Source organism: Onychostoma macrolepis, chromosome 03 (assembly GCF_012432095.1).
Source record: "Onychostoma macrolepis isolate SWU-2019 chromosome 03, ASM1243209v1, whole genome shotgun sequence".
Classification (NCBI taxonomy): Eukaryota; Metazoa; Chordata; class Actinopteri; order Cypriniformes; family Cyprinidae; genus Onychostoma; species Onychostoma macrolepis.
Genome location: NC_081157.1, coordinates 10077379 through 10149467, shown reverse-complemented (window position 1 = coordinate 10149467; position 72089 = coordinate 10077379). Strand labels below are relative to the sequence as shown.

General features: G+C 38.1%; 1 protein-coding gene across 6 annotated transcripts; it reads left to right on the top strand.

Moving 5' to 3' along the window:
* The first annotated feature begins 24358 nt into the window (after nt 1-24358).
* On the top strand, nt 24359-51335 carry LOC131537552 (uncharacterized). 6 transcript variants are annotated; one of them, XR_009270318.1, is made up of 12 exons: nt 24359-24543; nt 26057-26095; nt 26608-26860; nt 26948-27093; nt 29175-29454; nt 29563-29708; nt 29961-30234; nt 30342-30481; nt 33016-33107; nt 33293-34216; nt 34321-34449; nt 51163-51335. XR_009270318.1 is itself a non-coding variant. In XM_058771087.1 (10 exons), the coding sequence occupies exons 1-10, from the start codon at nt 24507-24509 to the stop codon at nt 33296-33298; spliced, it is 1413 nt and encodes a 470-aa protein (XP_058627070.1). In that variant the 5' UTR covers nt 24359-24506; the 3' UTR covers nt 33299-34271. The 6 variants fall into 6 exon arrangements, 1 of the variants encoding a protein (XP_058627070.1); XR_009270317.1 differs by lacking the exon at nt 51163-51335 and adding an exon at nt 40138-41333; XR_009270320.1 differs by lacking the exon at nt 51163-51335 and having other exon boundaries at nt 33293-33446; nt 34117-34216; nt 34321-35124.
* The last annotated feature ends 20754 nt before the right edge of the window (nt 51336-72089 follow it).

Genomic DNA, 72089 nt, shown 5'->3' with positions numbered 1-72089 from the left:
TGCAATTGCAAATCTTGCATTACCGTTTGCATTTTCGCTTTCGTGAACGCATAGTCACTGCCACATTTCAAATGAAAAGGCAAAGTCTATTTGCAATTGTATTTCCCATGTCTTAGGAGTTATGAGCCTGTCATATTTAAATAGTAATATTAATTACCACATTTGGTTTTTCACTTTCTCTGCGTCACGCATGTAACCTGCCAAAACTCAAATGAAATCGCAATTCCTTTTGCATTTGAATTTCCGATGTCTACATGGAGAGCTGCCAATCATTGTGAGGGGGCGGGACTATACTAGGGGGCGTGTTTGTATTGGGAAGTGACGTCACTCACAGACGACCGTGCTGAACGCTTTGATTAATGGAGGTAATCGGTAAAGGCTCTGCTAAAGGCAGCTATCAATCAGTTCGTGCCTGTGTGAACGAACAGACAACCTTCTTGGCGCAATACATAATTCTGTCTTTTTTACCCCAAATGCAGCGATTATCCCCTGCTAACAGCGGGAGCCACAACGGTACGCACAATAGGTCAATATTCACTATTAATGAAACACTTTACACCTGTCTCAACATCTCTCACTGCTTCTCTCACTCCGACTGACACAAATGAGTAAACAGACAGTGCAATTCTACACTAATGGTTTCCTACAAATGTGGAAAATACCAAAGGATTAGGCTACAACATCACTGAACTAAATTATACCCATATGCAAATCACATTTCTTATTAATATATATTTATTATCAATAAAGATTAAAAATAAGAAAGATGCACATTACAAATATGTCGTTGTAAATGTGACCCTGGATCACAAAACCAGTCTTAAGTCGCTGGGGTATATTTATTGCAATAGCCAAAAATACACTGTATGGGTAAAAATTCTTGATTTTTATTTTATGCCAAAAATCATTAGGACATTAAGTAGAGATCATGTTCCATGAAGATATTTTGTAAATTTCCTACTGTAAATATATCAAAACTTTGTATCTCTGCCAAATATTGTCTCATCCTAACAAACCATACATCAGTGGTGTATAAATCTCAATTTAAAAAAAAACCTGACCCTTATGACTGGTTTTGTGGTCCAGTGTCACAAATGAGAAACTGTGATGAGTCGTGCAGCAGTAATAACATAACAAAAACATATACAATTTCAAGCAAAATGGTCATATTTATTTAAGCATTTAACATTTATAAGTTTAATTAAGTGTCAGTAATGAACTGCATAAATTATAGCGATCACGAAGGTCCTCTTTCCCAAACGCGTACAGTAAGATTTAGTTGATACAGTATCAACTCCCCGTCAGTAGTTCTATACAAGAAGGGGGAAAAAAATGCATGGCCGCTTATTAGAGCTTCCGTAGTAATAGAGAGCGCGTCACCTCAAGATCTTTTACTTTTTGCACTCTGATTGAGGCACATAAACAAACAGACAGTGCCTATTTTGCCACCTATATCTTATTCCTAACTTATAATAGAGCACCTGCCTCAAGATCTCTCAGTCTGTTTACACTCCAATTGATGCACGTAACAAAACAGAAAATGCTGCTACTCCTGCTCTGCCTGCCCGAGATGAGTCTTCACACAGAACATGCCACAGCCAAAGTGAATTAATATTAAAAACCATGTGCATCAATCGCATTGTTGGGTGGCTGTACACAGTGAGAGATCTTGAGACTTGCGCGACGCTTTGGTGCCACGGCAGCACGTCCTGATATTGCCGAGTGCGACGTGTTCCTGGATCAACATCTTTGTTGACCCTGGAACAACATTGTGATTAACCAAACAGATTTCAAGAACCAGTTTATAATTTTTGTAAAGTTTAGGATTACAATCAGTGTTTGGTGCCTGTACATCAGTGTAATTCATCTATGAGTTCCTCTGATTTTAGGGATTACTCATGGGTAAGGTTAGGTTTAAGTGTAGGAATATGGTTAAGATTATATTTTTGGATTAAAATGTTGTTCCAGGGTCAACAAAATATGTTGACCCAGGAACACGTCTAACTCAGCAATATCAGGACACGGCACACGTGCTCCATAACGGATTAAAACTGTTAAAATATGAAATAATATATATATATAGGTGGAAAATGGGTAAATAAATGTAGATTGGCACATTTTTTCCCCCCAAAAAAATATTGAGGCAGGTGTAGAAAGGAATAAAATTTACTGTAATTAGTCTGTTTACTCATTTGTGGCAATCGGAGTGAGAGATGTTGAGACAGGTGTAAAGCGTTTCGTTAATAGTGAATATTGACCTATTGTGCGTACCGTTGTGGCTCCCGCTGTTAGCAGGGGATAATCGCTGCATTTGGGGTAAAAAAGATAGAATTAATAGGCCTAATTGTGCCAATAAGGTTGTCTGTTCGTTCACACAGGCACGAACTGATTGATAGCTGCCTTTAGCGGAGCCTTCACCGATTACCTCCATTAATCAAAGCGTTCAGCACGGTCTTCTGTGAGTGACGTCACTTCCCAATACAAGCACGCTCCCTAGTATAGTCCCGCCCCCTCACAATGATTGACAGCTTTCCGTGTAGACATCGGAAATTCAAATGCAAAAGGAATTGCGATTTCATTTGAGTTTTGGCAGGTTACATGCGCGACGCAGAGAAAGTGAAAAACCAAACGTGGTAATTAATATTGCTATTTAAATATGACAGGCTCATAACTCCTAAGACATGGGAAATACAATTGCAAATGGACTTTGCCTTTTCATTTAAAATGTGGCAGTGACTGCGTTCGGTAATGCAAAATGCAAACGGTAATGCAAGATTTGCAATTGCATTTGGATTATGTCACAGTTTATGCGCCCACATGTGGAAAACGCAATTGAAAATACAATTTGCAATTGCTTTTGAAAATAGTCCGGAAAATCCTTCCATACAGGTCACACAAAAATTCCTTGCTTTGCATACGACGTGCCAGACCTCTGTAAGTTTGTCTCTCTTTGCTATTTCTTGTTTGGTCTCCTGCAGCATTTTCAAAGTGCCTGTTGAGTGCTTCATACGACCTCCACACAGCCTTTACAGAATGGAACAGTCAGCCTGGTGGCTGCGTATCACATAGACTACACCACTGGTTCTTACTACACTATTAATGTGTATGTGTCCTCTATACTTCTATGGCTCTGTGATGACCCTGAGTCCGGATCCTATTGGGCAGAGTGTCAAGTCATCATTATTTATATAGCGGTTTTAACAATACAGATTGTGTCAAAGCACTTAACAGTATCAAATTGGAGGATAGAGTTTCAGTAATGTATAATGATAAGATTAAACACTCAATTTTCTCAATTTTCAGTTAAAGGCATTTCATTATTGAATTCAGAGATGTCATTGTCCAGCTCTGTTTAGTTTAAATAGTATCTCTGAAATCAAATCGACGATAATCGCTAGAAATTAAGTGTCCCCAACTGAGCAAGCCAGAGGCGACAGCGGCAAGGAACCAAAACTCCCTCTGTGACAGAATGGAGAAAAAATCCTTGGGAGAAACCAGGCTCAGTCAGGGGGCCAGTTCTCCTCTGGCCAGACGAAACCCGCAGTTCAAAAGTTTATATTTCTATTTTAAATTTTGTTGCAATTTCTAACAATAATAGTATTATGTAGTTAGGTATTTTATTATATTTGAGTGTGGCAGTTCCTAATTGGTCTTCCCCATATTAATTGTTAATTAGTAGCATATATAAGAGTGTTGTGTGTTAACTGGGATAGGCACTCTGTGGGATGGTTTCTCAGGAGTGGCTCTGATTCAACATGTAAAATTGTTAACATTTGGTTCCTCTTTGCATTTCTTATATTATGTAGTCAAAGTTTGGTTGTTACATTTATTTCTTTGATTTTCCTTATTATCCCTAGACTTATGTTTATTATCATTACTAACTATTGTTGTATTCGTTTAATTCAATAAAACAATTTGCATTGAGATCTTTTGTTGTTTGATCCCTCTTTTATGTTGCGGCTTTAAAACGAGCCGGTCGTAACATAAAATTGGGCGCTCATCCCAGATTGCTACATGTACAGTATGAGTCAAGTCAAGTCATCATTATTTATATAGCGGTTTTAACAATACAGATTGTGTCAAAGCACTTAACAGTATCAAATTGGAGGATAGAGTGTCAGTAATGTATAATGATAAGATTAAACACTCAATTTTCTCAATTTTCAGTTAAAGGCATTTCATTATTGAATTCAGAGATGTCATTGTCTAGCTCAGTTTAGTTTAAATAGTATCTATGCCAGGGCTATTCAATTGGCGGCCTGCGGGCCCAATCCGGCCCGCCAGTCATCTTCATCTGGCCCGAGGAAGAGTATGCAGGTCGCACATTTGCCTTGAATTGTTCTTGTACTAATTAGTTTGTCCACAAGGTGGCAACACTGGCCCGGGCCAGCCAAAAAGAAAAGGGAGACTGAGACGCAATAACAATAATCTACCGGAGACCGCAACATCAATAGATGGCAGCATTGACAAGCCCTTATGTGAGGGAGTTGGGAGATATCCACAATCCTAACGTTAGTTTAAACAAGTTTAAAGACAGTGTTATCTTATATAACTTCTGGCGAGAAATAGCGCCGACACTGGACGAATATTTTTATCAAAGCAGGAAGTATAGTTTGAAAATCTGCGTGTTTGGCTGTACTCATAAACTGAGCCGCTTCAGACAAGCGCACCAGCGCTTCAATGGACAAAACCACACACAATGATGTAAAAATACGTGGTTTTGGCGAGTTACCTCATAAACACAGTCTTAAATGAGTTATAAAATCCTAAATGACCGTAAAGAGTTGGAAGAAAATTGGATATGTGTCACATCCGCGTCATGTGCATCAGGTTTTATTAAAGAAACAGCGCTGCTTTTAAAGTGAAGCCTGCTGCAGTCTGTGATCGATGCAAATCAAAGAACTAAAGAAAAATCTGCTTGCTGATTAACTTTTGTAGCTTGAATAAAGAATAATCAATATAGCTTATGCATACAATTTATAGTTTGTGAAGATTGTTTTATGTTTACTTATAAAAAGTTGTAATATTTTTCTAAGCCTATTAAAGGTTAAAAATATCATAACATTTCAATTATACTGTAATATTAAATGGCTATAATTAATGGCTAAAATTAAAGGAACAAATGGATTTAATAGAGTAACAGTCCCCCACCCCCTTGGCCCCCTTCAAAAGGTCAATTCGATAATCCGGCCCTCAAATGAAGTTAATTGAATAGCCCTGATCTATGCAATCAAATCGACGATAATCGCTAGAAATGAAGTGTCCCCAACTGAGCAAGCCAGAGGCGACAGCGGCAAGGAACCAAAACTCCCTCTGTGACAGAATGGAGAAAAAAACCTTGGGAGAAACCAGGCTCAGTCGGGGGCCAGTTCTCCTCTGACCAGAAGAAACCTGCAGTTCAATTCCAACCGCAGCCATGTCAGATTGTGTAAAGGGCTTATCTGATTCCCGTGGTCTTGTCCCAATGGAGAATTTTAATTTATAATTTAATGTATTTGTTATATTTGTGTTTTATTCATTATTTGAAGTTTTTCATTTATATGATTTATTCATTTGCTATAATTGTAATGTATAGTTTAATGCATTTATTGTTTCTCAGTGTATTTTTATAATATATATTTGTTTTTTTATTATAATTTAAATTTATGTCTCAGGGACTCTCCGCTGACGATCAGGGCTGCAGACATCATCTCTTGGTGCTGATCCACCATCTGATCGGATACGAACTGAGAAACAAATATTAGCGTAGATGCCATTCTTCTTACGATGTAACGAGTACATCCTGTGTTATGGGGAGTGTTCCTGGTTCCGGTTGATCTAATTAATGCGGCCTAACAATCCTTTAACGGATTTGAATAATAGAAGTGTATTAGTGTGTTATGTGTAAGCCAGGCTAAAGAGATGGGTCTTTAATCTAGGTTTAAACTGACAGAGTGTGTCTGCCTCCCGAACAGTGTTAGGTAGATTGTTCCAGAGTTTGGGCGCTAAATAGGAAAAGGATCTGCCGCCTGCAGTCGATTTTGATATTCTAGGTATTATCAAACGGCCGGAGTTTTGAGAACGCAGTGGACGTGGAGGACTATAGTGTGATAAGAGCTCGCTCAAGTACTGAGGAGCTAAGCCATTCAGGGCTTTATAAGTAATTAACAAGATTTTAAAATCTATCCGATGTTTGATAGGGAGCCAGTGCAGTGTTGACAGAACCGGGCTAATATGGTCATACTTCCTGGTTCTAGTAAGGACCATGAAGGAGTGAATGCATAGTGTTTCTGTGTGTTCACCTGTGTAAGTGAGGAGACTTCAGGTAGTTAGTGTGTCCTCAGCTGGGTTTATAATTCCTCCATCGAGGCACTGCTTGTTAGTTTAGTTTATTTTTCATTTCTTATTTTTGAAGGTTATTCTGGACAAAGGTTTCAAATCTCTGTCAGGGGTATGCTTCGAGCTTTTGGTTTGAAATGCCAATTGTCTTCGAGTTCAACGTTTAAAAGCCGCCCCGAGTCCGGTACACCTTTGAAGATTAGATAAGTTTTTTTGTAGTTAGTAACTGGAGTAATTTTTCATTTTTCATAAAGTGACACTTTGATGTTTTTCCGTATCTGTGTTGTTTGCAATGTCTACCGAGTTTCAAGATAATTTGACAAATGACTTGTGGTAAGTCTTTATTTATCTTGTAATGTTGAGGTTTTCTATTTGGAGCGTTCTTGCTGTGACGATCCCTGGCGAAGTGGCTGATGAGATTTGTAGTTTTAACGCTCTTACACGTGTTCGCATTGTTTATGTTTGTTCTGTTGTCTCTTTTAACAGTCATGTCGTCTGTAGTCGAGGATTTCTTTGCATTTCTTTAGGAAATATTATTGGAGAGGTGCATGAAGGAAGAGCTCTTGCAGATTGCAGAACAATTTGATGTGGAGGTAATGAGCAGTGATAAGCTCAAGGAAACGCTGATGAAAGTTGTGAAGAGCGCACTTTCCGAGCGAGGCGTTTTAGAGGTAAGAGCTCAAGTTATTAACCCTGAGGAGTCTGTATCCTCCCCTCTTTTTGATGTTGATCAAAATGCAAAGTTTAGTGAAATGTCTTTACAAGAAAGGCAATTGAGTGTTGATGCAAAAAAACTTTGTGCTGAATGCGATGTTTGTGCTTTAAAAGAGAAAGAGTTGGAGAATGATTTTGAAAAAGAAATTGCAGCATTTACATTTACATTTAGTCATTTTGCAGACGCTTTTATCCAAAGTGACTTACAATTGGGGAATACATAAAGCGATTCATCTTGAAGAGGCAATCCGACAAATGAAGTGCTTGTAACACCAAGTCTCAGGCATTGTTTAAATGAGTACAATCTAGCAAGGGAAGGAATAAATAAGGAGAAAGATTTTTTTTTTAATTTTTTTTTTTTATGTGTAGGGTGAAGTCAAGTAGTGTCGAAAGAGACGAGTTTTCAGCTGTTGCTTGAAGATTGACAGGGATCCAGCACTCCGAATATGGGTGGGAAGATCATTCCACCAGCCAGGAATGGTGAACGAGAATGTTCTGGAGAGTGATTTTGAGCCTCTTTGTGATGGTACCACGAGGCGCCGCTCACTAGCAGATCTCAGACTTCTGGAGGGGATGTAGATTCTTAATAGTGAGTGCATGTAGGCGGGTGCTGAGCCTGTGGTTGTCGTGTGGTCGTGCCGCTGCATTCTGAATCATTTGTAGAGGTTTGACTGTGTTTGATGGAAGTCCAGCCAGAAGAGCATTGCAGTAGTCCAGCCTAGAAATGACAAGGGCCTGGACAAGAAGTTGTGCAGCATGCTCCGTCAGAAAGGGCCTGATCTTTCTGATGTTGTGTAGTGCAAACCTGCAAGATCGAGCAGTCTTTGCAATGTGGTCTTTGAAGGTCAGCTGGTCATCAAAGATTACACCAAGATTTCTGACCGAAGTTGATGGGGTAATTGTTGATGAACCTAACTGGATCGTGATGTCATGCTGTAGAGTCGGAGCGGCGGGAAAGACAAGAAACTCAGTCTTTGCCAGGTTGAGCTGAAGGTGATGTTCTTTCATCCATGCCGAGATGTCTGCCAGGCAACCTGAGATCCTTGCAGCTACCGTTGGATCATCTGGTTGAAAGGAGAGATAGAGCTGTGTGTCATCAGCATAGCAGTGGTAGGATAATCCATGTGCCTGTATGATGGGACCCAGTGATGTAGTGTATGTAGAGAAGAGGAGGGGTCCAAGAACCGATCCCTGAGGAACCCCAGTAACCAGTGTATGTGCTTTGGATACCTCCCCTCCCCAGGCCACCTTGAAAGACCTACCAGTGAGATAGGATTCAAACCAGCGAAGTGGAATTCCAGCGATGCCCAGTGATGAGAGGGTGGACAGGAGTATCTGATGATTGACAGTGTCAAAAGCAGCAGATAGATCCAGCAGAATGAGGACTGATGATTTGGAATGGGCTTTTGCAATTCGCAGGGCTTCAGTGACCGAGAGAAGCGCAGTCTCAGTTGAATGGCCACTCCTGAAACCTGACTGTTTAGCGTCCAGTTTGTTGTTCTGTGAAAGAAACAATGAGACCTGGTTGAAGACAACACGTTCAAGTGTTTTCGCTATGGATGGAAGGAGAGAGACAGGTCTATAGTTTTCTATAAGAGAAGTGTTTAATGTAGGTTTTTTGAGCAGTGGGGTTACCCGAGCCTGCTTGAACGCAGTGGGGAAGATGCCTGTGAGGAGGGATGTGTTGATGTGTGTGAGTGCCGGTAAGAGCGTGGGAGAGATTGCTTGCAGAAGGTGTGAGGGGATTGGGTCAAGAGGACATGTTGTAGGATGGTTGGAGAGGAGAAGTTTGCATACTTCAGCCTCCGTCAGGGGACAGAAGGAGAAGATGGGAGTTTTAGCAGTGGATGTGGTTGGTTGGGGGTCCTGTGTGCGTGGAGGTGAGAACTGATCACTGATCGATCTAGTTTTGTCTGTAAAAAAAGTTGCAAAGTCATCAGCTGTAATAGAAGTGGTGGGAGGTGGTGGAGGGGGACAGAGGAGAGAATTAAATGTTCTGAAGAGATTACGCATGTCTGGAGCGCTGTTGATCTTGTTGTGGAAATGTGAGGATTTGGCAGTGTGGACATCAGCAGAGAAAGATGAGAGCAGAGACTGATACCTACTCAGGTCCGACGGGTTGTTTGATTTGTGCCATTTTCTCTCTGCCGCTCTGAGTTTAGTCCGATGTTCACAAAGAACATCAGATAACCAGGGGTTAGAAGGGGCAGCCCGTGCTGACCTAGAGGAGAGAGGACAAATGTCATCTAGACAAGAAGTTAAGGTAGAGCATAAAGTTTAAGTAGCTGCGTTTACATCCAGAGATGAGAAATGGGTAGGTGAGGGAAGAGAGGAGGATACTACAGAGGAAAGATAGGAAGGAGAAAGGGAGCGTAGGTTTCGTCTAAAAGTAACCGGTAGGGCAGTTGGTGGCACATGGGTAGCAAAATGTAGTGTAAATGTAATGAAGAAATGGTCCGAGATATGTAGCGGTTGTACCAGAATGTTATCTGCAGTGCAATTGCATGTGTAAATTAAATCAAGTTGGTTGCCTGATTTGTGCGTGCTAGTAGTGGTAAGACGATTGAGATCAAATGAAGCTAGGAGTGAGTGGAAGTCTGTAGCATAAGGCTTGTCTAGGTGAATGTTGAAATCACCAAAGACTAAGAGTGGAGTACCATCCTCCACGAAAGAGGACAGCAACCCGTCCAGCTCCTCTAGGAAGGTGGCTAGAATTTGTCCAGGGGGACGGTAGATTACCACAATCTGGAGTTTTATCGGAGCTGATTTTTTACTGCTATTTTGAAGTAATTGTACTCTGCCTTTGCACTGTCTGCAAAAAGTGAGATGTCACGCCAAGGCAAAAGGCAGTAACTTCCACATTATATACAATATTTGGGTGCTGATCACCATTTACAGAATCATTATAGTAACATCTGTATAAAATCTAGTGATCGGCTAGACTATAATATATAGTAGCAGGGATTAAAGTTCTCCGTCGCTGCGACGGATTTCCGTTAATTGCAGCGAGTCTACGACGGATTTCCGTCATTTGCAGGGTTCCCGCCTGTTTTTAATGTCTTAAATGCACTTTTCATAATTTTAAGGCCGTAAATAGGCTTACATTTCTCAAATAGTGTAATACATTTCTTAATTTTAGCTTGAATAGGTCTTAAATTAGGGAAAGACTAGGTGTATTCAGCCTGCTGAGGGGGGTGTGATCAAAGCCTGGAGTGGAGTGAAAGCACGTTCCTCTCTCCGCTCGAAGCGTTCTGGATTCACTCCGCTCTGCATCCACTCCGGGTTTTGTGTTCCCGCTCATGGAAAAACTGCTCCATGTTCACTCTATTAGTTATTAGGGATAAATGAGGGGAAAAGAAACATGTAGCGCGTTGTTGTTGTTGTTCTGCCGGCACACCAAAAATCATCCCCGCCTCGGCTGCAGCTTCTCACTGACAACATAGTAATGCCGCTCGCATCATTCACAGTTGGGTTATTATTAGAGAACAGCGCGGGATTGCGGCTATTACCGGTAATAATCATTCTACTCATTCCCGCAGGTTCCGACTGAATGTATCACATTTGCACGTGCTTTTGAGTCTCGAGAACTCACTCGCGCGCTCTCATCTGTGCACAGATCGTGATAAGGAGAGTGACAGCTTTTAATAATTATTAAGGGAGTTTGCAAATGTGATATTGATTTAATACAACAGATCAATAAACAAGTACTGCATTTTTGCTCTATATCATCAACGAAAATAGTTCTAAATAAAGTAACAGCTGAGCCGCCACGCATCTCTACAAGCAAACACAGGGGTTACTGTATAATTTCAGTTATTTAAATCATTTAATAGTTCTGTATTCAGAACTATATAGTTAGACCTAACTGAAAAAATTTAAGTACTGATAATTTAATTTGTATCTTGTTATTATTTTTGTTTGTGCTATTGATTGTCATTAATTTATTTGTTCTTATTTTATTATTTACTAAATTATTCAAAGACATACTTCTTTTTTTTTTAGTTAATATAAATTCGATTCTGAGTGCAGGTGATTCTCGGGTGGGGAGGGGGCGTGGTCCATGGGAAATAGTCCTGCCACCACAGCTGGAATAAATCCTAGAGGAAACACTGCATACATTTAATAAAATTAGAAAAATGCATTTACAAAAGTAAAAAGAAAATTCCCCTGTAAATCACTTTGTCAAATGTCACCTCGTATAAAGAAGGCTAATTTTTGATCAGAATTTTTTATTATTGATTAGAAGGTGCTCCTAAATTTTTTAAATTAGGAGAACAAGCACTACTAATTACAAGAAGAAAAACACGGCTCTTAAACTGGGTGTGTGACAGGTATGGCTGTGGATCGGGGTTTGGCCGAGGAAAAATTTTCAGTCAAAAGATTTTTTTTTGCTTTAATCCCTGTAGTAGTGATTCCATTTTTTTTTCTGACAGTAACAACCAGACAAAATGTTAAATGTGAGTGGATACCATTTTGCAACCAATTTATTTGCAATGTTCGCTAACATTTAAAGGATTCAAGACATTAGCCTATATTGTTTATATTGTTATCGAACTGAATGAAAATAGCTTAACTATAAGAACGAGTTACTGTGGATTGATGTGAACGCCAGCAGGAATAATGGACAGTAAAACAGGAAGGATACCGAATAACTCCAGGGTGGCACAGTAATACTGACGAACTGCTAAACAAATGCAGAGCACCATAACTTTGTTTTAGAACGCTCAAATTAAATCAAAGAGTGGTAAATGATGTTATACTGTGTTCTGTCTTCTTTTCTCCATGATACTTATACACATGATAAAGGAGGTCATGAATGTCCCAAAATGATCAATAACTAATTTTCGACCAAAAACGAAGTTGTGGTGTTTTATCTTTGCACGGCAGCACTGCTGTCACTATAGACGGGTGTGGTTTCAGCAACCAGGCACCTCAGCTTCACCCACGTCCCGCCTTTTTGCCCATTTTCAATTATTCGGGAGTGACGCGCTGCCAAGATGGCGGCGGTCGGCTCCGCCCACTTTAGGCTTCAAAAATGCTCATCAGAAACCTACGAGTGACGTCATGGACACTACGTCCATATTTTTTTACAGTCTATGGTTCAGTTACGAAAATTTGAGTTGGAGCTGAATGCAAAAACAGGTGAAATTCCCATTCCTGTGTCACTTGATGAGTCTGTGCACGTTGCGCCTGTGTTTGATGTTTATAAAAACATTAGACTTGTGCCGCCGTTTTTGGAGAAGTAGAGAAGTATTTCCAGCATTTTGGAATTTTGGACCTTATTATTGCATTGTGTGTTGGTGGGGAGAGCACAGGAGGTGTGACTACTGAGCAAAGTGCTGACTATGAGATCGTGAAGTCTGCTATTTTGCATGCTTATGAATTGCCACCTGAGGCATGTCGCCAGAAATTTAGGAATCATTCTGAGAAGTGCACTTATCTTGAGTTTGCTAGGGAGAAAGAAAATCTGTTTGATCGTTGGTGTTCCTCTGTAAAAATTAGCACTAAGGCACAGTTTAGAGAGCTCATTCTTTTAGAAGAGTTTAAAAGTTGTGTTCCAAGTGCTGTTGCTATGTATCTCGATGAACATAAGGTGACTAGATTGTCCGATGCTGCTCTTATGGCAGATGAATTTGTTCTCAATCATCAAAATTCTGTTCATTTAAATGAGCTGAGCAGGTCAAAGTTGAGTGTTTCAGTTAAAAATAAAAAGATGGTTGCACGTCAGAATGTTGTCTCAACTCCTGCAGATAATGCTTCATTCACACGTACAAAAGGAAAAATGGTTTGCTTTTATTGTAGGAAGCTAGGACATAACATTTCAGACTGTGCTGTTCTCAAAAAGAAAGAGAAGACTGTTAAATCTGTTGGCTTGATTTCTACATCAAGTGTGAATTTTAGTCCTGATAAGCAGATTGAGCAGATGGATCTCACTGAGATGGAGAATGTTAAAAACAGTGTTGACTTTGGGCCATTTCTCACTGATGGGAGTGTTTCTTTGCCTGATTGTGATGAAACCGTGCCTGTTCGTATCCTTAGAGATACTGGGGCAGGGCAGTCATTTTTGTTAGAAGGACTTTTGCCTTTGTCCGAACGTACTGCCACTGGTTCACATGTGCTGGTCAGAGGGCTTGAAATGGGCTACATGGAAGTTCCATTCACCTTAATTCCAAACTTGTGTCAGGTGATGTGGTTGTAGGAATTCATACTATGCTTCCTATTCCTGGTGTAAGGTAATGTTTGGGAGAAGCCGGATGGTGGAGTTCCACCTATAGTAACTCCCGTTGTAGAGGGATTGAATAGATCTTCTGACTGTCCTTACTTATTTCTGGCTGTTGCGATAACTCGAGCAATGGCCAAGAGAAGGATGTCAGATGAAATGAAATAAAACTATCACTAAGAACATTTTCCATCTATTAACTCTCAATCAGAACCTGATACTGTGTACACCATGGCCGAAGATGAGATTCCTGTGCATGAAGTACCATCTGTTGATGACCAGACTGACAAGTCTGCTTCCATGTTTGAAAGACCATTTATTTCTGATGACCATGTTAACATTTGGTCTTTCTCTCCACTTTATAGTGTGACTCAGGATGATTTAATCAAAGCCCAGAATGCAGACGAAACTCTTCAATATTTGTTCTCCTTGGCTGCTGGTAGAGGAGGAAATAAAATTGTGTCTTCCTTCTACTTTCTTCAAGATAGATTGCTTTGTAGACAGCAAGCCTATGAGTTCTGACTCTTCACTTGATCCTAGAATCCAAATTGTAGTTCCTCTTACTTTTCGTCAAGCTGTCCTACAGTTATCACACCAAGGCCTTGCTGGTCATATGGGGGTGTGGAAGACGTATGATAGAATTTTGAGGAATTTTTTTTGGCCTAGAATCAAGAGAGATGTGGTTAACTATATACGATCTTGCCACATTTGTCAAATGACCGGAAAACCAAACCAAAAGGTTCCATTGGCACCTTTACAGCCTATTGCTGTAGTTACCACTCCATTTGAACATTTGATCATCGATTGTGTTGGTCCTTTACCACAATCTAAAGCTAGGCATGCTTACTTGCTTAATGTAATGCGTCAGTCTACACGTTATCCTGCAGCTTATCCGATGAGATCGATTACAACAAAATCAATTTTAAAGGCTTCAACGAGTTTCATGTCTGTTTTTGGCATTCCAAAAATCATTCAGTCTGATCAGGGCTCAAATTTTATGTCCTGACAATTCTCAAAAGTCATGCAACAACTCGAGGTTAAACAAAATATATCAAGTGCTTACCATCCTCAGAGTCAAGGAGGGTTGGAAAGGTTCCATCAGAGTCTTAAGTCACTTTTGGATCGTATTATGTTGAACTTGATTGTGACTGGGAGGATGGACTTCCTTGGATGCTGTTAGCTATTCGTGAGGTTGTGCAAGAGAGCACTGTCAGATTCTGATTCAACATGTAAGATCTTGTTGACTCTCTAATATTTGTTTCCTTCAAGTTTGGTTATTTGATTTTCCTTATTATCCCTACTGACTGTTGTTGTATTAGTTGAATTCAATAAAATAGTTTGCATTTAGATCTTTTGTTGTTTGATCCTTCTTTTATGTTGCGGCTTTAAAACAAGCCGGTCGTAACAGATTCAGTGGTTGGAGTTGGGTTAATACTCCTTGACAAGTTCTGTTGCTACTTTCTGATTACGTTTCTGGCTACATTTAAAATCGAAACACATTGATCATTTAATAATTGTTGAAAGTTTTTCAACTTCCAAATAGGTGTCCAATGATTGATAAATAAATATTTGATAGCTGAATATTGTACCCTGACCTTCATCTGGGAGATCACAGGGATATGTGAATATTTGATCTGTTAGCTGGTTACATATGTCAGATTTATTGCATGACTCGGTCAGAGAAAAACTGTTGCTATGGAACATTGTTTACTTAATAAAATTGAGTCAGTGTAATGGTGATGGGATAGATCAAATAGGCTAACTGATGGAAGGTTTGCGAAAAATTAAGGTATTTGGTATTTTATTTTAAAATACATTTTGATGTATCTTTGCCCAACCCTGGTCATACGCTATATTTTTGCCAAGACACAGTGAGGAGCACTAATATGTTTTAATGAATGAAAGCTAAATTAATTCACATTTAAATGTATGAATCTATCTTTGTTTATGTCCCGTTTTAAAAAGATCATTTGTGAAAATAAATCCAGAACTCCAGAAATGATTTGCACACTTAAAAAAAAAAAAAAAAAAAACGTTAGTCTTAACTCCCTGGGGTCGACGGTCTTGCCGGCGATACCAGCTCGGTTTTTTTAAGATCAGTGCAAAAGACACTAAAAATACTCTGTTGATTTTGGTCACACAAATACAGTCATGGCCAAAAATATCGGCACCCTTGGTAAATATGATCAAAGAAGGCTGTGAAAATTAATCTGCATTGTTAATCCTTTTGATCTTTTGTTAAAAAAATTCACAAAAATCTAACCTTTCATTGGATAATAAGAATTTAAAATGGGGGGAAATATCATTATGAAATAAATATTTTTCTCTAATACACATTGGCCACAATTAATGGCACCCTTTTATTCAATACTTTTTGAAACCTCCATTTGCCAGTTTAACAGCTCTAAATGTTCTCCTATAATGCCTGATGAGGTTAGAGAACACATGACAAGAGATCAGAGACCATTCCTTCATCCAGAATCACTCCAGACCCTTTACATTCCCAGCTCCATGTTGGTGCTGCTGCTCTTCAGTTCACCCCACTCATTTCTATGGGTTCAGGTCAGAGGACTGGAATGGCCATAGCAGAAGCTTGGTTTTGTGCTCAGTGACCCATTTTTGTGTTGTTTTTGAGGTTTGTGTTTGGATTATTGTACGGTTGGAAGATCCAAACATGGCCCATTATAAGACTTCTAACAGAGTCAGTCACTTATTGATTTTTTATCTGTTGGTATTTGATATAATCCATGATGCCATGTGTCTAAACAAGATGTCCAGGACCTCCAGCAGAAATATAGGCCCACAACATCAAAAATATATACAGGTGCATCTCAGTAAATTAGAATGTCGTGGAAAAGTTCATTTATTTCAGTAATTCAACTCAAATTGTGAAACTCGTGTATGTATATGTACTCAATACTTGGTAGGGGCTCCTTTTGCTTTAATTACTGCCTCAATTCGGCATGGCATGGAGGTGATCAGTTTGTGGCACTGCTGAGGTGGTATGGAAGCCCAAGTTTCTTTGACAGTGGCCTTCAGCTCATCTGCATTTTTTGGTCTCTTGTTTCTCATTTTCCTCTTGACAATACCATGCTCATTTAACCAACTTTTGGTGCATTTGGCAGTGTGGGCAGGTGCCAAATCCTGCTGGAAAATGAAATCAGCATCTTTAAAAAGCTGGTCAGCAGAAGGAAGCATGAAGTGCTCCAAAATTTCTTGGTAAACGGGTGCAGTGATTTTGGTTTTCAAAAAACACAATGGACCAACATCAGCAGATGACATTGCACCCCAAATCACCACAGACTGTGGAAACTTAACAATGGACTTCAAGCAACTTGGGCTATGAGCTTCTCCACCCTTCCTCCAGACCAAATGAAATACAAAACTTGCTCTCATCTGAAAAGAGGACTTTGGACCACTGGGCAACAGTCCAGTTCTTCTTCTCCTTAGCCCAGGTAAGATGGCTCTGATGTTGTCTGTGGTTCAGGAGTGGCTTAACAAGAGGAATATGACAACTGTAGCCAAATTCCTTGACACGTCTGTGTGTGGTGGCTCTTGATGCCGTGACCCCAGCCTCAGTCCATTCCTTGTGAAGTTCACCCAAATTCTTGACAATCCTCATATGGCTGTGGTTCTCTCGGTTGGTTGTACATCTTTTTCTTCCACACTTTTTCCTTCCACTCAACTTTCTGTTAACATGCTTGGATACAGCACTCTGTGAACAGCCAGCTTCTTTGGCAATGAATGTTTGTGGCTTACCCTCCTTGTGAAGGGTGTCAATGATTGTCTTCTGGACAACTGTCAGATCAGCCCTCTTCCCCATGATTGTGTAGCCTAGTGAACCAAACTGAGAGACCATTTTGAAGGCTCAGGAAACCTTTGAAGGTGTTTTAAGTTGATTAGCATGTGACCATATTCTAATTTGTTGAGATAGTGAATTGGTGGATTTTTGTTAAATGTGAGCCAAAATCATCACAATTAAAAGAACCAAAGACTTAAACTACTTCAGTCTGTGTGCACTGAATTTATTTAATACACGAGTTTCACAATTTGAGTTGAATTACTGAAATAAATTAACTTTTCCACGACATTCTAATTTATTGAGATGCACCTGTATATATATATATATATTAGTGGTGGGCCGTTATCGGCGTTAACGTGCTGCGTTAACGTGAGACTCTTATCGGGCGATATTAACGTCTGTCATCTCACTAAATGAGGACATAAATACACGAACAACATCTCCAGAACTGCTCTGAGAGTCACTTCATGAGCATTCCAGCGTTTCATTTGAGAAAAACTATCCTCATATCATATACACACAGAAACGTAAAGGTATTCACGGCAACCCGTCAAAATAAAAGTTCGGTTTCACTTGAAGACATTGGGCAGAATGTAATAGGCTACTACTACTAAAACTATTAAAACCTTATCTTTAAGGAATAATCATACAATGTCTTCAATGTTATTATCAATATTAAATTCTTGATGACTGCTAGTTGTTTACTACTAGTAGTGAACTTATTCTGATCTACTTGGCAGAATTCAAATGAGCCATTTTAATCTAGATTAATTCCAAGATTAATCTAGATTAAAAAATTAATCTATGCCCACCACTAATATATATATATATATATATATATATATATATATATATATATATATATATATATTTATTTCATTGTACACATGGGGTACTTTTTATCCTTGTGTTCACCAAACTCATCTTGAGTGTTTGCTGCTAAAAAGCTCATTTTTTTTAGTTTCATCTGACCATAGAAGCCAGTCTCATTTGACGTTCCAGTCGTGTCTGATAACTGAATATGCTGGAGATTGTTTTTGGATGAGCTAGGAGAATTTTTCTTGAAACCCTCCTAAACAACATGTGGTGATGTAGGTGCTGTTTGACAATTTTTTAAAAAGTTTTTTTTAAGACTCAACTATTTTCTGCAATTCTCCAGCTGTGGTCCTTGGAGAGTCTTTAGCCACTCAAACTCTCCTTCTCACCGTGCATTAGGACGATATAGACACGTGTCCTCTTCCAGGCAGATTTATAACATTTTATGTTGATTGGAAATTCTTAATTATTACCCTGATGGTGGAAATGGGAATTTTCACTGCTCTAGCTTTTTTCTTAAAGCCACTTCACTAATTTGTGAAGCTCAATTATCTTTTGCTGCACATCAGAAATGTATTCTTTGGTTGTTCTCATTGTGATGGATGATTAAGGGAATTTGGGCTTTGTTTTCCCTCCTATTCATATTTCTGTGAAACAGGAAGCCATGGCTGGATAATTTCATGTTCATAATCGCCCTGGAGTGCTCAAAATTGTGAATATGAATGGGAATATATTTCAGAGATATTTTACTCTTAAGAATTTCTAGGGGTGCCAATAATTGTGTCCAACGTGTATTTGAGAAAAACATTTATTTCATAACGATATTTCCCCCCATTTTAAATTCCTTATTGTCCAATGAAAGGTTAGATTTTTGTGATTTATTTTTTTTTAAATAAAAGATCAAAAGGATTAACAATGCAGACTAATTTTCACAGCCTTCTTTGATCATATTTACCAAGGGTGCCGATATTTTTGGCCATGACTGTAAGTGTTTCAAATCAGTCAAAACTGTCAAGTGTCTACTTTTATTTGTGTTCACCCCGGACTACAGTTCTCATCATCCATTGCATTGATTACACATACACAGCTGAATTCAATCAGACATGCTACATAAGCCATGGACTTCCTCTTTCTCACTGCCGAGTACTGTAAGCACACATCGCTACCCTACGGAGCCTTGCCTGTTTCGGATTGTGTTTTTCCCCGCTTGGAATATTGCTGTGTACCTGGATTATTTCTCTTTGCCTTGCCCTGTTGGATACTGTTCGCCGATCAAAGACCCACGCTTGTCCTAGGAATACTCTGTCTTGCCTCATCTATGACTTTTTGCTGTGTATCGACCCATGCTCGTTTCTGACCATGTCTATGAATAAAGCCCTGCAGATGGATCCCCACGTCTCATGTTCTGATCATTCTGTAACAGGAACTTGCTAACTAGCACATTATTAGGAAAGGCGATTTGTAAAGATTCATAAAAAAAACCTTGGATCACGAATGATTGGCGAAAACATAAATGCATTTAGGTAGATAGGGGGGCTCATTCCCTTCAAAAACAAAAGTAATCCACTGCATCTTCAGCGACTCAGTTGTCGAGAGTAAATGACGACTGCTATGTTCATTCTTACATCCAACAACAAAACACCTCAGTCATTTAGAAGCCATTCTTGTCTACACCTGCTCCAGCATCGAAACAATGGCAGACTGTTTACAGCTCACTCGGGGCGGGTCTATACTAAAACGACAGTGTTCGTCAATAGTCGTGGGAGGGGCCTGCCTGTGTGATGTCAATTTGCCAAGAATCTGTGAACGGCTTGATCTGAGACAGTGCTTATGATTTGTGGGGATTTAAAAAAAAGCACTGTGTGGATTTTTATCATTATAGGATGGTTGTGTACACATACTGCCAACACACATTTATGTTCAAACACCATGTAAAAGTGAATTTTGCATCTGATGTCCCCTTTAACCTCTTAAAGGGATAGTTCACCCAAAAATGAAAATTAGCCAAAGATTTAATCACCTTCAGGTCATCCTAGGCGTGTCTGACATTCCTCTTTCAGATCAACACATTCGGAGTTATATTCAACATTATAGCACATTTTAGCTCAAGGGGAATATTAATAATTAATCATAACTTGTTATAATTAATTGGATAAGTTAATAGAATTAGCTTGATAAAGCAGAATTTACAGTACAATCACTTGACCAGGCCGTCTAGCGAACGCTCAGTATAGATTATTTATGAATTCAAGAAATCTTAATTTCCAGGGTAAGGGAAATACCCTTTTTAAGGTACAGTACTACTAAGAGCATGTAACAAGATCAAAATCGTTAAATTCACTTTGTTGCAAGCAGGTAATTAGAAACAAATACTCATATGTATTGTGCACAAAGTTTTATTAACTAAATCACAAACTTATAACTAAACACACACACAAATCACGCATACGTAGTACATGGGAAGGGTAAGTGAGATTGAATGAATGAAACCGGACAGAAACAGGGGGAATGAGGCTGAGTTGACCATCTGAAAGAACCATCAGTCTCTAATTCAAAGCACAGTATACGATAGCTTACAACAAACCTCTGTGTGGTGAAAGGAACGATAACTGCATTTGACTTAGCTGTGAAACAAGAATCTCGTGAAGCCCCTGAAGAAAGTCTGGATGGTACCATTCGATGGCCGAAGTTGCAATTTCTTGAAACTCCGAGGTTGTTCTTGACTCTGTTGTGGTTGAGAAGAGTCCTCTCTGCTCGATAAGCACGTGGCGGGATGTAAAATGGAGCCTACTGGCCCTGTGGGCCGTAGTGGAACTGCAGGCCGCAATCCGGAGATGAAGATGCAGAGGCTGCCGGGAGCGGGGAGAGAGAAATGTCTGAGCCTTTCCATGATGGTGAATTCCTGGGTTGAGTGAAGATGAACTCCAGTGGTATTAAACTCCAGTGGTCAGGAGCCATCTCCCCAGGCTGGGGAGACCGCACATGGCTCTATGCCATGCGGGGCGTGCCCGCGCCAGTTCAGGCGCTCCGTGAGTCCAACCACACAGGCAGCAATCGGAAGATTTTGCAGAAAAAGCAAGGGCGGACCTGTGCTTGAGCCCTTTAAAGTCAGGGAAGAGTCACACATTTCAGGATGGGCTTGACCAATGAGAGAGACTGAATTTCCAAGCGGGAGGCTGGAAATATTGGGGGGTTTTATGACCCTTTGTCTGAGATCATGGTTCGAAAGGCTCTGGCAGTGTATACTTTGATTAAATTACAAACACACATGGCATTCTATGAGAAGGTGGTGTACACCAAAGTGTGCGTCATCAAATGAGAATTAATTTGGTAGGAGACACGATATAGGTGGGGTTACATTAATTAGTACTTCACTCATAAAGCATGCATAAAACAAAATACAATGCAAGAGACACCATACAAGACAGTTAAAATCATACACACAATGTCCTGGGATGCATGTTCATTTGTAGAAAAGTTTGTCTATAAATGAAAAGGAGGAAAGTTCTGTTTTTATGGGCATTGAGTGGGTTTCAGAAGGATCTGTTCTTACTGCACTTTGCATCTCACATACTTTTGAGCAATAAAACAGTCTTATCAGATGGTTTCCCTGGTAACTGAGCCCTTTAGGGTGCTCTTTCAGGAGGAGGGTCCAAAAACCTTCACAATTTGTTTGTGGAATGAGAGGGTTTCCTGGATTATTCATTAAATATAATGACTAAATGTGTGTCTGTTTGGTCCAAATACTACAACATTGTCCTGTCTGTTCCAGTCTGTATAATTGCAGTGAATGGTGCCCCTGTTTCTGAATCCCGACAAGGCGGTTGAGCATATGACGTAGGCGCCGTGAAATGCGTAAGCTCCGAGGAGAAGCGCGCAAAAGTCTCCTCTTGCCTTATATCGAAATCCTCTACATTTTTCACTTGAATCTTCGTTTTAATAGTTAGTGACAGGTGTTTTGTTTTCCTTTCTCCTCTGTGCTTCTGTGTTTGTCACTCTCTCCCAGGAGCTTACTATCGCGAGACTACGCACTTCTCCCCGGAGCTTGCATTTCGCGGCACCTACGTCATACGCTCAACCGCCTAGGATGACCTGAGGGTGAGTAAATCTTTGGCTAATTTTCATTTTTGGGTGAACTATCCCTTTAAGCTCTTTGGCATATTTTGGATTTTTTTACTGATTTTGGCATACCTGAATTTAAAATAGTGCCCTACTCACATACACTGGAGTAAATTGATAAAAAATGGTCTCATTTCACAGAAAATGCCCTAAGTTTTAACACACAGGTGGAATAATTAATATTTTTTATTATATTTTTTCATAACTATGATAAACACAAATAAAAAAATCTAATTTATACTGTTTTTATTTGAAAGTTTGTTATTTAAGATCTATTTGGTTCATCTCCCTGCAGAAAGTTTCTTTTGATTTCACTATGTGCCAGTAAACAGGGGAAAAATACATTTCTTTGTATCATTTTTTTGTTTTTTTTAAGTTATTGAGATTTATTTGAAGGGAGGCTAGTGTAAACATACCTATTAAGCTCACACACACTTTCATTTTTGAGCTCAGATTATAAAAAGAAAAAATTATATATTATCCTACTTAAAATCTTAACCAATTGATGTGTTTGTTACTACATATCTCCTGTAATTTCAAGTCAATCAGATCATTGCACACTGAGCCGAAAGTAGTCCCCAGCTTTAGTTCCCTAGCTGGGGACTACTTTCAGGTGCTGCGTAATATCATTGTGCCTGCTGCAGCCATGGTACGGCAGCAAAGTTCCTTGATTATTACGCCGGAATGAGAGTATAGTTCCTAGCCAAATCGGCCTAGAAAATCTCAACTTTTCATTTTCCGTCAGTCTTAGTACACAATGTAACTACAGAAGAGTCAAGCTTTAAATAGGAAAAATATTGAAACTCTTTGGTCATTTTTTGGTCTAATCCGATTCAATGATCTATGCTAAACTAAGCTAAAAGTGCTCCTGCCAGACCCAGAGATCGGCTGAATGGATTCAAAAACGGTAAAACTCAACTGTTTAACTCTAGGGGAGTTGTGAAATGAGCCTATTTCCAAAAAAGTGTAGTGTTCCTTTAAGGGGTTAAGCGTTTTCCTCCCATAGAAAACCATTATAAAGAAAATGCTTAACATAGGCTTAATGGATGAAGACAGTAATATAAAAGGCTGAATTCAGTATACAGTTAATTAATAAAATAAACAATAGTAAGTGATAGTAAAAAGACCAATTCTGGTATACAGATTATTAAAAATATATACTGTCTACAGGCAAGCAGATGAACCCAGAATATGATTGCAATGCGCAAAGTTTCATGTTAAAGGGGACCTAACACACAGTTTTGCCCAATCTCATGTTAATCTTGAGTATCTATAGAGTAGTATTGCATCCTTCATATCTCCAAAGGGTCTTTAGTTTTATCAGATTTATAAAAGAAAGATACAGCTTTAAGTTTCTCTCCGAAAACAGCCGAGCTCTTGGAGGCGAGCCGTGGGCGGAGCTAAAAAGTCACAAGCACCAGTGTTGCCAGATTGGGCGGTTTTGAATTTGATTGTGCGGGTAAATATTGGCTTGGGCGGGTGGACAAAATTTGGGTGGGTTTTTGGTCAGTTTGGCGGTTTTCAAAACATATAAATTGTATAGGCTAATTGGTTAACAAACAAGCCCAAGTGTGCATAGACTACTGCATGCAATCAATCAGTCATCACAACGTTACTAAACACACGAGGGGAAATGACTGAGTAAATAGAGATAATACGCTCAAATGTACCGGAGATCACAGACTATTTAAAAAAGGGACTTTGCTGGAGACGGAGAATAGATCCATCCAGTGCTATGTTAAGCAGATTATCTCACGAGTCAACGGTCTGAGTGGCCATATAAGTAACAAACAAGTAAAATGTTATTTCTTTATAGATTATTTAACAACAACTTGGAAAACAGACAAAACAGAAAAGGTAAGAAGCATTATTTGAGAAAAGGGCACACTGATATAATAGGCGCAGACCTGTAACAGAACTAACTTTACCCTGCGCTGACGTAATTTCCGATTCTTGTGAAAAGGGCTAATTAAGTTGGTATGAGCCTCCACAGACATTTAAACATACACAAAATGACACAAAGTGAAAATAACATGCTATTTTTGGGTTATGGAAACTGCTCCCGAATAGAATGAATATCATACGTTCATCCAAAACACACGCAGTACCAGGAGTGTTTTATTTCACGCGTTTGCACCTGATTTGGCAGGCCTGTGTAAGCTGACGGGAGTTTCAGCACAAACTCCCTGAAAATCTGTGCTGAACACAATATTTTTTAGTTTTAGTATAATAGTTTTGTGCAGTTCTGCAATTCTTGCAGGTTCTTGCACAGTATAAATGACAATAAAGATGTACACAATACCAACTGTGCACAAAATTCACACTGATCCAATAGACATTAGGACAAGGTAAACAAATACAGTGTGTTTGTTTGAAACCTGAGAGACAGGCGAGTGTGACTGAAGGGAGGAGAGACCAGGTTGGTCATGTGATGCACATATAAACAGATCATCCTCCATAAAACGTACATCACTCACACTCTTCATCCTAAAGAAAGACTTCATCCTTTAATCAGCCATGAAGAAGCTCTACAAGTGCCTGTGGATCTTACTGGGTAACGTACAACATTCATGTATCTGCTATTTTACACTGATATTAACGCTGAGTTTTCTGTAATGTTTTTCTTTGTTCAGAGATGCCAACACTCATCTCGTCCTCTAATGTGGATTTACAGCATATTATAAAGTGTTAAATATTCTGGCCAAACAAACCTAAATAATCTAAATCAGATGGTGTTTCATACATTCATGCTTGTCTATAATTAAGCAGTTTTTTTTTAAACCACACATGTGAATATGTTAAAATATAATTTATTGCTGTGATCAAAGCTGAATTTTCAGCATCATTACTCCAGTCTTCAGTGTCACATGATCTTCAGAAATCATTCTAATATGCTGATTTGCTGCTCAAGAAACATTTCTGATTATTATCAATGTTTAAAACAGTTGTGCTGCTTCATATTTTTGTGGAAACCGTGATTCATTCTATTTTTCAGGATTTATAGATGAATGGAAAGTTCAAAAGAACAGCATTTATTTGAAACAGAAATCTTTTGTAACAAATAAAAATGTCTTTACTGGCACTTTTGATCAATTTAATGTGTCCTTGATGAATAAAAGTATCAAGTTTGAACGTTTAACGTTTGAAGGGTAGTGTAGATTGTCAATTATGGTTTTGTTTGTCACTTGATATCTAGGATTGTTTTTCTCAGTTTATTTTATTTTTATTATTTTGGATCTACTTTACCAAACAAATCTAATGTAAAATATTTGCTTGTTTGTGTATGTAAATGCTTTGTAAGGGTGGTGTCTCTACAGTGGTTCAGGCTGAAGGACTAAAGAAACATTAACAGCAGGATGATATAAAACTGTACATTTCTTGTCTATTACCACCCACTGCCACTTATACCAACGACGGAAATAAGCGCAGCTAGAATAGCCAAATATGTTGGAGAGCGTTGCTATTATGTGACTAAATTGTATTGCAGTAGGTAGCACTTTAATGTAAATGTTGAATTGAGACTAGTTAGCACATCATTTATAATTGAAATAGTTTAATAACAGTATTTTGTTATGGTTACACTTGAACTGGTTACAAAACAGAAAAAGAGAGAGAGCAGAGCCCCATGAAGAGCGATCATTTTGTAGATCAATGTTTTATGTTTCCTTTATCATTCAGACTTTGTTTTGGTCCCACTTTACATTAGGTGGCCTTAACTACTATGTACTTACATCAAAAAATATTGAATTGCAAAGCACATTTGCTGTTATTGAGGTGGTATCGGTAGGTTTAAGGGTGGGTTAAGGTGTAAGGGATGGTCAACAGTTGTACACAGATGTAATCACATATAGGTATTTTTAAAAATATAAGTACAATGTAAAAACATGTATGTAAACAATAAGTGCGTTGTACCAAATGATTAATTTAAATGCAAGTACATAGTAGTTAAGGCCACCTAATATAAAGTAGGACCCATGTTTTTAATTATTAGAGGCAATATAAGGTGAATTAAAATGCAAATTCAAATGTGATTCAACAAAACCCGGTTGTTTGACTTGTTTCCACAGGGTTTTTATTGATTGAGGAAATGGCACGTGGACAAAAAGGTAAGAATCCTTCAGTGTCTAAACACTTTTGTTCTGTTTTGTCTGTTAAATGGGCAGATATAAAAGTACTTAGAAATGTAGCCCTGTAATAAATCTCTGAAGCAGTTCGATGCTCAGTTTATAGTTCCTGATACCAGATAGACCAAAGTCAGAGAATTAACTTATTAACAGGCAATATTTCCCTCCAAAATTGATTTTTTCAGAAACAGTCTTTACAAATTTTTAATGTCAGATCATGCTGCTCTTTGTTTAATATAACACACCAAGCCCATCATGATATATAGGCCAAGATTAGAAATATACTGAGTAACAAATGTTGGATATCCAAAAAAATAAAAATTATTTTACCCTTGTGTTTTAAATATCTGTCGCTGTTTTGCACCCTTAACCCTTAATTTCTGACCCTGTGGTGGACATGTAGCTGATGATGAGTAAGAAAGATTAGTTTGGTAAAGGTCTTCTGCAGTAGTAGATGATTTCTTATTGGCCTTTATCCATGAATTGTTTTCCAGAGAATGTAGCACGATTGGGCAAAACTACTCAGTCATCAACTTTAGAAGGATATTATCCTGAATGGGCTCTTGATGGATTTTTCAACACTTTTACCCACACTAACCCTGAAACCAACCCATGGTGGAGAGTGGATCTACTGAAAGTGTACAAAGTGAACAGAGTGACCATCACTAATAGATCGAGCAATGATTTTAGGATTAATGGAGCGGTGATTTGTATCGGGAACTTTCTTGACATTTACAGCAACACCATGTGAGGATTTCTTTCTTTTGATTTGATTTCTGTGGCTGAAGTGAAGAATGAACAGAAACAGATAACAGATGATCTTTCTGTCTGTAGATGTGGTGTGATTTCTACTCTTGGAGCCGGTGCCACAGCCACTTTCTCATGCGGTGGGATGGTGGGTCGTTATATAGTTGTTCATATTCCTGGAGATCAGAAGATTCTTAATATTGCTGAAGCTGGAGTCTACGGGTATTTAGCAGGTAATTTGTTTTTGTAGAGCACTTCATTGAATGTAATAAATATTTTTTTACTAACTTACTTTAAACTCATAGTTCACCAGAAATCACGCTCATGTCTTTCCAAACCAGTATGACAGTATTCATGCTTTACTGGCGTCTTATGTAGATGATTCTGATAAACGTGGGGCTTGAGCATATAACAGGGATGCAAACTCATCATGAGTGAAAAAGTGACAAAGACTCTAGAGTTGTGCAGTAAAATGCACTTTAAACTTTAAAGATTGACATTGTCACGGTGCACACAGCAGGGAGGAACGAGGAACACGGAGACGAGGATAAACTTCAAAATAATAGTCTTTAATGATGACATCAACGCAGGGCAAGACAAGGCAAGGTGAGGTGAGGCAAACACGAACACCGGGGAATAACGAGTAGACCAGACCAAATCTAACTAAACAGGCAGGAACTAAATACACATGACAATTACAGATAATGACTAAAACACAGCTGGACAACACTTAACTAATAAACAAGGACAGGAACAAGACCAAATATGGAAACAAGAGGCGGGAACACATGACACACACGACAGAGGACTGACAGACATTTCATTCATGAAGATGACATGAAAACAAAGATTTGTAAGATGAAAATGACATGAAATTACCAGTAATTTGATGCAGCCAAGTTCTCAATAAAACTGTTTTCATTGTTATATTTTACTGATTCTGTTGTCAGACAACCAAATTAATATGAAATAGTGACTGAAACGTAACCCATTAACTACATAACCAGCACTCCCTTCCAAGATATTAATCTGCACAAAAATCCTGATTTATAATCGAGTCGTCATCTGATGAAATCAAATACACATAAGATAAAGACAATAGCTGTGTTGTGATTTCGACTATACTTGCATTTAAAATTAGAGAAGCAACATAATATCTGGTCTAACTAAAAGCGCTGCTCCTCAGCTGATCACAGAACAGAGCAGACGCAAAACCTTGCGCTCGCGCAGCAGTACCGGCGAGTCTCAGAAACTAAATAAGGTTTGTCCAATTATGTGTTATGTATTGTTGCTAGGCGCTTTTTTGAAAAAGCCTCTGAATCTAGCGACAAAGTTGCTAAGTTGGCAACACTGTCAGCATCTCCATTTCTCCAACTACGGGCTAGACAGAAAAGTAAACATTGTAGAAAAGTAGAAAAAAACATTGCTGTGTGCATCTTGAGACAAAACAAAGGCACTGATATATTTTAAGATCAGTCAGTGCAAGTTTCTTTCAGTTGAAACAGCCCAGGCTTATATTTTAGTCTAGGACTAGGCTTAAGCCTTGTCTGTGAAACCGGGGGTTTATGTTTTATCTTTAATTGTAGAAGCTACTATTCAGCCAACACAGACTTGTTGCTGCTGTAGTTTTGTTACTCTGAATTTACTCAGCATCACTTAATGCACAGCTCTATTTTGACATCGGCTTGTCAGTTCATTCTGTCCATTGCTACAGTTATCACCGTTAATCATGGAACAATTTAGCAGATTCATTCACGTAATGTTTTACACTCGTGGTTGTTAATCCTGAAACAGTATATGTGGACGTTTGGTCCTCTTAGACAAACAAAACTTTTCTTAAAATTGTGAACGGATTATACAGAGAAACTGAGCAAAGGGCGCTTCCCTTATAGCGCAACTGACCGAGATTACTCGCATGAAAACTACACAATGAATCTCTTATTTACATTCTGTGTGCTTTCTTTTTCTATAATGGGAAGATCTGCGAACGCGAAAAACTAAAACTTGCGAAAAACAAAAATGAGTTCAGAGCGGATTCTGACTAGCCTACAGTAAACACCTCTGATTGGCCATTGCTTTCAACAGAGATGCCTGTGATTGGCTACAATACTAAACGCTGCAGAAACATGTTGTAAATATAAACTTTTGGTTTTGTAATTCGAAACCAGAGCATGCGCACAACACCACACAGGAGCGTTTGAAAGCGGGTGAGTTCGAGCAGGTACAGAATTGAGTTGGTAGTAACAGTACTGTAAAAGTACTGTTCAAATTGTGCATAAACATGGGTTACGACGGGTTTTTATTAATTTTCCAGGAAATCGGGCAATAGGAGGAGCCACTATACAGTCGTCAACATCCGCAGACTGGGTTGCTGAAAAGGCCGTTGATGGTAATCGAGGTCTCCAGCAGCTGTATACGGGATGCTCCTCAACCCTTAATGAGACAGACCCGTGGTGGAGGCTGGATCTGCATGATGTCTACCGAGTTAATAAAGTGGTCGTCACTAATAGAAAAGACTGCTGTGCAGAACAAATAAACGGAGCAGAGATTCACATCGGAAACTCTTTGGAGAACAACGGCATCAACAATCCCATGTGAGAAACTTGAGGTTGAAAGAGCGTGACACATCAAGGACAAATGTGAAGGATTAATGCAGATATGACAGTATTTTTTATATCCTTCATGTGTTTCTCTGTCTGTAGATGTGCTGTTATTCCTGCTATTCCAGCAGGTGAGTCCTACAGCTACTCATGTGATGGACTGGATGGACATTACGTGATTATTCATATTCCTGGAGACATGAAGATACTCACTCTGTGTGAGGTTGAAGTCTACGGGTATTTGGCTGGTAATTCATTGTTGTAGAGCGTTATATTCAATATTATACATTAATATATAATTCATGTAATATCATGCCATACTTGTAACGTACTATAAAGGAACACAAAATCATAACTTTCACAATTCAGTTTGGTGAGGGTAGTTGATGCAGTAATAATTCACTTCACCTCCAGTCATTGTTCCTCAGTAATCTTCCCCTCTGCTGCAAACTTTGTGCATCAAGACAAGTCGTGACATTTTTTTCATACATTTTCTTTAGAAAATCTGGCAGTATCTGGAGCTGCTATACAGTCGTCAACATCTGTGGACTGGTTTGCTGAAAAGGCCATTGATCGAGGTCTCCAGCAGCTGTATACGGGATGCTCCTCAACCCTTAATGAGGCAGACCCATGGTGGAGGCTGGATCTGCATGATGTCTACCGAGTTAGTAAAGTGGTCGTCAGTAATAGAAAAGACTGCTGTGCAGAACAAATAAACGGAGCAGAGATTCGAATCGGAAACTCTTTGGAGAACAACGGCATCAACAATCCCATGTGAGAAACTTGAGGTTGAAAGAGTGTGAGACGTCAAGCACAAATGTGAAGGATTAATGCAGATATGACAGTATTTTTATATCCCTCATCTGTTTCTCTGTCTGTAGATGTGCTGTTATTCCTGCTATTCCAGCAGGTGAGTCCTACAGCTACTCATGTGATGGATTAGAGGGACGTTACGTGATTATTCATATTCCTGGAGACATGAAGATACTCACTCTGTGTGAGGTGAAGGTCTATGGAGAAGGTATACATCAGTAATATTGGTTTATAATAGAGTGGGGGAACTATGACGTCACTTTGTAGGCGGATCGGCGGTTAGCATGAAACTGGTTCCTCGACAAAAAAACAATTTTTCCATAGGCTTTTGGATTATCGCAAAAAATAAGCTCTGTGTTCAATCATAGTTCATGAAATTTACACGTTTTGTCCATCAAGATAATCGTCACAAAATAATATAACTTTGACGAATTTTGAAACCTAAATAAAAGCGTCAGAAATTAAAAGCTAAACTTAGGCTATAAACAAACTACAGCACCACGGTCGCTCGCCTTCAGCGTCACCACCACCGCGCTCCCGACAACTATTTCAAACTTATTTTTAACACGTTCAGTGAAAAGGATTTACACTGTATATGAATTTTAATCCACGCTACATGAACCGTTTCATATAAACTGGAATAAATACAAAACTAGAGCCAAACTAAAACTGAAATGAGACATTAGTAATAAATAGTATAGTGAATAAATGAAATAATCATAACTAAAGGACATTTGAAAGCACGTATTTCTTTACATTTCGAAATAAGGTGCATTAAAAGTCAATAAATTCTTGATTAATATGAATATTTTAATTAAAAACGTGTCTCCACGTACTATTCAATAAAATTCTAGTGCATTTAATCTATTAAATAACAGCAGAGTGAGTGAGTTTTTAGATATGGTAAGATTAAACTTATTTTAGTGAATAAAGTACCACATTTCAGCTATAATTTTGTTAGGATGTTATCTTCCCTCCGAAGACATGTGTCGAATTTCAGGGCAAAGCAAAAAAACATTGTCGAACAACAATATAAAATGTAGGAAACTATTCATTGGTTATTCTACAATTAATTGAATTACAAATTATACTACAACTGCAAAATACTAAATTGATAAACTGTCCGGCGTGATGACGTTTAATGCCTCCGACAGCGCCTGTAGTCCCATTTAGCAACTTGTGAGCAAACGTCTTTTTTAAGAAATATAACAGTTTAAAAAAAAATCACGAGTGGGGTGTAACTGGTGTGTTTTATGTCGTAGAATAAAACGTGAAAGTATGTTGAGTCTGTGTGAACCACGGACCTTATTTAACCCTCTGGGGTCTGAGGGTGTTTTGGGGGCCTGGAGAAGCTTTGACATGCCCTGACATTTGTGCTTTGTTCAGTTGCTTATACACATATAAATGGCTAAAGTCTTATATCACTGTAAACAGCACAAACTGGGCTACAATAATATGTTAGCAGCATTTATGTACATTATTTTGTTTTTGAGAAAGAAACGTTTATGCGTGGCTAGTGAAAAACTAAAATTTTGAAGTCACTGAAATAAGGCCATAAAACACATTCAGAACATTTGTTCACAAGACTTTTGAGAACTGGATCTTGTAGCCTAGAATATTTGCTTCAAAATGATCTGAAAATAATCTAACTCACTCATTCAGAAAAAAACAATATATTGATTTAAATTTTCTAAGTCACTTTTTGAGTGGAAAGGCTCTATGCGAGAGGACGTGACTCACACCTGAGAAGACAAAGGCCCGCATAATGAGCTCCATAATGAGCCATTGAGTCAGGTGTGTGACTGAGAGAGAAAAGTTACAAGAAAGAATGTGAGGAAAAAAGAAATGTGTATACATATGACTATCACATAAAATAACTTGAGATTCACTTGTGAGTGCAGTTAAACAGTTTATTAGGAACAAACAAACAAATAAACAACAGAAGAGTCAAGACATCGTGGGTGCAATATCCAAAACATCCAAAACAGTGGCAGGAAACTGGAACCCAGGAAAACAGGAGACAGCAGAAACTGCATGAGAAAACACAAAACAGACGTGAGCAACACAATGAACGGACAAAGACAAAGCAAACATGGTGACAATACATACACTACCAGTCAAATTATTTAAACAGTAAGATTTGTGTAACAGTAAGAAGTGTCTTCAGCTCACCAAGCCTGCATTTATTTGATCCAAATACAGCAAAAACAGTACATTATATTTATTATAATATATAGGCCTACATATTTGTACTATTCAAAATAAATAAAGCATAGAACATATAACTATCCTCACGTCGTGCAACATTTAAATGCAATGAAAGGTTGTCTATCATATTTCAAAATGTTGCACTCGATTTTACACATTTTATTCTGGAGTTATAGTTTGGGACAAGTTCACCAGTAAATGCGTTAAACATTGTCACAACAACACATTATCGAATGCCAATAAGAAACATTACTTACTCTGTATAAAGATTTAACCAAAAACCCACTGACTCTGGGACGATGGAACCAGAAGAGCTAAAATGCACTCGCTTCCAGGTTTTTGCCTACAAAGTGACATCATAGTTCCACCACTCTATATATCAGATAATAATGTCTTCACATCATCAATTTTTGTAAATATGACGCAGTGAGGAGCTTGGATAAGTTTTAATAAATGCTAGCTCATTTGTAGGGAGCAAACCATATTTCTTAGGATTTTTTATGAATTTACATATATATGATTATATTTTTCTAGGTCCCTGTTTAAAAAGATCATTTGTAAAACTGCTGTTTCGCTCCAGCAAAGATTTGACCGACTCTACAATGAGAGAAAACGTTCTGGAACAGGTGAGAAAAAAAAAGTAACAAGTGATGAGAAAACAAACACTTATTGCATTGTTAATGGGGTCATATAATATGATTTCACCTTTTTAACTTGTGTTAGTGTGTAATGTAGCTGTGTGAGCATAAACAACATCTGCAAAGTTACGAAGCTCAAAGTTCAATGCAAAGGGAGAAATTGTCTTTTACAGAATTAGCAAAGCATCGTCTGCAGCGAACGGCTGGTAAGGGACTACAACAAAATACTTCCGGGTTAGTGACATCATAAACCCTGCCCCCAGGAACATGCAACGAAGGGGGTGAGGCCATGCTGCGCTGCTTCAGAGAAGAGGAAGAAAACTTGGGGTGCATGTAAAAATCTATTCATATACTGTATGAACCGCGATTCTTTCTTCTAATGATTCTAATGTATTCAAAAGTTTCAAAATCAATGTTCTAGCAGCGGTTCTTAATACTGTTCCTCACGTCACCCTGCTCTGCATCTCTCTCTCTCTCTCTCTCTCTCTCATTCAGATCAGAAGCTCAGCTCCAACATCGAACTGTTCCATTTATACACTTATTTTCACATAGCTATGACAAGTTAAACATGGACGGTTGCTGCACTGTATTAAAGCTTTAATCAGGATAAAACCGTATATTAAAAGCTAACATAAGCAGTAGCATAATAACAGCGTCTCTAAAAGTATGAGACAACAACAAACAAAAAACATAGGCCTACCATTAAAAGCCGTGCTCTGTGTGATCCTCTTCACTAATATCCTCTGCATCTCAATCGAGCTCAAATTGATAAGCAATATAGATGACGCCATTGTTTACAATACAACCGGAGGCGGTTTAGCCAATCACAACACACTGGTCCAAGCTAACCAATCAGAGCCCATCGTGTATTTTTGTTAAAAACAAAATCAGCTGCTGTTCTCCTGTTTTTGGACATGACACGAGAAAAGAGGAGAGGAAGATTTGAATATCTTGTCATATTCTGATCTAATCAGTTCAGTATGAATGTTATTTCCAGTTGAGATCTGCTCTGGCTGATAGAGGAATCACAGACGTGACACTGAGGTGGTCACAAACCCCTAAACAGGAAGTGATGCGGAAAGTGAACGCTGACAAAGGTGAGTGTGTTCTCACAACTGTACAATAACTTATGACATATGCTGCACAAATAGGAATGATTATAAAATTATGATATGTAATAGCAAAAATGTTTCATTTACAGGTCGCTGTGATACAAGACAATAATTCCCTGGAAATCAACAGTGTGTCTGACTCACTAAATTCACATTCATTCAATTTCTTCATAATTTATGAAAGCCCGCTTCCACCACTGAATAAAAAATAAAACAAGGTAATTTTGACTTTTTATCTCACAATTCTGACATAAAGTCCATTCAGAGGGGAAAAAAAAGAGACTTTTCTTACAATTTCAAGTTTATATTTCACACTTTATTACTCAGAATTGTGAGAGTAGTAACTATGCTCGACAGCCGGACAACGTTTTTGCGATTGGTGCGAGAGGGTTTTGGTTTGCAGAACTTCGCACACTAGATGAGAAACGGCATTATAATGCATTATAATTGTACCAAATCCTTGTTAATGTACTACAGTCTGTAAGATTGTACTTTTTACATCCTAGTCTGTACATTTTAATATTAGAAACCGTACTAATAGCATTAGTTAGCTTAAAAAATGCATAATATATCTGGCATCTATGACTTTGGATAATTGATTTTTAGAATAGAGATCACTGTTCTCCCACGATTCTGAAAACAAAACATTAGACAACCAAACAAAATAATATGTAGGCTAATTTTCTTGAGGTTCTGACTAAATGTTTTATTTAATGTTATAAATGAGTCTATTTAAAAATATGTATTAATTTAAATGAATTCATGATGTAAAAAATCATTTGAAATAAATGAATGAAGACTTCCTCGAGTTTTTGAACGAATCTCTTGAATGAATGATTCAGAAATCAAATACATTTGAACAATCACTGGTCACCACCTACTGGCATAATGTAACATATACAGTCTTTATTTGCACCGTAACATCAGTTCCAAAGGTCAGTTCCTAGTTTTATTTGCGGCTATATCCTGACTATAAACTTATCCTAATACTTTCGTTATTATTTAATGTTAGCAACAGAATTGTAGCCCTACTGTGTAGACTGTTAGCAAAGATGAGTACCGCTCTCTCTGGATCAGCGGCTGCGTGAAAACAGGTGTAAATATTCTGATGTGATTGTGATTTCAAAGGTTCAATAGACAGCGGAATCATCGTCATTAAGGGATAAGGTAACGCGTGTTTGAATCGAGATCGCAATATTTTAATGATTGATCGTGCATACATATGAGCCTATAGCATATGTATTTTTGCATGTCATATTTGTACCAGACCTCAAAAGTAACCTGGGCCTGGGCCATTTATATTTAATGTGATCACAGTTTAAGAAAAACATTGTAAGCTACTAATTATTTCATTATTTTATTTAATTTACAGTTATTCAAACAGCGAATAAATTATACACCTAAAGCGAGCAAAGAACATTTACATGATCACTGTCACGAATCCTGTCCCTGCACTTCCGTTCATTCACCACCAGAGGTCACTCGCTCACCACATTGACTCTCACAGCACACATCACACTGGACTCAATTTCCCATCATCCATTGCACTGATCACACAGCTCTCACTAATCACACACTTGTAATGTTATGTAAGGTTTTATCCTTCATTTATAAATTTTAGCTTTAAGGAACCAAATCTTAGAAATTCGGTTTTGATCTGATTAATTGATATTAATCAAAATTGTATAATTTATACCTTATTAACAACTCGTCCAGCGAGTATTAACAGTATACATTCAGCAATGCTTCTTATTACTGATTATAATACAGAATTTATTGGGAAATTTGCCTGAGCAACAGGTAACACGATCTATGGCAAATAGTTTAATGATTTGAAAATCAAGGCACCAGACTATTCATTAAAAATGAATCAAGCATTTATTTACTATTCTAGGGTACAATACAAGTAACCAAAACACATACACACACATATTATGGCAAGATCAAAGCAGTTTGAAGGAAGTTAAATATTCTCTTTTCTTGAGAAATAAGGACGACCTTATGGGGACGTCACAAACAGGAGACTCAGTTATTGTTATCTTTTAACGATTCATTCAATTCAACCAGCTTCAGCGAATAAGAGATTTGTTTGTTTACTTATCGTGCGTTGGGATTGAAGGCTGTTCTTAGGGGTTGCAGGAGAGAAGCCCAGGACTTTTCCTGCTGACGTGTTGTTGTCGCGTGACGTCACTCGGGATTCCTCCTTTGGATTTGATGACTCTCTGGCGGCACGCAAATAGCGAGTTTGAAGTTCTTACGCAGCAGTTTGCAAGTTTTCTTTGGTGGTCAGACGTGGCCGGTGGTTGAAGTCTTTTGATGATCAGCCAGATGTTTCACAGCACGATCGAGGGGCAACGCCCAGACTTTCAGCCAAGTCTCTTGCAATCACCAGTTGTTTCACCCCGTTCTTTGTTTGAGCTGAGCGTTGTTCAAAGTTGGGGTGTCTGTTTTATCGGACAGAATTAAGTCCATCCTAGTCACTGTCTGACCCAATCATAATGTCTGTGTAGGGTGGAGCCCCGCCCCACACGACTAAAACTTTGTGCATACATTATCTGCTCATAAATATGTCACCTAAGCCACAATATCCTAGCAGATTTCTACAAAGTGTTATAATCATACCTTATGAGGATAAAAGTCAACATTCATCTAATTCAATGTACTGGACTCATCATAACGTGAAATTTAATACCAAACATGAGATAGTTATATATTGAATACCTATAATTTTACCTACCAAATGGTTTAAGTCCTAAGTTCTGATAACTACAGTCAGATATATGAAACAAAATACCACATTCATATACAAATATCGTCTCTTGAGTATATTGCTTTTTAATAGCAGAAGTCCTGTCTGGAAGATCCTTTGTTCATACAATGTTGGGTGTTCTTTCCCTTTTGGAAAGAAGAAGAGAAAGGCACATTCCTTTAGAAGGCGGGAAACCAGAGCTGAGGTCGTGAGGTCATGAGGAGTCTCACGTTGGGTGTCTCTGGTGATCTTCTTTGCTGAGACGAAGTCGTAAGTCAGTCAGATTTTGTTTATCGGAAAGGTATTTTATGTTAGCGGGGTCGCAGTATCGCGAACGCTCGGTTCTGGAGCTTCTCCAAAGGAGTAATTATGGGTTGTTAAACTCCGAACAGATGTAGCGGGCCTTCATCCTCACCTTATCATGTTTTACGAGTCTCGAGGTGAAAAGGGAGTATGGCCGGACGCTAGTGTTGTGTTGGTCATTTGCTCATTTTACGAGCTGATGAAGTTAGATTAGTTTCCAGTGGAATGTGACTTAAATTACACGTGTGTGCGTTCTTTTCGACCAGGTTCTACACACTCTATTTAAACCCTTGACTTTGTTTCCCTCACTGCCGAGTAGTGTATGCGTTTACCGCTCCCCTAGCCGTAGCAACTCTACAGAGCCCTTGTCAGTATCCTAGTCTTGCATTGCCTGTTTTCCTGTGTTCGTTTTCTAGCCCGTGTTTCCTGGATTAACCCTTTCCGTGCCATTCCGTGTTTCTATTCAGTTCCTGTATTGTCCTGCGTTTTTCATTTTGTCTTGTCCCTGCCATACCTGTTTGCCATTGCTCGACCCTGCCTGAATTTATGACCATGCCTGTAAATAAAAGCTTGCACTTGGATCCGCATGTCTCGTCAGCCACGTTACAATCACATTGTCACTGACTATAGTCTAGCGTGAGTTTAAGCACTCAGAAAACTCCCGTTATTATCAATGAAGCTGTCTACACTGTCAAATAAATCTTACTTACATCTGCACATTGTTGTTTATGATGAAAGAATTCAGTCAGCAAGTGTCCGCACTGAACAAAAGCGATGACTCATCTGAACACTTCTGACTGACCGTTGCATTCATAAACTCAACAGAATCATGCGTGATTGGTTAAAATGCGCAACGCTGTAAAAAGAAATATGATCCGATCTAAATGTAATGCTGCAATCAACACTTTTAATTTCATTTTTACTTTATTCGGCTCAAGCCCCAGTTAATTTCAGACCCGTTGCCAGGGGAAGGCTATGAGACGCATTCGGCCAGATCACTGAAAAGAGAGAACTGACTCAAAAGAATGATTAAATCACAAACAATAATTGCTGAAATATTTGTGGGGAAAATGTTTCTCAGAGTGCTCATGGTACACACAGTGCATACAGCCGTACACCTGCAGCCGCCACTGCACACACACACGTTCATTTTTGTGAAAAGTGGGGACATCCCATAGGCGTAATGGTTTTTATACTGTACTTACTGTATGTGCTATTGCCCTACACCTAAACCTACCCCTTACAGGAGACTGTGCATTTCAACTTTCCCCAAAAATACCTCGTTTTGAAAAGTGGGGACATGGGTCAATGTCCTGAGATGTCACCTTCACCTTGTAATACCTGTGTCATACCTTTGTCATTATACAAATCTATGTCCTGACTTTTCACAAAAACGCGCGCACACACACGGTTTTGTGAAAAACTGGTACATATGAAAAATACATCACATATGGGGACATGCCTTTCTAAAGCTGCCAGAGCCAAGCTGAAAACAGTTTTAGGTTGTCAATAGCCTTGTTATGACAGCCATCTGAGATTTTCATTTAAAGCATATTTTTGCACAACCTGATTTTTTACCCACATATAAGGACAAATATTAATTTCATCACCTTTTAGGACATAAAAAACACACATACACTGATGTCTAAATCATACCTCCATGTTGGTCCCATGGTGAAAAGTGAGTCCTAAACTACACACACATACACCGAGGTCTAAATCATTCCTAGGCTACATATTGGCCACATAGTGAAGAGTGAGGGAGTTAAGAACAAGATAATCATACTGATTAAAAAGATTGTTCTGCTGTGAAGTAGAGTTTGACTGAAGACGCAATAAAATAGAAACATTTTTCACAGCGGTCATCGCAAGCTGTCTATATGATCTGCAGTTCTTAGTTCTAAACATGCTGAAATAAACCACCCACTAAAAAACTATTTGTTTTGCATAAATAAGGCCCTTTCGCACTGCATGAACCTTTTCATAGTACCCGAACTAATTGTGGAACTACCCACTTTTTGGCATATTTGCACCGCAGGAACTAGGAACTGTTTTAGTTCCCGGAACTCCGTAGCTCCTACTTCAGAGTAGGGTCTAAATCAGTTCCATGGGAACTATCTTGACGTAAGTGTATGCTGATTGGCTAAACGCGTACGAAAACGCCCTCACCCGCCATGATTTAAAACACTGTGTAAACACATACTGTGTAAACATCGCATCAACTTATATTTCGCAAGAATGGAGAACAGCGATAGATGGATGGACGGACGGACGCTGAAGTGCAGGCACTTTTGAACATTTTGAACTCCTTTCCGATCTTTCAATCGCTTGACGTATAAGTTACGTCAACATTCCATGTCCATTATTGTGAACCCCGCAAGACACAACAACAACACAGCTCCGATCACAGCGTCCTCCATCCTCCTGTTGTTAACGTTGTTCTTCTTTGTTTTCGTTGTTGAACGCCGCACACAAATGACGTCGCTGTTGACCGGCTTACGTCACTTCTTAGTACCCACTGTCGGTGCGAATGCAACCCTTTAAATGGTACTGGAAAATAGTTCGCACAAAATCGTCCCAGTACTTTAGTACTGTACTTTTAGTTCTGGAACTAAAGCGGTGCGAAAGGGGCTATAGTGCTCGTCCAGACACTCACTAAAACAAGGTATTTATCGAAGGGCAACCTATTGCTTAAAGTATAGATCCACTACTGAATTCACAAATATTAATTTCATCACCTTTAAATGTATAGAAATGTATAGAAAAATCTGTCCTATCAACTGTGTTGTCTTTTCAAAGCAGTAATTCTGTTATTAATATAAAACTTAATAGCAGACCACTCTCTGTTTTTCAGTGCCTGAGGTTCGGCCAGCAGGCATGAGACACAGTCCATCTTCCCAGGCACTCGACAGCTGCGTATGAAATGCATCATATGCTTTTCAACCGCTCCAACCTCTTCTTCCGAACACTTCCTTTTGACACTGACTTTTGAGCCTAATAAAAAAAAAAAAATTTTTTTAAATGTAATTCCTGAAATACAAGGCAAATCAGTCAAAGCCAGAGAAAAGAAAGACCCATAAAATATTGTTACATACCAACGCTAATAATACTCGGTTTTTGAGAGCGCCATGTCTCAAAAGGGCTTAAGATACTGTATATATCTATAAATGTAATGCATCTACAGCAAGTTAGTTCAGCAACAACTCCCTTCCCACCAAATTACTGAAGTCTAAATCATACCTACATATTAGGACCATGGTGAATACTGAGTCTTGAGCTATGTGGGATTACAAATTTATTTAAATGTTTAATTTAGATTCCAATGTAATAGTGTACAAACTGAAGAAGTTATATACATTGTATTTAGCATTTATGGTGAAGATGATGACATCAGATGAACGATTCAAGAGGTCCCTGCCAGTTCCTGTTCTCTTATTGTAAGTCTAATGAGCCAGACGACGGAGACTCTTGCCTTTTGTTTGTAATTGCTCTTGATGCCCCTGCCCCAATCTTTGGGCAGTTAGGCTGATTAGATTAGGAGTGGTTAAATGGGGCAGGATTCTATACCTGAATACCTCATTTGCATGCTTAAAGGTCGTCACCCAGGTGCTTTGTTTTCACTCCTAAGCACTGCCCCCTAAATGTATATATAAACTACAATGTATCACTGCTTTAAGTTAGACTTGGATGACTACAGCGACGCACAGCGAGTTCTCAATAAACAGTAACTTCTGTATGAAAGATATCCCAACGTCTCCTGGTCTTCACTTCTGAGTTGCCTAAACTTTAGAAGATATAGGTTTACAACAGATGGTGCCGTGACCCGGATAGAGTTCCAGCTTCCTCACCTGAATCCAGTTTGAAAACTTCAAGCTCAAACAAAGATCTGCTTCCAGACTGCATCTTTTGGAATCCAGCGAAAACTTCAAGCTGAACAAAGATTTCCAGACTGAATTTTTCTCTCAACCAAGGTTGTGGTGAGTGCTGTCTCTAATCCAAAAGAACCTTTAAGACCAGTACAAATTTGTTTATCCTCTGCGCCGTCAGAGAAGAGTTAACAGACAACTGTAGGGTTTGGTTAACTAAGTTTTCCTCTAAAAAAATGAACTTTTAGAGATGAAGTTACCCTCTGTCCAGGCAGGGAAGTTTAGCATCAAGTGCTAATATTGTTTTATCCTCTGTTCTGTGTAGGCAGGGAAGATTGGCATTTACGTGCTAGTTATTTTGGTTTATCCTCTTTTCACAGAGAAGTTTAGCATTTCATGCTAATAATTTTGGTTTATCCTCTGTTGATCAGAGAAGTTTTAGTGTTTTGATTGTGTGGTAACAAAGTTAACAATAGTTAAGCTGTGTTAACAAGTGTACCCTCTGTTGATCAGAGAAGTTTTAGTGTTTTTGTTTGTGTGGTACAGAAGAAACGTACAAAATGGTTAGAAGGAATGCTAGGCTGATTCCAACAACAGAAAAGGGTGGTCTTGCGACTCCTTTGTGGTCAGATAGCGAATTCAAATCACTGTTAGGAGTGCAAATGAACCTAATAGTCACTGAAAAAGTTAGACAAGAACTAATTCAGAAATATGAGATCCATCCAGATAAGACTTGGTCTGTAGATGAGTGTAAAAAGGTATTAGGAGCATGTGTTCGCAAGAACAATGTGAAAGGCATTATCTGCTGCCACAGAGAATTTGGTTTAGCACTAGCTACACAACAATCTCAGCGTAACTCAGAGCTAGAGAAACAGAACAATGAGCTTCAAGCTAGAGTGTCCTCTTTGACTAAGAAATTGAACCGCAACAAAGCTGCAGCAAAACTGATGTGGAAGTTAGTCAGCCGGATAAAATTTACCCTGATTTACAAGCATTCTTTGAAAGAGATGTAGCTCTCAATCAGTAATTGATGTGCCTGTAAATTTGGTCAATGTTTGTGGTGCTCGGAGAAGATCTCAAGGCATTGAGGAAACTGAAAGTGTTCCTCTCAACTCTTCTGTTGTGCAAATACAAACTGTTGCCAAAACACTAGGACCTAAAGATATAGAGACTGTCTCAGAGCTTACCCTCAGCACGCACACATTTTTCTGAATTTAGAAGAGTATTGATCAGTAAAATGCGCCTTTACGACATGTCTTTAACAGAGGTAACGCAGTTGATGTCACAAATTCTAACTGAATCTGAATTCAACAGTTTTGAATCTGCTGTTACTTCTGAACTGCGACATGCAAGTAAAGGTGATTTAAGAGAAGGTATTTTGAAAATCCTAAAGAATATCTTAGGACCCAAAATAGATTGGTCTAGAATTACTACCTGTGTGCAAAAGAAAGAAGAAACTGTGAGTGAATATACTGAGAGATTTTGTCAGTCAGCTGTAATTTACAGTGGAATTGTTGATGACCCTGAAAGTGTGCTAGATGACAAGGGACCCCTAGTTCGTATCTGGTCAGATGGCCTTGTAGCCGAATACAGAAAAGCTTTACCATTCTTAGATCTAACTTGGTCTAACAGAACTCTCAGAAGTAACCTAGACAGGTTAGCTACATGGGAAAGAGATGCTGATGTCAAGGCAAAAGTGAGAGTAGCAGCAGCTACGTTTAACACAACAAAACAAGACAAGAGATGGTCTAAAAGAGAAGGCAAATGCAACTACTGTGAAAAATTAGGACATTGGGAGAAAGAGTGTAGGAAGAAGTTGCAAAATAGTAAAAGAAATGCTATGCATAATTCTGCTCCTCCTCAGCCTGCCTACAACCCTGAAGTAGTTCCGCCAGTGACCACTGAAACTTTAGGACAGCTCGTACAGGCTCTGGTAAGAGCACAACAAGACCAGGAAAAAAACTAATTGTTGGGGCTGTGAGTAGCTACCTTTCCCCTGTAATCCATCACAATGACAAAAGAATTTTTGTGAAAGGTAGCATAAAAGAGAAAGAGATAGATTTTTTGCTTGATACAGGTGCAGAGTGTACAGTAATTCCTACAAAATTGGCACAAGTTTTAAACATCCCATACAAGAAAACCAAACTTTGTTTAACTGGCGTAATAGGTGAAGATTCTGTTTTGTATGAAACCCCGCCCATAGAGGTACAATTTGGCCCAAAACTCTGACTACAAAATTGCTATGTGCTCCATTAAATACAGGTGCAATTTTAGGCATGGATCTTCTGAGACAAGTACATCTAACGTTAGACGTGTCCTCAGAATCCGCTAGCATAAAAATTTCCTCAGCACAAGTTTCTACCAATAATGCAATCCCTACTGAGTATGCTTTCTTACAGAATCATCTAATTTGGGCTAAAGACAAGGATGATTGTGGTTTGTTAACAGGTGTAGAACCAGTTAAATTGACGGAAATCCACCTCCGGTCACCAAACAATATCCGATTAATAAGGAAGCTATACAGGAATCAAACCTATTGTAGAAAAGTTGCTGAAGCAAGGAGTGCTAATTAAAACCAACAGTCCATGTAATTCACCCATATGGCCCATCAAGAAATCAAATGGGGCATGGAGACTTACAATAGACTACAGAGTAGCCAATAAACATATTGATAAAATCACCCCCCTAGTGGCAGATCCATCTACAATTTGTAATGGCTTACCATTAGATTGTAAGATTTTTTCAGTAATTGATATGTCTAATGGATTCTTTTCTGTACCGTTGCACTCTGACAGCCAGTCATGGTTAGCTTTCACAGTTGACTATGAACAATACCAGTGGACACGTCTGCCACAGGGATTTCAGAATTCGCCGACCATATACCATCAGGCTGTCAGACGTGATTTGTGTGACCCAGAATGTCCAGTCAAACAGTCCACTATGATTCAATATGTCGATGATATTATGCTTGCCTCAACAGACCACGAGGTACATCAAATTGAATTGACAGCATTGTTGGACTATTTGCATAAAAAAGGACACAAATGCAGCTTTCACAAAGCTCAAATTGCTAAAAAGCAAGTCACATTTCTGGGTCAAACAATTGGTGCAGGAAATAGATCCATTACACAGGATCGAGCGGCTTCAGTCAAAGCCATACCTCCGCCTACTACCATTAAAACACTCCGCTCATTTTTAGGAACAGCAGGTTACTGTAGACCTTGGATTGAAGACTATGCCTCGATTGCAGCCTCTCTATGATTTGTTGAAAGGCCATGGTAAAGATTCAGATACTGTTTGTATGGAAGAAATTAATCTCAAAGCTTTTAATGATTTGAAGAGAGCACTATGTCAAGCACCAGCATTAGGAATTGCCCAATCAGATAGACCCTTTGTGCTTTATGTCCATGAACACTTAGGCTTTATGACTGCATGTCTAATGCAAGATCATGGGGCAGCTTACGCCCAATTCATTACTATTCTGGTAAACTTGACATAGTCGCTCAAGGTATGGGCCCATGCCTCAGAGCAGTACAGGCAGTTCATCTAGCGCTTCAGGCTTCATCAGGAATGGTGTTAGGTCAGAATGTAAATGTAAAATGCCCTCACGCAGTGTCTGCACTAATGAATCAAGCAAAAGTCACTTCTGTCACCTCCTCCCGTTGGGGAAATTGGTTAGCAGCTCTCACAGCCCCGAACATTGTTATACAGCGTGCACCAGTCACGAACCCATCCTCATGTATGATGTCTGCAATGACTGAAGTTGTGTTAGAGGGTGAAGGTGAAATGACTCATGATTGTGTTACGCTTACATATGCAGCGACAAGTGAAATAGCAGAAACTCCCATAGAGAACGCAGAATTGGAGTTGTTTGTTGATGGTTCAGCTCAAGTTATTGAAGGTAACAGACGAGCAGGATATGCAGTAACTTCCACCACTGAAGTAGTTGCTTCAGGTCGTCTTCCAGATCATTTTTCAGCTCAAGCTGCAGAACTAGTAGCCTTAACAAGAGCATGCACGCTAGCTTCAGGATCAGCTGCAAATATCTACACAGATTCCAGGTATGCTTTTGGGGTAATTCATGATTTTGGTGTTATTTGGCAAACCAGACAATTTCTAACTTCTGCTGGATCCCCCATTAAGCATGCTGGATTAGTGAAAGATTTAATGTTTGCCATGAAACTCCCAAAGAAATTAGCGGTGATCAAAGTGAAAGCACACCTCACAACTAATACTACGGAAGCTAAAGGTAATGCTCTTGCTGATGTAGCGGCTAAACAGGCTTGTTTCTATGCAACTGTACAAGTGTGTTCAGGTAGTACAGCACAGAAGACAATTCTACCTCCTGAATCAATCATTGATCTGTATAAAGACATTCCTCTATATGAAGCATGGACATGGTTAGACAAAGGAGCCACTGTGGATTCATCCGGCTGCTGGACCAAAGGGGGAAAGTATGTTGCTCCCGAATCACTGTTGCCATATTTGGCTCAACAAATACACAATTTGGGTCACAGTGGTCCAGCAACGATGAATCACAGGTTCTCAAATCAATGGTGGAATCCAAAATTCAGAAACATAGCCACTGAAACAGTCAAGAGATGTGTAACATGTCAGAAAAATAATGAGGTACCAGCAGCCACCACACCAGCAGCACATACCCCAGCTCCACCAGGGCCATTTCGTCACCTGCAAGTTGATTACATATCATTGCCCCCTTGTAAAGGAAAAACTGACGTTTTGGTAGTAATAGACAAATTCTCAAGATGGGTAGAAGCTTATCCAACAGGGCGTGCTACAGCTGCACATACTGCTAAATGTCTTGTTACTGATTTCATTCCCAGATGGGGATTACCAGATTGCATTGACTCAGATCAAGGTACCCACTTCACAGGACAGGTAGTCAAGGAAGTGTCTAGAATGTTGAAGATTAAGTGGAACCTTCACTGTCCCTATAGGCCACAAGCATCAGGACAAGTTGAACGATCAAACAGAACAATCAAAACCAGGCTAAGCAAAATGCATCAGGAAGGAGTACCATGGGTTGAAGCACTGCCCGCAGTACTGTGTAGTATGAGAGCGTCACCTAACAGATCAGTAGGACTGAGCCCTCATGAGATTATTCCTGGGCGTCCTATGCAGATGCCAGGTGTGATTGATCTTAGAAATGCTGATGTTCACATTGCTTCAGATGCCCTGATCGCTACTGTGAAAACCTCACAAAGGCAGTACAGAGTGCCAGAGAGAGAGTTGAGTCGTGTTGGCAGACTCCACTAGAAGGTGGACACACTATCATCCCAGGTCAATGGGTCATGATAAAGTCGTTCAGAAACAAGCCATTAGAGCCTAAGTGGTGCGGACCGCATCAAGTGATGTTGATTACAGCAGCTGCAGTATTGTGTCAGGAAGGAAAACTTGGACTCATGTGTCACACTGTAAAGTTGTTCCTCCACCTACAGGGATAGGTTAGGACACATGGACCAGTGAGGAGCCCAGGGAAGAACCAGAGCAACAGGCTTCGGGGGCCAACCCTGCGGTGAACATCCCCTCATAGGCCTTTCCCATCCACTAGTCCACCCTCACCTCACTGTTCTTTAGGTGTCAAAGGAATTAAGAAATAGGGAAAGAAGGAACAACAATAGCAGACGCAGATTGAACAGAGGATACAACCCTAATGTTTGTAGTCTTTAGAACAAATACTGCTGTCTTTTGTTTTCTTTCTTCCTCTGTGCAGATACCACTTGATGGCTGTTCCAAGACCCATGCGCACCGAACTCCTCACCTGCGTATGAAGCCACAACCTCTAAAAGACAACGAGACCCACTGCCGAGCCAACTGTCACGGAAGACAGAACAAAGAAAAAAATACACAACGCAGAGAATCACATACGAGAACTTCAGTCATCCAGCAACATGATCAAGACATTCTTGATCTTTCAGCAAAATTACACCTGATGGCTGAAGATAATTCTTCATGGTTCGGAAACCTGTTAGTATCAAGTGTTTCATGCAACAAATGACTCACGCCCATCACGAGAAACGACAGTTCCAACCAGAAAAGACTATTAAGAACTTCACGGAGCTGCATGTTTGTTTCTGTGTCAGCATGCAGTTCGTCCCTACAGACAATCAACACAGAACAAGTGCTATGTGCCTGTAACGATCACATGTTACAAGAATGAACTTTTAAGTGTCTAAATTTGTATTTTGTGAGAGTTATTAGAACTCTCAAAGGGGGAATTGTGGGATTACAAATTTATTTAAATGTTTAATTTAGATTCCAATGTAATAGTGTACAAACTGAAGAAGTTATATACATTGTATTTAGCATTTATGGTGAAGATGATGACATCAGATGAACGATTCAAGAGGTCCCTGCCAGTTCCTGTTCTCTTATTGTAAGTCTAATGAGCCAGACGACGGAGACTCTTGCCTTTTGTTTGTAATTGCTCTTGATGCCCCTGCCCCAATCTTTGGGCAGTTAGGCTGATTAGATTAGGAGTGGTTAAATGGTGCAGGATTCTATACCTGAATACCTCATTTGCATGCTTAAAGGTCGTCACCCAGGTGCTTTGTTTTCACTCCTAAGCACTGCCCCCTCAATGTATCACTGCTTTAAGTTAGACTTGGATGACTACAGCGACGCACAGCGAGTTCTCAATAAACAGTAACTTCTGTATGAAAGATATCCCAACGTCTCCTGGTCTTCACTTCTGAGTTGCCTAAACTTTAGAAGATATAGGTTTACAACAGCTACACACACACACACACACACACACACTGATGTCTAAGTCATACCTACATATTAGGACCATGGTGAATACTGAGTCTTGAGCTACACTGTAGTGACAAAGCAGTATACTTAAATTTATTCATATGCACTTTAGTATAACTAAGTGTATTTGTGGCCCACTATAAATTGGTATACCTAAAGTCTGTTAAATTGGAACAACTAATTTTGGTAACACTTTAGAATGGGGAACACTTATTAACTACGACTTTTCCCTCAATAAATTCATAATTTGCTGCTTATTAATAGTTAGTAAGGTAGTTACTAAGCTTAGGTATTGGGTAAGATTAGGGATGTAGAATAAGGCATTAATATGTGCTTAATTACTACTAATAAATGGTGGCTAATATTCTAGTAATATGCACACTAAGAAGCAACTAGTTAAGAGACCCTAAAATAAAGTGTTACCCTAATTTTGTACTAAATGCATTTTAACTAAAGTTGCATTTAATATACTTGTTAGTAGATGGTTTATAAGCTATTAGTTGATATATTATAAATCATTGAAGTATTTGTGTCAAAATAGTTTTGTATCATCTCGATAAACAATTGTTAATCATGAACAAATGATGAACAAACCATTAGTACATGATCAGTATATGATTTATTGTAAGCTGGTCCGTGTTCAAAAGCACAAACATGCAGGTATGCTAAAGCACTATTTTTAAGAAGAGTAATTCTGAAGTGGATACAAATTTATAAATGCCTTAGTCAGCTGATTCCAGTGGGTTGTGTTAAATCCTTTCACTCATCAGCACAGACTTGTGTTCTGTGTGGAGTGTGTGGGATCTAGTGATAAAGTGAACCTCTGAACCGGTTTTACCTTCCACTGAAGATCACATCAGGTGCACAGAGTTAAAGACTCCATGTGTGTCAGAGAAGACACCCGTATATACCCTCACCAGTCAGCCCTTACACTGCAGTACACACTACAAAGTGTTCAACACCTGTTATACTGTAGATAATGTGTAAACGCATGAATAAATCACTTACAAAACTTTCTGCAGCCCCTATCCAAAGTGAAGAGAAGAGTGAAGAGAGGGGCGGGGTCAGCAGAGCTCATTAGCATTTAAAGAGACATGGACTAAAAACAGCTTGATGAAAACAGAGCTGATTTTGACAGGGGAAAAAAGGTTTGAGAGATTTTAACCAAAGTTTGTTATAGACTTTTCATTAAGACCCTAAAGAATCATATCAGCTTGTGGAAATGGGCATCCGATGACACCTTTAAGCCTACATTAAACCTTTTTATTGTAATAAATTTTACTTATGACAAAATATATTTTTAGTGTGTTTCCTAAAAGATTCAAAAAACCACGGTCACGTAATGTCAGCCCGTCCAATCACAGCTGAGCTGAGTTTCACTCAAGGATCACGAAAAGAAAAAGGTAAGCATTTCAAGCTTCTTTATTCCTATTTAAAGCACTTTTGAAAGTTTGATTTGTTGTATCTTATTATTTTGAAGATTAACCAGCTCAGCAACACTAATGTATTAGCTAGCAAAGAGGAATCAACATGACATTACATCAAATTTATCAACGGCAAATGTTAAATATGCTGTGTTTTACACCACAGTTTGTCAGTGGGAAAATTTAAAAAAAATGTTTTGTGCTTTTTCAGTTAGACACAGACAAACAAGCCCGGTGATTTTTGTCTTTTAAACCAGAAAGATGGCTGACAGATCTAACCGACACTCACGCAAAGGCAGCGTGGAGTGCTGGGATGTCAAAGTCAACAAGACGGCTGCAATACTACGGGCCTAAAGTGAAGCAAGTAGAATTCATTGATTTAATTGATGGGTTTTAGTGTTATGCGAGATGTCATCACTTCATGAAAGGTTATTTAAGTATATTTCTTCATTTTTGGATGAATTGCTATTTTTGCAAATGTAGCAGCACAAATGGGTCTTCTGAAGCAGTACAAGATTTTACCACATGAAGGACATCATGGTATCCAAGGATGTTAGATCACCATTTTTGATTCAAACTGTATTAATAGAATGAAAAACATATTAAATTCCAGTTTGCCTTTGATTCAGAGTCGTTATGCTTCACAACTAGAACTAGAACTGTCAAGACCCAACTCGTATTCTTGTCACGAATCCTGTCCGTTCACTCACCACCAGAGGTCACCCGCTCATCACATGGACTTCTGCACTGCACTACACTACTGTTGCATTTCACCAGACTACAATTCCCATCATCCATTGTACTCACTGATTGCGCACACAGCTGATTGCACTGATCACACACCCTACTTAAGCCATGGACTTTCTCTCCCTCACTGCTGAGTATTGTATGCATTATCGCTGCCCTACAGAGCCCTGTTAGTTTCCCTAGTCTTGCCTGTTTCGGATTGTGTTTTCCCCTGCCTGGACTCTTGCTTACGTTTTGGATTACCTCTCTTGTCAAGCCCCTTTTTATACTGTTCGCTGTCGTCTGACCCACGCCCGTTTTAGATATCTCTCTGCATTGCCTGCCATTGTTCGACCCTGCCTGTTAAGACCACGACTCTGATCAATAAAAGCTCGCACATGGATCCGCATGTCTCTCGTTTCGTCAGCCCCGTAACAATGGTAGGCTTTCTTAATATGATTACAAAAAAGGTCTTGTGTGTTACATTTCCACTTGTACCCATCTTAAAGTTGCTTTGGGTTTGTATAAAGGTGTTGATTTATTATTTATATTTATTTGGTTGTTCTATTAATGAAAAACCCAATTCAATTCAAGCTCAAGAACATTCAGCTGATACACCCCAATCCCAATTACAGGTGCTGGTCATATAATTAGAATATCATCAAAAAGTTGATTTATTTCACTAATTCCATTCAAAAAGTGAAACTTGTATATTATATTCATTCATTACACACAGACTGATATATTTCAAATGTTTATTTCTTTTAATTTTGATGATTAGAGCTTACAGCTCATGAAAGTCAAAAATCAGTATCTCAAAATATAAGAATATTACTTAAGACCAATACAAAGAAAGGATTTTTAGAAATCTTGGCCAACTGAAAAGTATGAAAATGAAAAGTATGAGCATGTACAGCACTCAATACTTAGTTGGGGCTCCTTTTGCCTGAATTGCTGCAGCAATGCGGCGTGGCATGGAGTCGATCAGTCTGTGGCACTTTAATACAAGATATTTACAGTCTGATGTAGTAAAACGAATAAGTTGTATGAACATGCCCTCTGACCTTACCTCTTTTACTCTGTTAACAGATGCTGTTCTTGTGGAGTTTCCACACACAAGTACATCTGATGTGTGAGCGGCCATCAGGCGCACATGTAACAGAGCAATTCTTTATAAAATTGCAATATTTTTTTGGACATGTATAATTTAAAGTTGTTTTGTATTGTATTGTTTTTGTTTTGTTTTATTGTATTTCTCTTACATGTATGAAAAACGCCTATTTTTTTTGTAAATTCAGCAAAAAAAAAAAAGGAAAAAAAAGAGAAGTGGTGTTGCTGCTGTTACAAAATGTTTTATGTTTGTTCCTTTCAGCGTACTTTTTATTTAAAAACATAGTTGGTGCATTTTATGTTTTGCAATGCTAAAACAATTTGAGGTTTAAATAAACACTTTGAATTGTTAATAATGTGTCTCTGTCTGTCACTGAAGTTATGTATTTATTAGTGCTGGGCAACGATTAATCGCATCCAAAATAAAAGTTTTTGTTTATATAATATATCTGTGTGTACTGTGTATATTTATTATGTGTATATAAAGACACACACATACAGTATATATTTTGAAAAGATTTACATGTATATATTTATTAATATAATTTATATGATATATTTAATATATAAACATAACACATTTTTCTTAAATATATACATACATGGGTGTGTATTCATATATACATAATAAATACACACATATATTATGTACACAAAAACTTTTATTTTGGATGCGATTAATCGTTGCCCAGCACTAGTATTTATTGTAATGACCTAGAAGTGGATTCAGCATTGGGGGGAAAATTAGCATATTTTTACTCAATAATACATTTATAGCATATTGTTTGTGTGTTTCAAAGACACTCATAATTAATTTATGTACTTTTACAAAAAAAAGTACACTTTAATATCACTAATCAAGCATGTAATTAGGCATACAGTCGTGGTCATAATTATTGGCACCCTTGGTAAATATGATCAAAGAAGGCTCTGAAAATAAGCCTGCGTTATTAATCCTTTCGATCTTTTTTTTTTTTTTAATTCACAAAAATCTAACCTTTCATTGGATAATAAGAATTTAAAATGGGGGGAAATATCATTATGAAATAAATGTTTTTCTCAAATACACGTTGAACACAATTATTGGCACCCCTAGAAATTCTTAAGAGTAAAATATCTCTGAAGTATATTCCCATTCATATTCACAATTTTGAGCACCCCAGGGTGATTATGAACATGAAATTATCCAGCCATGGCTTCCTGATTCACAGAAATATGAATAGGAGGGAAAACAAAGCCAAATTCCCTTAATCATCCATCACAATGAGAAAAAACAAATATACAGTGGGGCAAAAAAGTATTTAGTCAGCCACCAATTGTGCAAGTTCTCCCACTTAAAAAGATGAGAGAGGCCTGTAATTTTCATCATAGGTATACCTCAACTATGAGAGACAAAATGAGAAGAAGAAAAAATCCAGAAAATCACATTGTATGTACACAATTTTTTTTTAAGAAGAATGAAGTAAAAAAAGAAAAGAGGAATACTGTCAGAGACTGCAGTCTTTCTACTCCACTCAGAAAAATTTATATTCTGAGGTAAATCTTCACTTCACAAGAAATATTTTCAATGACTTTCAATAAATTTACATGAATGAAAAAAATAAATTCCTATGAATTTAAAATGATAGAAATCTTCTCAGAGTATGAGGGGAAAAAAGGGAATCCCTGACAGAGGACTCATTTTTTAAGGTAAATGTTTCCTTCACAAAAAAATGTGTTCATGTAATAGTCTTATTAATTGAAAATTGTTGATAAAATGTCTTGTGAAGTAAAGATTACCTCAGAAAATCAACTTTTCTGGAATAGGGCCTTCTTTAGGGTTAGGTTAGGGTCATTTTCTGGGTTAAAGCTTTACTTCACAAAACATTTGTTCACACATTTGGCTTATTAATCGAAAGTTATTAATAAAATGTCTTAGAGAGTAAAGATTTACCTGAAAAAAACTTTTCTGTCAGGGAGTGGTGAAAAGGGCTGTCTCTAGGGTTAGGATTATGTTCCTTTTCATTTCAAAGATTCCTGAAAAAAAAGTAGGTCAGGATTCTTTGCCTTGCTGAGTGTAAGAAACTTCTTAAAAAAAAAAAAAAAAAAAAAACCTTAGTGATAAACTTATTTTGACAGGTACTGTATAAATATACATACTTTAACTGTAAGTATTAAATATTTTGTGCATTTTTCTCTTACCCTTAGGATGGCAACACCAAGTCCATACACACGGCCAGCACCCATCCGTTGCAAGTGTGTGGCAAATAGGACGACTAAGAAAGCAGTCTCTTACAATCATGACGGGGAAAAAATAAAAATAGAATCATTTAATGTTAAAACAGTTAGTGCTCTATCCGATGGCACAAACATATACACATCAACAAGTCTTGGAAGATTTTCAGAATTTGAGGAGGGGGTGACGTGTTTTCTAAAAAATGTCACAGTTAGTACCAAGTATGGCCGCCAAAATTTATACTTTGGTCGGACATCAAGCAAATTCAGGGCAGTGCCACTTGCCGAAAAGGCTACAAAAGACATCCTCTGTCCACCATCCCATCCCATCACTGGAGAAGAGGCAGACATCTTTTCTAGGGGGGATTACTTGAGCATCCAAGGCCAAGTTGAGAAAGCGAGTTATTTTAATGTTGTCAATGAATTATCTGGAAATAAATGAAGATGAAAATGAAGAATCACTTTTAAATTACTCACCCACATGACTGACTTTTTTCTGCAGAAACACAAAAGATAGCACTACATTGTGACTAAGTTTAAAACACTGTATAAGCAAAAAATGCATGTGGCTCACTGATCATTTTTTCAAGTTCTTCAGTCAGTTTTGGTGGACAATAGCCTAATATTAAGCAGGTTTATTTAGTCTGCTCTGCTGTGTGCCATCAAGCCTTTCCCAGTCCAACAGTTCCATTACAGTTATTTTCATTTATGCAAAGGGTTCAACAATAATTATCAAGTCTTTGTGAAGAGCTTAAATGCTGGGGAATCTGAAGCCCCCAGAACGAGTAATAGAAATTTAAATTAGTAAAAAGAAACAGCTCAAACATAAAGTAACTGCACATTCTGAATGAGAGTGATTTGACCTGAATAACTTAACTGTTGGCCTACTATTCTCCAGATACAACCGGTGAGAATGACAATGGTCCAGGAGGGCCGTGTCCCCATCTTGGACCCGCGCCTTCGATGTGGCCAGAAGGTCCTGGAGGTTTCACTTTGGCGTTGGAGATGAGGTGGAGCTCACACACCTTAAGGCACTCCTAAAAGAAAATGGAAAAGGGAAACGTAACTCCTCAACGTATACATCCATAAAGGTACACAAATAATGTTGTTTCTCTAGAACTAGGCATGCACAATATTGGACTTCAGGGCCGTCACTAACAATTATTTTTTACTCAAGTAATTGAATGATTATTTTAATGATTAATCAGATTTTTTTCACTGATAATCAGTTAAGTTAAAAGCACCAAATATAATTTTTGACTAGCATAGTATTACATTTGTAGTATTAATGACTTGTTGCTATAATTCTGTTTCAAATTTCATATATTTGATTTTTGATCGTACTCTACTAGTTAAATGCCACTGAAATATCAATAAGCTCGTACGATCATTGTGCTTTTAAAGGAATGAACACTTACAGGAGTTTAAATTGTATTTTTGTTAAAATCCAGATTGCTGAGAGAAAGGTAGTCACTGCTGTTGTGGAGATTGTGGGCGTCTCCAATGTGGAAGACAGACTCACTCTGCTGAGCAGCGACTTCGAGGAGTTTTCAGTCCCTCCCGACCTCTACCGTGGCAGTTTGGAGGACCTCATCGAAAGCTTGCCTGTAAAATTAGAGATTAAGCACATTCATCAGCGTGTTGTAGATATTTCTCTTGTTAATCCTTAAATAAGTTAATTTATTACTAGGTTTAGTTTACATTTAGTGAAATATAGCTTACTAGTTAGTTTGAGTTGCAGTAGTTCATGCAGTACCAGTTTAATAATTCACATTTGGTAGTAGTAGTAGTTAGTAATTTGTAAATAAAATGTTTTTATTTCTTCATGTTTTAAATTTATAAATATATTTTGTATTCAAAAAGATATTGGTCTGATATTTTCACACACGTATACAGTTAGTATGTATAACTGTGGAGCACATGCTAGCATTAGCTATTAATTAACATTCTCAAAAAAGGAGACTGAAGTTCTGGTTTACGTTTTGTCAATTTTTCATAATTAAAGGTATCATCATAGCTATTCTGTGCATTTTCCCTTTGTATTTTACTCTCAGGATGGCAACAGAACATTGTGTAAACGTACCATGCTGTAAAGTCATTATCTGTGACTACTTTTCCAGATCTTCTCTAAGAAGTGAGGATGACAGGCAACCTGGAGATTTGGTTTAAACCTCACACTGCGCATAGTTTGACCTAAGGGTGTGCGATATATATCATCTACGATAATATCACGCATACCTACGTGATGAAATGGGTTAAACAGTGCACGTGCACATTTAGTGTGTTCTTTCACTGCATGATTCAGTCTATTAAAATGCATTAAGAATGATCACAAAATTCAACATATGGGGCAGAAAATGTATATATTTGTTAAAATCACACGAAAAAAAAAAAGCACGATTACAAATCTAATATTGATTTTATACAACAGTTCAATAAACAATAAGTTAATATTAAGAGACTTACGTTTTAGACACCATATTGCCTGTTTTTGCTCCATTTCGCAGATAAAAAAACAAAAACAACTACAGCACTGTTTTGGGTCTCTGAGCAGCATGACGGTGTTTCGTTCCTGAATGAATCAAGCGTTTAAATGATTCGGTTCAGTCTTAATGACTCACTTATTAACAGTGACTTTCTACCACCTACTGGCAGTTTAAATTTCACATTTAAAGTCTATTTTCATTTTTTAAATAATTTCAAACATCCGTATTCACTGTTTTATGTTTAAAATGTCAAATAATTATGCATTTCTAACTGATTAAAGCACTCCATGTCCCTCTGAGCTGCATTAAAGAGTGTGTAAATACATCTAAATGCCACTTCAGATGCAACTTTTGCAAATATTAATTTTGATTATACTGGTCTCATTTGTTTGGTAACAGCCTAAATGTCTTATTATTCTAACTGACTGATTAAAATGTAACAATTTGACTCAAAAGAGAAAAAAAAAGGCTTTATTAAAAGGTAAAAATCAATTTAAACTTATATGAAGAGATTAATTAATCACTGATGTGAACTGAATAATGAATAAACAGAATATCAAAAACTGCAGCTGTCCACAGTAGTCAGATATCAGCACAATAACACTCTGCAAAATATTGTCTAATTATCGTTATCATTATAATGTTGTTGTTTTTTTTGTTTTTTTAAATAGCTAAGGTTTACTACCATTACTACTTTTTTAATATGAATTTTCATCATTTTCAAACTTAAAATCAGCAGGCTTTTATTTTGGCAGGTTGGCGGCAACGATATGGGATGCAGGGATAGTTTTGCACTGTGCTTTGAAAACGGCAGCAGATAGCCTAGATTATTGCTTTTATATAAATCTTATATAGTACAGTTTGACGATCTAAAATGGTAATTGTGCATTAACAGCTGTCAACCATGTCAGCGAGCACATGCGCGGCCTGAACTTAAACATCGCGCATGTGGACCTGCGTAACGTTACCACTCTTGTCCACAACATGCTCTGGTTTTAAATTGCAATAAAATCGATTACATATTGATGTAATATTTACACTGGTGCATGCTATGATTACCACAGAGTCGTGGGCTGCATGTGCCACGTGTGCTTGCTAGCGGTAGCACGTTTAATCGAAAAAAGGACACGAAAGACCTCATTTACTTTCCATTGTAACGTAATATGCCAATGAAATAACTTAGTTAATAAAACAAACTGATTTTGAAACATACTTAATTACCAACCTCTTTCAAAATACAGCGAGGAGTCTACCATTTTTATTTCTTCTTTTTTCTGCGTTTAATTATGGTTGGCAAACTAGTTTATGGTGCATCTCTGCCACCTACTGGAATGGAGTGTGGAGCACTGACGATTAGGGAAAATTACTTAGATCCTGTTCATTATCTGTGAGTCTTTTACATATTTAAATAGTATGGTTTTGCTGCTGAGGCAATGCAAAATATTCCTTCATCATAAGACAACAGCTGCTGACCAAGATCTGTGTTCATTCTCATTGCTGTGTTCTTCAGTGTTCTCATTTTGGCTGCTTCTTTCAACATCCATTTCCTCATCAGGAGCACTGATGTCATTTGCGGACTGTTCATGCTCATTGAGAGTGCTGCATTAATGATGATATCTTTATATTCTGAATGTATTTCTTTTAGTTTTCTTCAAGCAGACAAGACCTTATGCATGTTCAAAGTCTGGAACTGATAGTGACCTTGGTAGCACAGATGCCTTTTCAGTTTCACTGTAAGCAACTGTGATTCACTTCTGGGTCTTGGTAACCAACCTACCTACCTTAGCAACCGCATAGCAACACCCTAGCAACCAGCCAAAGTACCCTAGCAACCGCATAGCAACACATTAGCAACCACCAGAGTTAGCCTAGCAACCATCATAGCAACCACTCTGAGGTCCTTAGAATCTATCTATCTATCAAACTTTAAGCTTCAAACTATTTCAGACTGAAACCCATCAAACTTAAAACTTATAACTTTTTTCAAACTTTCTGGTCCGGCTTTCTCAAGCCAACTTAAAGTTTGTCTCGACAAACTATCTAGTTGATAATATTATTTTGAGTGTGTATTTGGCTTAAAAGCAAGAGTGTTTTATAACGGATGCTGGCTGAAGGTGAAGGGGGATTTTTTCCACTTCAAGCACGGAGTTGAAATATACCCTGCTAAAAAAAACAATAGAAGCCCAATAGAAACCACCACAGAAATTCCAATGGTTTCCATTGAAATACCATTATAAACCATTAGCTTTTTCCAGTAAAACCATTACAAAATTATTTTTTGTATTGCGTTTTTGTAACGGAGCTGACGAGACATGAGGCATGCGGATCCATTTGCAGGCTTTTATTATGAAACATGGTCGAAACACAGGCAGGGTCGGACAGTGGCAAACAGGTATAACACAGGCAAGACAGAGTATACCTAGGACAAGCGTAGGTCTTCGATCGGCAAACAGTATCCAACGGGGTAAGGCAAAGAGAGATAATCCAGGCAGGGGAAAACACAATCCGAAACAGGCAAGACAAGACCAGACTAAGACTAAGAAAACTAAGTGAGCTCCATAGAGTAGCTATCACTTGGAGAGAGATAAATGCTATACAATACTGGAACTAAACAAAACCACAGACTGGCTCAGTAAGGCAGCTAACACTAGGAGAGTGCTACACGCAGAACAATACTCAGCCATCTGTGAACGGAAGTCCATGGTTTATAGGGTGTGTGATTGAGACAGCTGTGTGTACTTGGAAATGCAGTCCAGGGTAAATGTGCAATGTGAGAGTCAATGTGATGGAGGAGTGACCTCTGGTGGTGAGCGAATGAAAGTCTATGAATCAGATTTGTGACAGTTTTGGGCATTTTTCTAATAGGATTTAACATCCCACCAATAGAATCCATCACATACCAGTAGACACCATTATAGTTTCCATTAAAACCAATACAATTCCCATTAAAACCATTACATTTTCTATTGTGTTTTGGGCAGGGTTCTATTGTTTTTTTCAGCAGGGTAGACAAAACTCACAGGTCCTCCCAGGAATAAACTCCTGTTGGAAATGGTAGAAAAACCTGTTTTTGACCTCAAAATAAAGCACTTTCCTTCTGTACACGGCTGTGGGGACGAGCAGTTTTGTGATGCTTGGAATTCTTTATAATTAATTAAAAAACAAATATTGCCACATTGATCGCGCAAGAAGGTCTAATTGTTCAAATAACACATTGTTTTATTTTAAAATATAAAAAAATTGTAACCCTAATGTTTTTTTTGTAATATTTCTGTAAAAGCTAGGGACAGAAAAATGTACGTTTCTGTAGAATGACCCATGTAAGTTTTTGACTCTTCTTAAGCCACATTATAACATAATATATGACCCTGGACCACAAAACCAGTCTTAAGTCGCTGGGGTATATTTGTAGCAATAGCCAAAAATACATTGTATGGGTCAAAATTGTCAATTTATGCCAAAAATCATGTTCCATGAAGATATTTAGTGAATTTCTTACCGTAAATGTATCAAAACGTAATTTATGATTAGTAACATGCATTGCTAAGAACTTCATTTGGACAACTTTAAAGGCGATCAAAATCAATATTTTGATTTTTTTGCACCCTCGGATTCTAGATTTTCAAATAGTTGTATCTCAGCCAAATAATGTCCGATCCTAACAAACCATACATCAATGGAAAGCTTATTTATTCAGCTTCCAGATTATGTATAAATCTCAATTTCGAAAAATTGACACTTAAGACTGGTTTTGTCATCCAGGGTCACATATGTTATTACATACTGCACCTTTAAATATAAATTAAATCCAGGATCAAAATGATGGTTTAAATGTAAACCTGCTTATTTTTCAAGTCAAGTCAAGTCAAGTTGAGCTTTATTGTCATTCCGCTACATGCGGGGGCATACAGTGGAACGAAATGTCGTGCCTCACAGGACCACGGTGCTACATAAATACAGGCATACAACAATGGAGTAAGACAATATAAACCTATACACAACTATCCTACTGATAGATTTTGACTATAAATATAAATATACTATCTATAAAAAGTACCTATACAAACTAAAAATACAAACTATACAAACTATACGAATGCTTCAGATAAGTACTGTACATGTGCAAGGAGAAACATTGAGTTCAAGCAGCTGGCTGGGGAACAGTGCAGGATGATTTGTAGTGCATGAGCATGTAAACATACATATATTACTGAGTTCTTTTGTGGATTTGTGTACACACAGCAGTGTGTGTGAAAAGTGACTAGTGCGCATAGAGGAGAGTGTGCTACTACAGGTGGTTTGTACAGGCCCACTCACCTGTGTGTAGCACACTTGAATTGCACGTTACATGTTACAGGAGGTAGGGGTTTGTATGGGGGTTCAGAGAGGGGCGGGTGATTTGAGTTCAGGGCTCTCACAGCCTGGGGAAAAAGCTGTTGAGCAGTCTGGCAGAGCGGGCTCTGATGCTCCGGCACCGTCTTCCTGATGGTAGGAGCTGGAAGAGACTGTGGGAGGGTGTGTGGAGTCCTTCACGATACTATTGGCTTTGCTGGAGCATCGTGTGAGGAAAATATCCAGGATGGAGGGAGAGGGGCACCGATGATCCTTGCAGCGGTGTTCACTGTCCGTTGTAGGGTCTTGCGGTCTGCTGCAGTACAGTTCCCGTACCAGACAGTGATGCAGCTGGTCAGCACACTCTCAATGGTGCCCCTGTAGAAAGTGGTGAGGATGGGTGGAGGAGACTTGCTCTTTTCAGCCGGCAGAGAAAGTGTAGGCGCTGTTGTGCCTTCTTGGAGAGTGACATGGTGTTGGTGGACCAGGTGAGATCCTCTGTGATGTGCACCCCCAGGAATTTAGTGCTGCTGACTCTCTCCACAGGCGAGCTGTCGATGGTCAGTGGGGGGTGATCACCGGAGTTTCTCCTGAAGTCCATCACAACCTCCTTTGTCTTACTCACATTGAGGGACAGGTTGTTAGTGCCACACCATTCAGCCAGCTGTGCCACTTCCTCTCTGTAGTGCGTTTCATCGTTGTTGCTGATGAGGCCTACCACTGTTGTGTCATCAGCGAACTTGATGATGTGGTTGGAGCTGGACTTGGCAGTGCAGTCGTGGGTCAGCAGCGTGAAGAGCAGCGGGCTGAGCACACAGCCTTGTGGGGCACCTGTGTTCAGTGTGGTAGTGCTCGAGGTGTTGTGGCCGACACGGACTGACTGAGGTCTTCCGGTTAGAAAGTCCAGGATCCAATTGCAGAGGGAATTGTTAAGGCCCAGCAGGTTGAGTTTATTTATGAGCTGTTGTGGGATTATTGTGTTGAATGCTGAGCTGAAGTCAATGAACAGCATTCTAACGTAGGAGTCTTTGTTTTCTAGGTGGGTAAGAGCCAGGTGGAGGGTGGAGGAGATTGCATCGTCCTGTAGAGCGGTTTGGACGGTATGCAAACTGGAGCGGATCGAGTGTGTTGGGGAGGCTGGTTTTGATGTTGTGCATGACTAACCTCTCAAAGCACTTCATTATGATTGGAGTCAGTGCTATGGGACGGTAGTCATTTAGACAGGACACAGGTGATTTCTTTGGTACCGGTATGATTGTTGTGGATTTGAGACATGTGGGGACGACTGCCTGGCTCAGCGAGGTGTTGAAGATATCTGTTAGGACATCTGTCAGCTGTGCAGCGCAGTCTTTCAGTACACGGCCAGGTATGTTGTCGGGACCCGCAGCCTTGCGTGGGTTGATCCTAGATAGGGACTTCCTTACGTCGGCTGGAGACAGACAGAGCGCCTGGTCGTTGGGAGGTGTGGGCAGTTTTTGTGCAGGTGTGTCATTCAGCATTTCAAACCGTGAGTAAAAGTGGTTGAGTGTATCTGGGAGGGATGTGTCATCATCACAGGCCTGTGGCGGGGCTTGTAGTCTGTGATGGTCTGAATGGCTTGCCACAGGCTCCGTGTGTCACTGCTGTCTGTGAAGTGATTGTTGATTTTTTGAGCATATGACCGTTTTGCATTTTTGATGCTGCGGGACAGATTGGCTCTTGCTGTTTTGAGGGCTGCTTTATCTCCTGATCTGAATGCTTCATCTCTGGTCTTTAGCAGCCCACGAACCTCTGCTGTCATCCATGGCTTCTGGTTGGCGCGTGTGGTGATGGTCTTGGTGACTGTCACATCATCAGTGCACTTTTGGATGTAAGCAGTCACAGTTTCAGTGTACTCCTGCAGGTCTGTGTGGTTGTTGTAGGTGGCCGCCTCTTTAAACATGTTCCAGTCTGTGTCCTGGAAGCAGTCCTGCAGTGCTGAGGTGGCATTGTCTGGCCATACCTTGATCTGTTTGTGAACCGGTTTGGCCAGTTTCAGAAGTGGTCTGTATGCTGGGATTAGCATAACAGAGATGTGGTCTGAGTACCCGAGGTGGGGGCGGGGTTCAGCTTTGTATGCGCTCTTAACTGTTGTGTAAACAAAGTCCAGTGTGTTATTTCCCCTTGTTGCAAAGTTCACATGTTGGTAGAACTTTGGCAAAACTGTCTTTAGGTTTGCGTGGTTGAAGTCACCGGCTATGATGAAAAAGCCGTCGGGGTTATTTGTTTGTTGTTCGCTGATGGCGCTGTACAGCTCGCGAAGCGCGTCCTTTGCGTTTGCGCACGGTGGGATGTATACCGCGACAATAACAATGGCCGTGAACTCCCGCGGCAGATAGAACGGTCGACACTTCACAAACATAAACTCCACCAGCGATGAACAGTGTTTTGTCACTACCCCAGCATTTTTACACCATTCTTTGTTGATATACACACACAAGCCACCGCCGCGAGTCTTACCAGACAGTGATGAATCTCTGTCCGCGCGGTAGCAAGTTAGTCCGTGCAGCTGAATGGCGGAGTCCGGGATGTTGTCGTTCAGCCATGTTTCAGTGAAAACAAACACACAACAATCCCTTGTCTCATGCTGTGTAGATCGACTGAGTTGAATTAAGTCCAGTTTGTTTTCCAGAGAGCGAACGTTTGAGAGCATGAGTGTTGGAAGAGCCGGTCTTGTGGGGTTTTCCCTCAGCCTAGCACGTATACCTCCGCGCTTACCGCGCTTCCAAAAGTCTTTGGCGAACATATTTGAGTTTAGGAGTGATTTCCTTATGAACTAGCGGTAAATTTACACTATTTGGAGACGAACAGACGACATTAAAAGACAAAAAAGCACCGTCTTTGGGACCTGGAGCAGCCGCCGCGTCTGATCGCGCCGCCATCTTAGTAAGACAAGGTTTAAAGATTAGTGCAACAGAATTGTTAGAAAAACCTCGATTTAATCTAGATTTAAACTTAATCCTTATTGGTGCAACCCACCCATAATCTTTTATACAGGAAATATGTTTGCACAATTTACAACAGAAATATGTAACAGTGTAAGAAGAGAGAAATACGGCTATAATGAATGCATAAAACTGAAATCCTCTTTTCTAAACTATTGTGAAAGTTTTAAATGTTAATTTTGCCTCCACTAGCTGACGTCGTTGCATACCTTTTTCATTGTTTTTTGTACAGTTCTTAGATGAAGACTACTCTCAGAGTTTGCTCAAACATGCAGTGAGTGTCCACAGGAAGACAAGAACAAATACAGTATAAGAGAATTAGATGATAGTCCTTCTACATGAGAGTGTTTAAACTAAAACTGTGATGTAGTTTTAGGACATCTTTTGCTGTTTTTCTGTTACATTCTGTACATCTACTACATTTAAAACACTTAAACTTGCACATTACAATTTGAAGATGTTGTGGAAACACTATTTTCTTTGTATGCGTCTCTAAACATGACTTCAATAGATAAATCACAGTTATTTCAAGCGAAAGGCTGGATGATTTAGACCGTTTTATTCAGTCATTGTGTTTTAGGCGTCCACCTTTTAGATTTGATCCATGAAACAAGGGCAACTGCAACTGCGTGTTGTCATGAATGAATGAATGAATGATGCATTTATATAGCGCTTTATTGTGTATTGCTGTACACCCAAAGCGCTTTACAATCATGTTGGGGGGGTCTCTCCTCAACCACCACCAGTGTGCAGCATCTTACCTTGGATGATACGACGGCAGCCACAGAACAACGGCGCCAGTGTGCTCGCCACACACCAGCTACAGGTGGAGAGAAGAGAGAGATAGAGCCAATCAAGTGGATGGGGTTTATTAGGAGGCCATGATAGACAGGGGCCAGTGGAGGGAATTTGGCGAGGACATGGTCATGTTTGTCTTAATAATTTGTTCTTCTTTAAGAAAATATGCGGTAAGCAGTTTTTTGTCCCACGTCAGCAGGATACCAAAATAGTTTAACATTTCTTTTTTTCACATTTTTCACAATTGTAAATCTTTGTTTAGCTTAAATATTAGTTTTTAGTCAGTTACAAAGGCATCAGGCATGAAGCTTATATGTATTTTTAAGTAATTATAAAGTTCCAGGTAGTTGGGTGCCTGTAAGCAGTAAACTCAACAGTAAATGTGACAGAGATGAGAGTGGTTTGTTACTCAAACTGTCCTCTGCGTTATTGTATTGAATGTCAAGACATATTCATAGTGTATATATATATATATATATATATATATATATAAACCTACATATATATATATATATATATATATATAAACCTACATTCTCTAATTAATCCTATTTCTTTAATATATTTCATAATAGCACCATATACTTTACCTTGTTCTGCATGCTTTTTCAAGAGGCTTTTCAAATTAAATGATTCAACACCTATATTTCTAACTTCTTTAATGAGTTTTAACCTTTCTTTTTCATATTTTTTACATTTTATTAAAACATGCTCTATTGTTTCTGCCTGATTACAATAAATACATTGACCTGTTTCACGTTTTCCTATGTTAAACAAAGATTGATTTAACCTAGTATGCCCTATTCGGATGCGAGAAGTACGTCGCCTCCGAGAGGCGTGAGAAGTACGTCGTTGAAAAGTATGTCGCATCCACAGACTGTGACGCCAAATACCTCAAATCATGTTCAATTAAATTATTTTCAGTTTTACATAATTATATATCATCAACAGAGCTGAAAATTAATTGCATTTTCACAATAACATCAACTTTACAGACACAAATTCACACACAAACTCATTAATTACTGTATTTAACATATTATTCTGATATGTGCCATTCTGAGGTTTTACTGTTGATATATGTTAATAATTTTCATGTCGTCGTTTTATTTTCATAAAATGTGCGAATATATTAGCTCAGGAGATGATACGATTTTAACGATGATTAAAAAATGTAAGGTAAGTGGTTGCAAACAATTTATTTTAGCCACATTTAAATAAACTAATTTATTTGACTAACATTCAACTAAATTCATTTAAATGAAGCTAAAATCAATTAATTGCAACCACTTACCTTAAAAAAATTAAGTAAATTCAGTGAATAATTTTTTTCAGTGTACATCATGTTGGTGAAGAGAAGGTGATGAAACGGTATTTTAATAGAATTTGTAAAGAAGTGTATAAACAATGCAGGTGCATTTTGAAACATTTTAAATTGGGCTGTCACTAACGATTATTTTGTTAAATGAGCAATCTACTGATGATTTGTTTTTTTTCTGTCTTTCTATCTTTCATAAACGTCATACTGTCAACAGCCTTACCTATTTAACCATAACAACTTAATGAGCAACAGAAAATAATATACCCGCTCATACGTGTACTCGTGCCGCATTGCAATGCACTTTAGAAGAGGGAGAACTCATTGTTATAGAGGCCACATCTCTATTTCACTCGTTACCTTGGTTCAGCGATAGTAAAAAGTTTATTATGAAAGTCATGTTTAGTGATAGTTTAAAGATAATTAATCATGAATTTGTTTAAAACATAAAGATACTACTACTAATAAATAATTTTCAATCAGTAGCCCATGTACAATGTAGCTAATAGTAGGACACTCTTAAACTGGAATTTACTATTTGTGTATTCAGTTGGGCTTACAGCAATTATAGTACTTTCATGGAGTGTAGCAGCAGTATCATAGAATTCAGATCGTTATTGCTAATGGTTAATGGCAGTATGCATAGCAAATCAAGTCAAATTATTATTGTTGTCAAACTGTTGTTTATAGCAGCGGCAGCAGAAAGTATCTGGTTGCATGAAATTTCAGTGAAAACACATAGGGTAAGTAACTCTTTAAAATTGAAATAGACTTTTATTTCTTTGTTTATTTAACAGGGCGTACAGAGATTTTGTGAACTCTTCAAAGCGAAATAGGCATTATTTGTTTGCATTAGGGCTGTAATCAACCAAAGAAAATCTTGGTCGACTGAAGTCCTGAAACTTTCGACTAAAAATCGACTAAAAATGACGTTGTGGAGAAAAAAAAAACGTACGTTACATTAATTAGATGCGCACTGTGCTCAGTACTTGGTAGACTTGTTGTCTGCCTAAATTAATTATAAATAAACATAAAAAACTAATAGGCTATTTGCAGTATATTAAATCGTTTTTGACCTAATTATTTTGCACTGAAATGAGTCTAACACATGAGTCTGTCGTCTCTGACAGCGGTGCATCACGTGCACCTGCGCAATATCATAGCCTGTGATTTCTGAAAACAGTACTATGTTGTCAACTAGTGATATCACAAGAACTTTTGAGGAATGTGCAACATAATTTAGAAAATTATTTTTGTCATATGTTATAAGTATAACTGTCAGACACTATCATTTCAGAACATAAGAGTTCAGCTTCGCGGCTGAGACACGAATAGACTTAAAGCTTTTACTCTTAATAAACACAAAAGGCGCGTCCACTTTAATAAAAAAATAATATTTATTAAACAAACAAGAGCAGAAACCAAATAAAGTGCATAACTGAAAAATAAAGCATCTTAGGCTCAAAACTAACACCAACAGTGGGCACAGCGCAATTGCGCATTCCAAATAAAAAATACAAAAAATAAAAAAAGTGCCCAAATCCAATAAATAATACTAGAAATAAATTTGCAGTTTGCACAATAATAAAAGGGAACCATAAAAGTAAAGTAGGCTACTACAACATGTTAATCATCCAAATTTTAAACTAAACCAAATAAAGTGAATACAACAAGGTAGCTGCACTCAGAACAAATACAAAAATAAATAAATCAAATGCCCAAATCCACAAGTATGTAAAATTAATAAATGTGCAAAATTATAAAATGTTATTAATGTCCAAAACGAAATAAAGTGCGTCATTACGGATGTGTGCGCCTGCAGTTATAAAACGATTATTACACTAAAATATTGAAATATGCCAATTCTGATATGTTCATGTAGCCTACTCAAAAACAGAAAGGGCAACCTAATGCAGACAAGTTAGCTTACCGCTTTCAGATGATACGTCATGTTTGTCGTCGAGCTGTGGAAGGCAAACTGTTGCTTGCAAACTTTGCATTCAACCTTTTTCCCGTTATTAATTTTAACAAAATGCTGCCACACTGTCGATTTTTTTTGTTGTTGACATGTTAGAATAGGACTGATGTATATTGATATGTGTTCCAAACCGCTGAGTCCACTAGCTTATTATTAAATAAATAATATTCAGCATCAAACCTTCTAAAGCCTACTTATCTGTCTCTCTTCTCCAGTGGGTTGGGCTAATCCAAAAAAAGTGAAAACAATGGGGGTGTTCTGAAAACAGACTGTTACCTGTGAAACAGGGGTGCTCTGAAAACACCCCCATTAGCAATTAGTGCTTTCCACCTGATGAAATGAGCGCGGCAAAAAATCGACCAGAATTTTGGTTGAACCAGACCGTATCGACCAATTAATCGACTTGGACGTTACAGCCCTAGTTTGCATTTTATTGTTTAATAAAGACGCTTCTAGTAATTCTAAGTACTTTCGTGCAGCTGTAGCAGCAGTATGCATAGCTATTCAGATCACAATTTTTAGCGAATTTAATAGCAGCAGAATGGCATAGCAAATTCAGATGCAATGTTAGAAATAATATTAGCAGCAGTCTGCATAGCAACCAATTATTATTGCTAATATGTGACCCTGGACCACAAAACCAGTCTTAAGTGTAAATTTTTCTAAATTGAGATTTATACAACATCTGAAAGCTGAATAGATAAGCTTCCACTGATGTGTGGTTTGTTAGAATCGCACAATAACTATTTGAAAATCTGGAATCTGAGGGTGCAAAAAAATCTAAATACTGAGAAAATCGCCTTTAAAGTTGTCCAAATGAAGTTCTTAGCAATGCATATTACTAATCATAAATGAAGTTTTGATATATTTACGGTAAGAAATTTACAAAATATCTTCATGTAACATGATCTTTACTTAATATCCTAATTATTTTTGGCATAAAAGAAAAATCGATAATTTTGACCCATACAATGTATTTTTGGCTATTGCTACAAATATATCCCAGCGTCTTAAGTCTGGTTTTGTGGTCCAGGGTCACATATAGCAGCGGCAGCAGAAAGTACTTTAGTTGCATTAAAATTTCAGTGATAATGCATGGATGGGCTACAGCAATTCTAGTACTTTCATGGAGTGTAGCAGCAGTATCATAGAATTCAGATCGTTATTGCTAATTGTTAATGGCAGTATGCATAGCAAATCAAGTCAAATTATTATTGTTGTCAAACTGTTGTTTATAGCAGCGGCAGCAGAAAGTATCTGGTTGCATGAAATTTCAGTGAAAACACATGGGGTAAGTAACTCTTTAAAATTGAAATAGACTTTTATTTCTTTGTTTATTTAACAGGGCGTACAGAGATTTTGTGAACTCTTCAAAGCAAAATAGGCATTATTTGTTTGCGTTTTATTGTTTAATAAAGACGCTTATAGTTATTCTAAATACTTTCGTGCAGCTGTAGCAGCAGTATGCATAGCTATTCAGATCACAATTTTAGCGAATTTAATAGCAGCAGAATGGCATTGCAAATTCAGATGCAATGTTGTCTGCATAGCAACCAATTATTATTGCTAATATGTGACCCTGGACTACAAAACCAGTCTTAAGTGTCAATTTTTCTAATTTGAGATTTATACAACATCTGAAAGCTGAATAGATAAGCGTTGGTTTGTTAGGATCGGACAATATTTGGCTGAGATACAACTATTTGAAAATCTGGAATCTGAGGTTGCAAAAAAATCTAAATACTGAGAAAATCGCCTTTAAAGTTGTCCAAATGAAGTACTTAGCAATGCATATTACTAATCATAAATGAAGTTTTGATATATTTACGGTAAGAAATTTACAAAATATCTTCATGTAACATGATCTTTACTTAATATCCTACTGATTTTTGGCATAAAAGAAAAATTGATAATTTTGACCCATACAATGTATTTTTGGCTATTGCTACAAATATATCCCAGCGTCTTAAGTCTGGTTTTGTGGTCCAGGGTCACATATAGCAGCGGAAGCAGAAAGTACTTTAGTTGCATTAAAATTTCAGTGATAATGCATGGATGGGCTACAGCAATTCTAGTACTTTCATGGAGTGTAGAGCAGCAGTATCCATAAAATTTCAGTTTGCGTTATTAGCGAATTATTAATAAGACAGTGTATTTGTATGCATTTTAGAAGGACTCTTTATTGGTAAATTCAGCACATCATGGTCCAGTTTGAATATGGATTTAAAGTTCTTTTTGACGTGGGACCATAGTCTGGAGTATTTTTGACTGTTCCTGGTTAGGAAGAGTCTGGTTTTTGAGAGCTGTGGCGTGTTTTCATTACAAGTGGTTGGATTATTCTTTTGCTATCAGCCAACTTCAGCTATGGACAGTGTTTGGACATTGATGTACTACAGATAAGACTTTCGCACACATCAACTTTCACATGACGAAATCCTACAATCTTACATTGCTTTGTTTGCTTTCTTTTGTTTTTTTGTACTTTTGTGTATTTGGGTCAATAATGTGACGCAATTTTTTTTGTGTCCATATGGTTTAATTAAATTTAAAAAGGTTAATATTTAAAAATAAATGTGCAAATTAATTGCATACATTCTTGTTTTTGTGGACCAAGTCAAAAATTTCTGGTTTTAATTCATTTTGAGAGAATATTTCGGGATGACTGCAAAAATGCCATTGTGGTGTAACCATCAAAACTTTGTACCAAATAATTGATCTTGTTTAAAAAAGGTGAAATTCTCAATAAAACACCAGATCAGCTAGTTTGGCATAATCTTATATTAGTACTATTTAATAGTAAATAAAAGTAAATGTACATTTTTGACAATACTGATATTAGTTAAGTGGTGACTGCATCCATTCAAGAGACAGAGCGGGTGGACGAAAGGAGCGCTACCACCATCTGCTGACTAGTTGAGAGACCTCAGGGGAAGAGTCAGCTTTTCCAGTGAATACAGGTGCATCTCAGTAAATTAGAATGTCATGGAAAAGTTCATTTATTTCAGTAATTCAACTCAAAAATTGTGAAACTCGTGTATTAAATAAATTCAATGCACACAGACTATAGTAGTTTAAGTCTTTGGTTCTTTTAATTGTGATGATTTTGGCTCACATTTAACAAAAACCCACCAATTCACTATCTCAACAAATTAGAATACTTCATAAGACCAATAAAAAAAACATTTTCTGGAAAGTATGTTCGTTTACTGTATATGTACTCAATACTTGGTAGCGGCTCCTTTTGCTTTAATTACTGACTCAGTTCGGCGTGGCATGGAGGTGATCAGTTTGTGGCACTGCTGAGGTGGTATGGAAGCCCAGGTTTCTTTGACAGTGGCCTTCAGCTCATCTGGATTGTTGGGTCTGGTGTCATTTTCCTCTTGACAATACCCCATAGATTCTCTAAAGCATATGTTACTATTAAATTATTATAATTACTACTTCATTTGAGTCATCTTGCAAGTTTTAATATCGTTTTAATCCATTTAGCCGTAAATTACTTTTTTTTTTCCCAAAAATTTGTCTTAAATGCTGCCATAAATGATGAGCAGTAATGAAGTAACAGAAGTCTTTTAAAGTTGAGTAATTTAAAATGTCTGTTACAATGGACATCGGGTTTGGATCATAGCAAAAAGTAAAATAATTATTCATATTTTATACATATGCTAGTTTTGATGTTAAGTTTTAATGGTAATTTCAGGTTGTGTCACTGTCTGAGTCGGGAGAAGTTGTAATTTATTAACATAAATCATTTAAAAATTATTGTTTTTTTTTCACTACTGTCATGTTACTTTTTGTGAATATAGGTGCTCAGGATGCAGCAGCTACAAATATAGAGGAACTTGAAGCTGAAGTCAGAAAACTGGAAACTGAGGTCATGCAGCTGAAAACATACATATACATATATATATATATATATATATATATATATATATATATATATATATATATATATATATATATAATTTGTTTCATTCTGAAGATTAGATTTTTTTTCTTTTTAAAGTGACTGGATGACAGATAACGACCACTTATAATTGTATTATATATTATCAAATTTGGCCTTTATATAAAATTATTTATTTTAATTGCAATTAAATTGTTTGTAATTTCTATTCGTTATGTCTGACCAATATTTGAAAATTGTCTGTGGTTTGAAACATCAAATAAGGCTTTATTTATTCAGAAAAATAGGTAATTATTTTGTTAACTTTACTTTTCTTTTTATTGATTGCCGAAAAAAAATTACACTGCTGCTTGAGAATTTTATCAGAATGCATCTGTAAAACATTTCACTAACAGTTGCACTTTCATCGCAAAACAAAATAAATACATTCAATTTTAATTGCAAGTTTAAGAAACAATTCCTAAAATTTATTTGAAAAAATAAAAATAATGATAAAGATAAATTATGTTTGATAGGTATGATGATGGATAGGTTATCTTATTTTCATTACATGATGACAGCTGGCAGTGAAAGACTGTTTAGCACTGCCTCCAATATTCTAGATGAAAGAAGGAACCGACTAAAAGAGAGTAGAAATGCTAATATTCCTAAAAAAAAACCTGCCAATGATGATCAAGTGAATCCTGAAGCAGGTTTATGTTACTGGTGATGTCTATATACTTGTCTTGGTTGTTATATTAGTGTTTGTTTTCTACTGTTTTTCATGAGTGTAAGGTATACTTTATAAGTACTGCGTTGCAGCTTGCTACCGTTCTGATTTAAGATTCACTAGATTTAGAACATTACTTTTTGGATTTTCTTCAGAAAATAATTTAATTTGATAATTGCAGTAAATATTGTTAAGATTGTG

Excerpts from the sequence above, each read along its gene's own strand:
- LOC131537552 (XM_058771087.1), top strand. The coding sequence starts at position 24,507 with ATGAAGAAGCTCTACAAGTGCCTGTGGATCTTACTGG. Across the intron at positions 29,709-29,960 it reads AGTCTACGGGTATTTGGCTG|AAAATCTGGCAGTATCTGGA; the intron begins GTAATTCATTGT and ends CATTTTCTTTAG. Across the intron at positions 30,482-33,015 it reads GGTGAAGGTCTATGGAGAAG|GTCCCTGTTTAAAAAGATCA; the intron begins GTATACATCAGT and ends ATATTTTTCTAG.